Here is a 65,279-nt window from a genome sequence, read left to right on the forward strand (position 1 = left end):
TAGGAGAAACATGCCCATATCATGATGCTTGCACCACCATGCTTCACTGTCTTCACTGTGAACTGTGGCTTGAATTCAGAGTTTGGGGGTCGTCTCACAAACTGTCTGCGGCCCTTGGACCCAAAAAGAACAATTTTACTCTCATCAGTCCACAGAATATTCCTCCATTTCTCTTTAGGCCAGTTGATGTGTTCTTTGGCAAATTGTAACCTCTTCTGCACATGTCTTTTATTTAACAGAGGGACTTTGCGGGGGATTTTTGCAAATAAATTAGCTTCACACAGGTGTCTTCTAACTGTTACGACACTTACAGGTAACTCCTGGAGCTGATCAATGGGTGAGCCTTTGCCATTCTGGTTATTCTTCTATCCATTTTGATGGTTGTTTTCCATTTTCTTCCACGCGTCTCTGTTTTTTTTTTGTCCATTTTAAAGCATTGGAGATCATTGTAGATGAACAACCTATAATTTTTTGCACCTGCGTATACGTTTTCCCCTCTTCAATAAACTTTTTAATCAAACTACGCTGTTCTTCTGAACAATGTTTTGAACGTCCCATTTTCCTCAGACTTCAAAGAGAAAAGCATGTTCAACAGGTGCTGGCTTCATCCTTAAATAGGGGACACCTGATTCACACCTGTTTGTTCCACAAAATTGACGAACTCACTGACTGAATGCCACACTACTATTATTGTGAACACCCTCTTTTCTACTTTTTTTTACTAGTAGCCCAATTTCATAGCCTTAAGAGTGTGCATATCATAAATGCTTGGTCTTGTTGGATTTGTGAGAATCTACTGAATCTACTGGTACCTTGTTTCCCATGTAACAATAGGAAATATACTCAAAACTTGGATTAATCTTTTTAGTCACATAGCACTACTATTATTCTGAACACTATATACGAGGTCTATTAGAAAAGTATCCGACCTTGTTATTTTTTTCAAAAAACATATGGATTTGAATCACGTGTGATTACATCAGACATGCTTGAACCCTCGTGGGCATGCGAGAGTTTTTTCACGCCTGTCGGTTACGTCATTCGCCTGTGGGCAGTCTTTGAGTGAGGAGTCGCCCACCCTCTCGTCGATTTTTTCATTGTTTAGGAATGGCTCAGAGACTGCTGCTTTGTTTGATCAAAATTTTTTCAAAACTGTAAGGCACAACTGAGTGGACACCATTCGATAAATTCAGCTGGTTTTCGGTAAAAAATTTTAACGGCTGATGAGAGATTTTGGTCTGGTAGTGTCACCGTAAGGACGGCCCACGGCGCGACGGCGATCTGCGCTTCGAGGCGGCAGCGTCTTGCCGTTTCAAGTTGAAAACTTCCACATTTCAGGCTCTGTTGACCCAGTAAGTCGTCAGAGAACAGAGAACTTTCAGAAGAAGTCGGCATGAGGAGTTTATTCGGACATTCCATTGTTAACGGACATTTTGTAATGAAAGAACATGCGGGCAGAGTCGCATGTCGGGCCGGACCCGACCGCGGGTGGTCGCGACAGGAAAAACACCTCCGTTGGAAACCTTAACGGGCAAGTTGGAACATGCCCAAGCTGTTAAACAATTTCTCAGTTACTCACTTGTTGAAAGCCATCAAAAGCCGCCTGAATTTTACAAATGGTTTTCAACACGGAGGTGTTTTTCCTGTCGCGGCGCACACAGATTTGCCGAGTCGTCACGGAAATGACTCGGGGAATTTGCGCGCACGTCTTTCATTAAAAAATGTCCTTAAACAGTGGAATGTCCGCATAAAGTCCTCATGCCGGCCTCTTCTGAATCTTCTCTGTTCTCTCACGATGTCCTGGGTGAATTAAGCCTTAAATTAGGATGTTTTCAGCTCGAAACAGGCCGACGACGGCGCCTGGAAGCGCTGCAGGATGTCCCGCTCCGTGGGAAGTCCTTACACCGACAGAAACACCCCATAATCTCTCATCAGCCGTTAAACTTTTCACCGAAAACCAGCTTAATTTCTCAAATAGTGTCCACTCGGATATTCCTCACAGGTCCAGAAAAAATTTTGATAAAGCAGCGTGCGCCGCCTCGAGCAGTGTGTGAAACAAAGGAATTCAGCCAAGAGGGCGGGACCACATCTCACTCAAGGCCTGCCCACAGGGAAATGACGTCACCGACACGCGTGAAAAAACTCACGCATGCGCACGAGGGTTCAAGCATGATTGGCGTAATCGCATGTCATTCAAATCCATATAGTTAAAAAAAATAATAAAACAGTCGGTTTATTATCTAAGAGACCTCGTATATATATATATATATATATATATATATATATATATATATATATATATATATATATATATATATGTGTGTGTGTGTGTGTGTGTGTGTGTGTGTGTGTGAATAGCCTTCAAAGAAGACCCAGGGGGGCCTACTAGCAACTTCTGGTCGACTTTGGGAGGCAGTTAAGATTCCTGGACATCACTGCAGCAACAACACTAGGGCCAGACATGGTCTTGATGTCCGGGATAAGTAAGCAGGTGGAGCTGTTGGAGCTAACTGTCCCCTGTCACCCTGAGCAGATGGAGGAAGCGCAGGAACGGAAGAAGGTCAAGTATGATGTCCTGATTGCTGAATGTCGAAGGAATGGGTGGAAAGCCTGCTGCGAGCCCATCAAAGTGGGTTGCAGGGGCTTTGCAGGCCAATCTTTACATCGGGTCCTGGGACTCCCAGGGATCTGCAGGGGATTGCACAGAGGGAGAGCCATAAAAAGCATCATGGAAGCTGCTGAAAAGGCTTCACGTTGGCTCTGGTTGAAGAGGGAGGGTGAGTGGCATATTCACCTGCATTTGAGTATGTTTACCTGGGCACAAGTTGGGGTCTGATCACCCCTGGCAGGGTCACCCGAGCGAAGGTGTCTGATGTAAGACCTGAAACCTCCTATGACCCTGGGTACATCACTGAAGGTGTGTTGTAGAACATATACAGTGGGGAAAATAAGTATTTGACCCCCTGTCAGTTTTGCAGGTTTTCCCACCTACAAAGAATGGAAAGGTCTGTAATTTTTAATCGTAGGTACACTTCAACTGTGAGAGACAGAATCTAAAAAATATCCAGAAGATCACACTGTATGATTTTTAAATAATTAATTTGCATTTTATTGCATAAAATAAGTATTTGGCCCCCTAGAAAAACAGAGCTTAACAATTGGTACAGAAACATTTGTCTGCCATTACAGAGGTCAGACGTTTCCTGTAGTTCTTGACCAAGTTTTCACACACTGCAACAGGGATTTTGGTCCACTCCTCCATACACATCTTCTCCAAATCTTTCAGGTTTGGAGTTTCAGCTCCCTCCAAAGATTTTCTATTGAGTTCAGGTCTGGAGACTGGCCAGGCCACTCCAGGACCTTGAAATGCTTCTTACGGAGCCCCTCCTTAGTTGCCCTGGCTGTATGTTTGGGGTCATTGTCATGCTGGAAGACCCAGCCACAACCATCTTCAGTGCTCTTACTGAGGGAAGGAGGTTGTTTGACAAAATCTCGCAATACATGACTCCATCCATCCTTCCTTCAATACGATGCAGTCGTCCTGTCCCCTTTGCAGAAGAGCACCCCCAGAGTATGATGTTTCCACCCCCATGCTTCACGGTTGGGACTGTTTTCTTGGGGTTGTTCTTATCCTTTAAACATGGTAAGTGGAGTTGATTCCAAAAAGCTCTATTCTGGTCTCATCTGACCACATGACCTTCTCCCATGCCTCCTCTGGATCATCCAGATGGTCACTGGTGAACTTCAAACGGGCCTGGACATGTGCTGGCTTGAGCAGGGGGACCTTGCTGCCCTGCAGGATTTTAAACCATGACAGCATCATGTGTTGCTAATGTAATCTTTGTGACTGTGGTCCCTCAGAATCATCCTTACCCTACAAAGTGAGATCTTGCATGGAATCCCAGACCGAGGGAGATTGACAGTCATCTTGTGTTTCTTCCACTTTCTAATACATAATCAGAACAGTTGGTGTCTTCTACCAAGCTGCTTGCCTGTTGTCCTATAGTCCATCCCACCCTTGTGCAGGTCTACAGTTTTGTCCCTGGTGTCCTTAGACAGCTCTTTGGTTGTGGCTATGGTGGACAGGTTGGAGTGTGATTGATTGAGTGTTGAACAGGTGTCTTTTATACAGGTAACAAGTTCAAGCAGGTGCAATTAATACAGGAAAAGAGTGCAGAATAAGAGTGCTTCTTAAAGAAAAATTAACAGGTCTGTGTGAGCCAGAATTCTTGCTGGTTGGTAGGGGATCAAATACTTATTTTATGCAATAAAATGCAAATTAATCATTTAAAAATCATACAATGTGATTTTCTCTCTTTTTTTTTTAAGATTCTGTCTCTCACAGTTGAAGTGTACCTATGATAAAAATTACAGACCTCTCCATTCTTTGTAGGTGGGAAAACATGCAAAACTGACAGGGGGTCAAATACTTATTTACCCACTGTGTGTATGTATCAAATCAAATCAATTTTATTTATATAGCGCCAAATCACAACAAACAGTTGCCCCAAGGCGCTTTATATTGTAAGGCAAAAGCCATACAATAATTACAGAAAAACCCCAACGGTCAAAACGACCCCCTGTGAGCAAGCACTTGGCGACAGTGGGAAGGAAAAACTCCCTTTTCAAAGGAAGAAACCTCCAGCAGAACCAGGCTCAGGGAGGAGCAGTCTTCTGCTGGGACTGGCTGGGGCTGAGGGGAGAGAATCAGGAAAAAGACATCCTGTGGAAAAGAGCAGAGATCAATCACTAATTATTAAATGTAGAGTGGTGCATACAGAGCAAAAAGAGAAAGAAACACTCAGTGCATCATGGGAAACCCCCCAGCAGTCTAAGTCTATAGCAGCATAACTAAGGGATGGTTCAGGGTCACCTGATCCAGCCCTAACTATAAGCTTTAGCAAAATGGAAAGTTTTAAGCCTAATCTTAAAAGTAGAGAGGGTGTCTGTCTCCCTGATCCGAATTGGGAGCTGAAAGCTGAAGGCTCTGCCTCCCATTCTACTCTTACAAATCCATTTCTCACAGTATTACTAGAGGTCAGGGTAATGCCATCCAGAGTAAGGATCTGGGTAGACACCATGTTTCTAAGATTTGTGGGGCCAAGTACAATAACTTCAGTTTTATCTGAATTTAAAAGCAGGAAATTAGAGGTCATCCATGTCTTTATGTCTGTAAGAGATTCCTGCAGTTTAACTAATTGGTGTGTCCCCTCTGGCTTCATGGATAGATAAAGCTGGGTATCATCTGCGTAACAATGAAAATTTAAGCAATGCTTTCTAATAATACTGCCTAAGGGAAGCATGTATAAAGTGAATAAAATTGGTCCTAGCACAGAACCTTGTGGAACTCCATAATTAACCTTAGTCTGTGAAGAAGACTCCCCATTTACATGAACAAATTGTAATCTATTAGACAAATATGATTCAAACCACCGCAGCGCAGTGCCTTTAATACCTATGGCATGCTCTAATCTCTGTAATAAAATGTTATGGTCAACAATATCAAAAGCAGCACTGAGGTCTAACAGGACAAGCACAGAGATGAGTCCACTGTCTGAGGCCATAAGAAGATCATTTGTAACCTTCACTAATGCTGTTTCTGTACTATGATGAATTCTGAAACCTGACTGAAACTCTTCAAATAGACCATTCCTCTGCAGATGATCAGTTAGCTGTTTTACAACTACCCTTTCAAGAATTTTTGAGAGAAAAGGAAGGTTGGAGATTGGCCTATAATTAGCTAAGATAGCTGGGTCAAGTGATGGCTTTTTAAGTAATGGTTTAGTTACTGCCATCTTAAAAGCCTGTGGTACATAGCCAACTAATAAAGATAGATTGATCATATTTAAGATCGAAGCATTAATTAACAGTAGGGCTTCCTTGAGCAGCCTGGTAGGAATGGGGTCTAATAGACATGTTGATGGTTTGGAGGAAGTGACTAATGAAAGTAACTCAGACAGAACAATCGGAGAGAAAGAGTGTAACCAAATACCAGCATTACTGAAAGCAGCCGAACATAAAGATATGTCTTTGGGATGGTTATGAATAATTTTTTCTCTAATAGTTAAAATTTTATTTGCAAAGAAAGTCACGAAGCCATTACTACTTAAAGGAATACTCGGCTCAATAGAGCTCTGACTCTTTGTCAGCCTGGCTACAGGGCTGAAAAGAAACCTGGGGTTGTTCTTATTTTCTTCATTTAGCGATGGGTAGTAAGATGTCCTAGCTTTACAGAGGGCTTTTTTTTATAGAGCAACAGACTCTTCTTCCAGGCTAAGTGAAGATCTTCTAAATTAGTGAGATGCCATTTCCTCTCCAACTTACGGGTTATCTGCTTTAAGCTGCGAGTTTGTGAGTTACACCACGGAGTCAGGCACTTCTGATTTAAGGCTCTCTTTTTCAGAGGAGCTACAGCATCCAAAGTTGTGCTCAATGAGGATGTAAAACTATTGACAAGATAATCTATCTCACTCACAGAGTTTAGGTAGTTACTCTGCACTGTGTTGGTATATGGCATTGGAGAACATAACAAAGAAGGAATCATATCCTTAAACCTAGTTACAGCGCTTTCTGAAAGACTTCTACTGTAATGAAACTTATTCCCCACTGCTGGGTAGTCCATTAAAGTAAATGTAAATGTTATTAAGAAATGATCAGACAGAAGGGGGTTTTCAGGGAATACTGTTAAGTCTTCAATTTCCATACCATAAGTCAGAACAAGATCTAAAGTATGGTTAAAGTGGTGGGTGGACTCATTTACATTTTGAGCGAAGCCAATTGAGTCTAATAATAGATTAAATGCAGTGTTGAGGCTGTCATTCTCAGCATCTATGTGGATGTTAAAATCGCCCACTATAATTATCTTATCTGAGCTAAGCACTAAGTCAGACAAAAGGTCTGAAAATTCACAGAGAAACTCACAGTAACAACCAGGTGGACGATAGATAACAAATAAAACTGGTTTTTGGGACTTCCAGTTTGGATGGACAAGTCTAAGAGTCAAGCTTTCACATGAATTAAAGCTTTGTCTGGGTTTTTGATTAATTAATAAGCTGGAGTGGAAGATTGCTGCTAATCCTCCCCCTCGGCCCGTGCGACGAGCATTCTGACAGTTAGTGTGACTCGGGGGTGTTGACTCATTTAAACTAATATATTCATCCTGCTGTAACCAGGTTTCTGTAAGGCAGAATAAATCAATATGTTGATCAATTATTATATCATTTACTAACAGGGACTTAGAAGAGAGAGATCTAATGTTTAATAAACCACATTTAACTGTTTTAGTCTGTGGTGCAGTTGAAGGTGCTATATTATTTTTTCTTTTTGAATTTTTATGCTTAAATAGATTTTTACTGGTTGTTGGTGGTCTGGGAGCAGGCACCGTCTCTACTGGGATGGGGTATTGGGGGGATGACAGGGGGAGAGAAGCTGCAGAGAGGTGTGTAAGACTACAACTCTGCTTCCTGGTCCCAACCCTGGATAGTCATGGTTTGGAGGGTTTAATAAAATTGGCCAGATTTCTAGAAATCAATCAATCAATCAACTTTTTTCTTATATAGCGCCAAATCACAACAAACAGTTGCCCCAATGAGAGCTGCTCCATCCAAAGTGGGATGGATGCTGTCTCTCCTAACAAGACCAGGTTTTCCCTAGAAGCTTTGCCAATTATCTATGAAGCCCACCTCATTTTTTGGACACCACTCAGACAGCCAGCAATTCAAGGAGAACATGCGGCTAAACATCACTCCCGGTCTGATTGGGGAGGGGCCCAGAAAAAACTACAGAGTCCGACATTGTTTTTGCAAAGTTACACACCGATTCAGTGTTAATTTTAGTGACCTCTGATTGGCGTAACCGGGTGTCATTACTGCCGACATGAATTACAATCTTACCAAATTTACGCTTAGCCTTTAGCCAGCAGTTTCAAATTTCCTTCAATGTCGCCTGCTCTGGCCCCCGGAAGACAACTGACTATGGTTGCTGGTGTCACTAACTTCACATTTCTCAAAACAGTTGCCAATAACCAGAGTTTGTTCCTCGGTGGGTGTGTCGCGGAGTGGGGAAAAACGGTTCGAGATGCGAACGGCTTGGTGGTGTACACGAGGCTTCTGTTTAGAACTACGCTTCTTCCTCACAGTCACCCAGCCGGCCTGCTTTCCTGGCTGCTCGGGATCTGCTGGTATATATATGTACTCTGTGTACCTTGGGTACACAAAGTAGTCCTGCGTCCTGAGAACACAGAGTATGGGCCATTACATAGGGTGTAATTAGGTCCGCTCGGTAGGGTAGGAGATGCTACTCTGTCATTTCATAAGTTACTAACAAAATGTGAAAATCAGACCTGAGAGAGACAGGAGTTGTGACCAAGTGGGGTTAGTGCACTTGGTTTCGGTGTGGAAGGTTCCCGGTTCAAATCTCACTCTTGCCACATGTGGATGTGCACATGATGTAATGAAGAGGTTACTCAGGCTAAACTTTAGTCTAACTTCTGAGTAGTCACTTCTTTAGGCACTGAAGAACTTTACACCTTGAACATTTTTCTAGATAATTCTGACATTAAATGTACTGTCAATGACTGACCAGCAGGTGGAGCTCTTTGCCAACAATAACATTTCCTCTTTTGTCTGTCTGGTCAATACAAACTCTTCCTTTCCTTGTTTGACATAATCATGATCAGCATAATGTGTTGAAGAAGTCAGACGTTGGTACTTGGTGAGTATTCTGTTTATTCTGTAAAGATTCCGAAGTGTAGAAAGAATGATACAACAGTGCTTGATCAGATATTTCATAAAAGTTTTTTTTAAAGTGATCATAACACCGTACGTCCAGATTTTTTTTTTTTTTAATCTCAAACCAAAATAAATTTGTAACAATCGACACAAGTGCATACACTGCTGGTAGGAGCTTGAGCTCCAGTTTGACTTTGGATGGTTTAGCACCGTTCTCATAGCAGTTCCACAAAGATGCAGCTTTGTTTTCAGAGCAGCTTCGCATAGATGCAGCTTCATTGTTGGAGCGGCCTTGTAAAGACAGAGCATCGTCGTCGGAGCAGCTCTGGAAAGACGCAGCATCGTCGTCGGAGCGGCTCCGGAAAGACGCAATGTCGTCGTCAGAAAGAGACAGCTTTGTTCTAGCAGCAGCTCCGGGAAGATGCAGCTTCATAGGATTCATGTAGTGACTCATAAACACAAGGATATTCAGAGGAGAGCACAGGTCTCCTCATTTGGCTCTCTAGCTAGCACAATATCTCACTCTGTCAGTGTCTAGGGATCAAATTGATAATTTTGCTTGAAAACGGTAACAATATTTGATACAACTACAGCTTAAACATTTCCAAGTGTACAGAAAGTAACACAAGATTTATTTTTTTCCCCACAGTTATGGACCAACACTGATGCACTTTAATTTTTTTGTTTGTTTTTTTAAGGACAGCACAGTAGCTGGAAAGCGAGGTGATGGACAGCTATAAACACATGGACAGAGCTGAGTAAGGCAACGTTAGCGTGACAAGCCTGTCTTTGTTTGCAGCAGTGCATTGATCTGGACAGCGCTGTCAATAACTGTACGGCAGTGTGGCTTTAGCATCGCTGTCTGCATTAGTGCATTGTGTGTGTGTGTGTGTATAGTCTCTGTGTGTAGCTGAACTGCAAAGTGATCACCAACATTTACACAGATCCAAAGAAAAACATGTCTGATTGCATCTGGACTTACAGTGACTATAGAAGAGTAAATAGATTTAGAAAAAAAAAAACAGAAAAAGTTGAATTCAAGGCAGTGCTGAAGTACTGGTTGCTTAAAAAAAGTAAAAAAAAAAATTCACAAAGCCAAGAATAACATTTCCATGACACCTCTTTTGTTTGTCTCGTCAGTACAAACCCTCCTTGATAGTGCAGTTTCAATCATATATATAGATATTTCTCCCTCTGTCTCAAAACAGTATCTCTCACCCCGTCTCGTCTTTGCTCATTCAAGTCAGTTTTCCAGTCAGTGTGCGTCTTCTTTCTTTTCTTTGATCCCTCGTACTGACCTCATTGTGCACCCTCCCCACACAACCACAAAGAAGCATGAAAGGCTGAAACATCACAGGAATCAAAGGTGAGAAGTTCTTTCTTTTGACGATGGCAGGAAGTGATGGCAGATGGGGGCGGGGGGGGGGGGGGGGTATTCACAGTTACAGTCAGAGTCCAACAGTCCAGCTACAATCACATCTGCTGTCATCATGAACACTCGTCAGACCGTAGCCACGAAGAAAGTCGGCCTCAAAAACGCCACCACCCTCCAGGTTGTCGTCACACCTCCAGCAGCTCCATCCTCCGGCGGTCCCTGGCACCAAACACACGAGCAAAGACGTCACTACTGTTGTCACAGGTGACACATACTCAGGTCCATGAGTAATTAGCAACCCAGTCTCATGGCATTTCGTGGCAGCATTACGAAACGTACATTAATCTATGGGTTTGTGACGGGGCATGAAAATGGGGCGCTTTCGTTACAGGGGGCAGGAATTCATTTGGTGGGGGGGTACGAAATGTGGGGTGACCGGGGAGGTCTGGGGGGGTTAGGGTTAGGGGAGGGTAGACGCATGCTATGGTTAAAGTTAGGAGAAGGGGGAGGATTATATTGTAAATAGCAAAATAAAAAACGGTGTCCCAAAAATGGGGCGCTTTTCATGACGGGGGCACGGAAAAAAAAACACGAGACTGGGCTGGTAATTACACACTAACAATGTCTGCCTCTAAACCACCACAGTGGAGTTGAAATGAAACAATCAAGGTGGGCCTGTAGTGGAGACAATCGACCTGTTTCCACTGCAGGAGTGCCACTTTTGCACGTGTCTTCACCACAGGGACCATATTTGAAAAGTGATTTTCGGTACATTTCTTAGGGAGAGGCAAGTCCCTGCTGTGGGATATATACTCTTGAGCAGTTCTGATATGCTGTGGGCGGGAGTCAATGCTAAGTGGTCAAACTCATTCACAGATGACGAAAAACCAAGCAGCACTATTTGTGAATGTCAAAGTATAGGTGCCCTGACAGTTGCATGACTTTGATCCGCGCACTTGCACGCTCTCTGTCATGTAGGAGAGTAAACTCTTCACAAACCATTGTAAAATGTGTGCGGCTTCGTGCATGTGCACAAAGAAAATTTTTAAATGTTCAAAATCTCTGTCATGCATTATGTGAACATTGTGCAAACAATTAAAAACACCGCGAGTGCGAGTGATTGCGTCAGCGCACCGCATCAAAACGCAGCTCGTGATCGATTATAATGAGATGTTTATTCAATCATAAGCATACTTTAACAGGTACTCATAAGAAAGAATGAACATGCAACTGTTTTACCAAGCTGTTACAATATAAACATTACAAATAATTACCTTTTAGACTGTTCCAAATGTTTTTCCACCTCATGAAGCACACAAGAGAGAGAGAGAGAGAGAGAGAGAGAGAGAGAGAGAGAGAAGCTGCTGCTGAAATGGTCCTTTGTGATTCTGGAAGCAATTAGAGGTGTTTTCAACAGCCAAAAACTGAGCGAAAATGATTAACCCACTACGAAATAATTATTCTATATACGCAATGTCCAGCGGCACAAAGTGCAGCATCCAGCTGGGAACACAGAGGGTGGCATCGTCATGACGAAGTGCGTAAGAGTGTGGAGCCAAAATATGTGCAAATGTCAAGGCATCTTAAGAAGCAAGCAGAATTGAGAGAAAAGACAACACATCATGAAACAGGGACAATAAAAGCAAAAAGTGTAACAACAAATGAATGGGTCCAGCTCCCCCAAAACCCCCCACCCCTACCCATGGGACCCCTTAATAAGGGGGGCATAAAAATGGATGGATGGATAGCATGCTAACATTGAATGCTAATGATAGCTAGCATGTAAACATTTCTATATGTTGCATTGAACATTAAGGTTCGAGTTTTGTTGCTAGCTTTCACTAGCATTATATGCCTGCTGTCACTGCCAGCCCGGCGGTTCTTCACTGCGTTGGAGACACAGATGACTGAGACGGCCAATAAAGGGGCCACTCCTGTAAACGCAGTGAGACCTGGGCTATAGATCAAGTTCCTGCTATAGATCCAGATCCTACAAGCCCAACTCCAGAGCTTAGCAGCGAAGGCCCTTGACCCAAACACAGAGGAGAAGAGGAAAGGAGCCCCAACAGTAACTTCCGCCCAGTCCAGAGTCTGCCTCTCCAGGATAGGACTCATCGCACATTAGATGAGCCACAGAAGAAGGTTTTACCGTCATTGAAAGGATGAGCTGTCACAACAAAAATATCACATTAACCATCGAATGATTACTGCCATTTTTATACACACTGCCTCCATTTTCAGAGGCCATGTCATTTGAACATTTCAAAACCACTGAATACGTCTTGGATTTCATTTAAATCAATCATTAAGAAATACAAAGAGGATGGTACCGTGTGGTGAATCTGTCTGGAGTAGGCAGTCCTTAAAGATTGAGTGACTATGCAATAAGGAAAGCAGTGAGGGGAGTGATAGTTATACAGCTTCATGGTGCAATGGAAGAGAGATGGATTTTCTTTCAAAGAAACCGGAACATTTACGCTACCATTTGCCAGATTCAAATGGGAGTCTCAATTTCTTTTCATGTGTGGAAATTCTTCATTCAGAGTTGTCTTGGTGGCTTCCCTCACTTGTCTATTAATGCACACTTATTCAGCTTTTGAGAACCGCTTACTCCAAACAGATTTATCATACAGTACCACACTATTTGTATTCCTTCTTTATTGATGTAAATGAAGTCCAAGACATACTCACTGACTTGAAAATGTTTATGCATTCATCCCCTGACTTGTGTAAAGAAAACTGGCTGTAAAAGTGATTAATTTAAATTACAATTGTGCTTATATTTTCTTTGTCCAATTACATACAGGCTCTGAAATCAGGGGGATTATATACATAAATGTAATTCCTATGTGGTTAATGTCATATTTATGTTAAACCCCTTGAATTAATGTTGAAAATCTACACTTCAAGCCCATATTGATCAATTAATTTCAACTCCATTGTGGCAAAATTACAAAAACTGTCACTGTCCAATTATGGATTTACTGTCCTTTTTTGCAGGAAGCAGTCTAAAAAGATGCCTGGTGCTGTAAACTTGCCTCCTGGCAATCCATCTCACCAAAGACAATTGTCATGATTTATTCACATATATTAGCAAGTACTCTCAATCTATAATTCAGCGGTACAGACTCCTACTTACCTAAAAATAGCTTCTAAAACACAGACCGTTGATTGCCTGTATGAGCTGCTCAGGAGTATCTGCACACCTTTCCACCTCCCTTCATTTTTTTCTTTTTTTAACCACACATCATGCATCAGCTACTACAAGTACACTGTCTCCCTATCATCATTCTACTTGGCTGACACAGTTTTTGTTAACTTGATTGATAAATGACACCATGCTAACTATCCTGAGTTCACATCAAAATCTTTCCTCACACTTAAAGTTGAACATTATGTACCTGGCCTGACCAGTGTCTGTCTGTTGCTTAATGAGTGACTGACTGGCCATGGGCTGCTGGTGTTGCTCTGCTCTCTCTGACCAGGGATCCTGCAGGACTGCTGGCTGAGTTGATGCTTCAGCTCCCTCTTGGTTGACGGCGTCCTCTGCCCCCATCGGACCCTGCAGCAGTGAGTATGAATCCTGCCATACCACCTGCTGCGTGGAGTTCAGTCCTGCTTCTCCTTCAAGGTGCTTGCTAATGTCTTGCTCAGTGATTTTCTTTTTGGCCACCGTAGGCTCTTTTAGGGACTCGGCTCCAGCGTCTCCATTGCCCCTTGCTTCCTCAGAATCTGCAGGCAGTCGCTGATAGGTGTCCAACCACTTCAGCTGTCCATTCTTATGGCTGTAACGACTGTCACTGAACCAGCGTACCACGTCTGACTTGGGAAGGCCTGTCTGGACACTTAACTCCTCATACTGCTGACTGCTGGGCCAGCGGGTACTAGAAAAAACCTGCCGGAGAATATGTAGTTGCTGGGGGGTCTTGCTGCCCCATGTGGGTAAGAAAGATGATTGAGAAGTGGACACTTCTGTTATGTCTGATTTGAGTTCCTGTGGTACAACCTCAGATTTAGATTCCGATTCATTCACATTCACCCTCTTCAAGTAGATTTTGATGGGATCAACTTTCAGTTCCGGGCCATTTCGATCCTCCGCAAAGGAGTGGTCCTCCTTTATGAGTTCCTGTAAGATTGACATGTCTTTTACTGGAAGGTCCTTGTTGCTTTTATCCTCCTCTAAAGTGGATGAGCTGTGGCGGCTTTTAGTAATGACAGTTGTGCTGGTGCTTTCCGTAGGGGATTTGCTGGCATGGTTCAAGTTAGAGATGCTGTCATTACAGGTAGTACTGGGGTAGTCACTGTTAATACTGCTGTTGTTGTTGGTCTTGTGAGTACAGCTGTTGCGATCGTCATCGTTCTTTGTGGCATGGGACTCCTCTTGAGGACCGATAATGCCATTGTCACAGGAGACGTTAGAATTGCTGGTGCTATCGATCATTGCTTTGCTGTTGATACTGTTTGAACCTTCCAATCCAATAGGTAGCGTGTTGCTTTTGACATTTGGTTTGTCGTTGTTGTCAGCAACACAGTGCACGTTGTTATTGCTAATGTTGGTGGAGTAAGTGGCAATGCTATTGGCACTGTTGGTTGGGCTTTTCCAGGTGACAGTATCACCACCATTAGTACAAGTGGAATAGCTGCTGCTGCTGCTACTACTGCAGCTACTGCTGCTACTACTGCTTTGACTGCTGCTGGTGCTACTGGCACAGCCGCTGCTCCCAGCTATGTCCAGGCTGAGACCATTGGTCTTGTCTGGCTCCACAGTGTGTTGAGTATTCTTGGTCAGACCTTGTGTCGTTTGGACTATGGCTGGAAACTTTGCTGGGACAATTGGAGTAGAATAGGAAACCCTTGTCACGTGGGGATTAGTTCCAGCAGGTTTGCTTTTCAAATTGCTGAAGGGAACTTTGGCCATCTGGTAGTTTGGTCCCTTTGAGCCTGGATGGGCAGTGTGGTGGGTGACAATATGATTGCCATGTTGTGAAGCAGCGTGTAGCTTCTGAGGTGCTCCACCTTGGAACACGGTATTGAACATCTTCCTCCTGGCTTCTTCTATCTCTTCAGGGGACCAGCTTATGCCCTGCTTGAGCCTTTGGGCAGTAAACCACAGTTTAATTTGTTCCTCTGGGAACTCTGAGACCACTGTAAGATAGCAGAGTTCAGCTTTGGTCGGGTAGGGAAACTTGCCAAATGATGTCTTGAGAAAGCTGCTGGTGTCCATGGCGGCATCGTATGTGGGGATGCTGCTAAGAGGGATCATCACTTTTGGAAGGTCTTTATTGGAATCAGAGGAAGAGGGAGAGTAAAGCGAGGGAGTATGCTGGTGAAACACTTGATTGGACACTGTCGTTGTAATCACATGATTGACAGAGGTCCTTGGCATAGCTGGGGCGCCAGAAACACTGACACTCCCGTTTTGGAGTTCAGGCACATTTGACAGCATGCTGGGGTCTACATCCTTTCCAGTGTCTATCTTCCTTACCTCCACAGTGTGAGAAACCACAAACTTTTTGTGTTCCCCCTTAGCTTTCATCATCTTTGCAATTGGTGTTTTGGTGAGAGAGATCGCCGATTCTCTGTAGTCTTCTCCATTGTTCGTGAAAAGACTTTGCTCCACAGTTGTCACTCCATCCCGCTTGTTGACAGTTAGGGAGGCAGTGACCAAGCCCTCCACTATCCTAGGGTGGACATTAGCGTTATGCAAAGCCAGACCTTCAAAGCGAACTACTGACACCCCACAGTTCAGGCAGTAGAAGGTGGGCTGCGCCCTGAAATCTAAATGGCAGTTGTGCATGTGATCCAAAAAGTAGTTCAGGTCTCTGGACTCAAAATGGCAAGTTGGACAGCTATAGGTCCCTCCTTTCTGTATCTCATTACCACCATCTGTTTTGGAGGAGCTGTGGGAGAAATGGGCAGACTCTTCTCCTGAAATGCTGAGTATACTGTCTTCTGGGATTGTTGGTAGGAGTTCTGGAAGGGAGCCCAGTATGATTTCCTCACGTGCATGCTTGGATTTGGATGGTATCATGCAGGGTACAGTAGATTTCCTCTTGCTGGCCATTGTGCAGGCTTGTGTGAATGAGAGTGTGAATGGCTGTTTGGTATGATAAGAACAGAGGGCAGGTGGATAGTGGAGAGGGTTGAATGAAGTTTAGTGTCATGGACAAGCCTCTATGACATCACAGTGTTGCTTCATGCCTTCTGTGTCCTCAGGACGTTTGACCCATGGATGCGTTTAACAGCTCCCAAGGAACCTTTGAGGAAGACATCACAAAAAAACAGTAGTGAAACTAATGCAGACTGTTGTTAATCTGTAATTACATATATGTAGCGAGGAATTGATCTTATTCAGGATTGCAATCAGATGTAAATATGTGTGTGTATATGTTTACACAGTAAAACTTGCATATAATGGATTCAAATGGACCAGCGAATTTTGACCATTATAATTTAAATATGTAATCTCGGTGGGCCAAGCACTTTGAATAGAAGGCAAAGTATGTAAAAAAAAGAAAAAAAAAGAAGAGCAATCAGAGATTTATGACGTCTGCCAATCCAGATCTGGATCACCTCCAAAATTCAGTACAGTCTTCCTTGCCCACGGATTCTCACATTTGGTGAGAATCCGTGAAGTAGTTTTATTAGTTTTGACATAATCCTTCAAAGCGTATATAAAGTGAAATCTTGATCCAGAATCTGGATTTGGATCTGGATCACCTCCAAAATTGAAAGGAGTCTTCCATGCCCTAATACTATGTATCTGTGGTGAAAATTTGGTGAGAATCTGTTAAGTAGTTTTGGCGTAATCCTTCAAAGCCTATATAAAGTGAAACTTGATCCAGAATCCAGACCCATATCCAGGTCACCTCTAAAATGTAATGGAGTCTTCCATGGCCCAATATGTATCTGTGTTGAAAATTTTGTCAAAAATCTGTGCAGTAGTTTTGACGTAATCCTGCTAACAGACAAACAGCCAGCCAAATAAATAAACGTCGATGATTTTAGATGGACGTAATAATAATGTCTTGGATTTACAGACGCCTTATTATTGCTACGATACCCAAAGCTCTTGCAAGTTGTATTATTATTTATTCACTCAATCACACATTGGTGGTGGTAAGCTACTAGTGTAGCCACAGCTGCCCTGGGTCAAACTGACAGAACCATGGCTGCCATTCGTCGCCTACAGCCCCTCCGACCACCACTTCATTCATACATATTCATAAATAAACATGTTTTTGAGTCACCACTACTGACTCAAATGGATTCATCTCCCACAGACCACCAACAGACGTCCACTGCCGGTGCCCTCAGTAGATACAGTGTAACGTCATCCTCCAGACTGTACAGTTGAAACACTCAAGCATGAGTAAGAATATCTGGACAGACACCGTCTTGCCTTTAGTTAAGATTACCATACGAAGAGTCCAGTGTTTTGTGATGGTGTATGTGTCAGCTAGTGTACCAGCAGGTCGAGTGCACCGCTAGCAGTGGCTGTTAGCTGCTGTGGACTTGACTGTGTTTGTTGTTTCTGAGCATTTTTGTTTTTACAAATACCTGAGATATTATAGCTTACTGCAATGTTAATTGTACTCACAGACCATCTAAGAAGTGTGTGCTTCAGTATTACTTTTGAGTGACATTATAATATTATTTAATTTGTACGTCAGCACTGTTAGCACTAGGTATTGGAGAGCTCAGTGAGGTTATCTTGACTTTCACTCCACAGTTACTGAGGCAATATTTTGGTCATAGTTTTTGATACCAGAAAGCCACCCATTCTGAAAACCAGCGCCAAGTCCAAGCAATATGTGTTAAACATCCAAAACAAGAATAGCCTGTTAGCTTTAGTTTATTTGGGAAGTATGAGAATGGAGGTGTGGTCATGCTTTCTTCGTCATGTTCATCTTCCCTTTACCCATTTATGGACTGGCCGGCATAGTTAAGCACTGCCAAGATGATGACATTTGAGTTTCAAAGCAGCTCTTCAGAAAATCTATGGGTGATATCATGGAGGGTTTGTCCAATATATACTCAACAAAAATATAAACGCAACACTTTTGGTTTTGCTCCCATTTTGTATGAGATGAATTCAAAGATCTAAAACTTCTTCCACAAACACAATATCACCATTTCCCTCAAATATTGTTCACAAACCAGTCGAAATCTGTGATAGTGAGCACTTCTCCTTTGCTGAGATAATCCATCCCACCTCACAGGTGTGCCATATAAAGATGCTGATTAGACACCATGATTAGTGCACAGGTGTGCCTTAGATTGCCCACAATAAAAGGCCACTCTGAAAGGTGCAGTTTTGTTTTATTGGGGGGGGGATACCAGTCAGTATCTGATGTGACCACCATTTGCCTCATGCAGTGCAACACATCTCCTTCGCATCATCTGTGAAGAGAACACCTCTCCAATGTGCCAAACACCAGCAAATGTGAGCATTTGCCCACTCAAGTCGGTTACGACGACGAACTGGAATCAGGTCGAGACCCCGATGAGAACAACGAGCATGCAGATGAGCTTCCCTGAGACGGTTTCTGACAGTTTGTGCAGAAATTCTTTGGTTATGCAAACCGATTGTTTCAGCAGCTGTCCGAGTGGCTGGTCTCAGACGATCTTGGAGGTGAACATGCTGGATGTGGAGGTCCTGGGCTGGTGTGGTTACACGTGGTCTGCGGTTGTGAGGCTGGTTGGATGTACTGCCAAATTCTCTGAAACGACTTTGGAGACGGCTTATGGTAGAGACATGAACATTCAATACACGAGCAACAGCTCTGGTTGACATTCCTGCTGTCAGCATGCCAACTGCACGCTCCCTCAAATCTTGCGACATCTGTGGCATTGTGCTGTGTGATAAAACTGCACCTTTCAGAGTGGCCTTTTATTGTGGGCAGTCTAAGGCACACCTGTGCACTAATCATGGTGTCTAATCAGCATCTTGGTATGGCACACCTGTGAGGTGGGATGGATTATCTCAGCAAAGGAGAAGTGCTCACTATCACAGATTTAGACTGGTTTGTGAACAATATTTGAGGGAAATGGTGATATTGTGTATGTGGAAAAAGTTTTAGATCTTTGAGTTCATCTCATACAAAATGGGAGCAAAACCAAAAGTGTTGCATTTATATTTTTGTTGAGTATATATATTAAGTATGCAGTGGTGGGCACAGTTCCGCTAATCTGCTAACCGCTAATTAGCGAAGCCAATGTTTTTGTTAGCGGATTAGCTTTTCAGCTAACTTTGAAAACCATTAGTAGATCAATGGACAATTTTCAAGTTGCACTGCCATCTTGAAACCAAGACTTCCAGTTAGTGAGCCTCTCGCTCGCGTGTTTGGAGTCATTAGAAACACCAGCTCACCTGTCAGATTTCCAGGTAGTGAAATGGCCACTGGAGGTGAATTCCACGCTGTATCAGTAAGTAATTTTGTTGTCATTGTTGTTGTTAAGCCACAAGGAATAACAAGGAGTGCTGCAGTGGTGTGAATATCGATGTAAAGCCCTGGTCACATGACACTAATGATGGACACTGAAGCCAAAACCAAACAAGAAATCTGGATTTACGTTGACTTTCAGTGACATTATTCAACTGTCGTCCAGCTTTGCACACAGCCTCTCCAGGCAGAGACAGCATGCGAACGATTGTTTTGTTTTGGTGTCCTTCATTAGTGCTGTGTGACCGGGGCTTCGTTGCTAGGAAAATTCAACGACCAAAACACCAACATTTTGAGCACAATGAACATGTTTTCACTATTATTTGATTTCTTTGTGCAACTGACATCGTTATCCGGTTGTTAAGCGCTGACATAACGCATCACGTGTTAAATCTGTTTCCGAGTCCAAAGACCTCCAAGTTTACAATTAAAGTTACGTCTGTTTGATCCTTTTAAGGATTTACAGTTTAAGTTTAGTTTGTAATTACATTGTGCGCAAACCTCCGTCCCTCCCTTCTCCGCCTCCACCTCCGTTAACCGCATTCGTCTGGTTCTATGGTCAGAACACTTAATAAAACTTTTTTTCTTTTACTTTACATATTTTATTATGCACAGGTAAAATATACATGTCTGTTTGTTAATAAAAAATTATTTATTACAATAAACAGGACATTAAAGTGCAAACTTCACTTTCTCCCCGAACGACATGAACAGGAAGTGATCGCAGCTCACAGAAATTCCCATTGAAAATAATGGAGAAACAACCTGAGCGTCTGACATTTTTACATAAAACAAACGCAGTAACAACGTCTAAAAACCCAGTTAATATATCCAGGAGAGTTTTAGGCACAATATACAAAGAGTTTTATGTTGCAATGTTAATGCTGTTGTCCGTGTGCAAAGGTGTAAGTGCAGCCTGATCAGATCGTCTCAGTGCAGTTCTCAATGTTAATGACAGTGCGCCTTTTTTGTTTGGAGCCGGACGTTGAAAATCACATGATGCGTCACGTCACACTTAACAACCAGATTCAAGCATTCAAAAGGTGATTCCTACCTCCACACAACTCCAACCACACACGAGAAAGTTTCTTGACAGTTCTTGCTGAACAAAACCGTGTCTCCCTAACCGGACAGAGTTGTGACGTCTGTCTAGCGGTAGCTTGAAAATCATCCATTAGCTTCCACTAAATTTAGTTCCGCTAACTTTCAGTCTGCAAACATTTTTTTAATTTTTTTGCTGGTAAAGTGAGTAAATTTAAGTCAAAAACTTTGGAAACCCTAAAATCATACATCCTGTTTATGAACGCAAAGAGCTAGCTAACACTTCCAGTTCACGGTCAAAGCACACACGCACTGGTAAGAGAAGACACTGCTGTTGTTGCAACATAGAGCTGAAAGAAGTTACACTGTGGACAAAAACGGCATGTAAGCAGCTCAAAAGTTAATATCTTTATTTATTTTTCATGCATTTCTTCAGTGTTTCTGAATGCAATATGGGTGAGCCATAGCTTCATTAACGGTTTATAAATATATAATATTGTTACAGGCCTGTCACCTTAAGAGGTTAGCCTTGTGGATAATGTATGCACAAAGCCCGCTCTGCATTATGGGAAATGACGTGTTCTTAAACACCTCCTCTGTTATGTAGTGTGTGTTAAGGCGGGCTTACACTGTGCGAGTTTTGGCCCTTTTTCAGCCGATTTTTCACTCGTGCGAGAATTGTTTGGATCGCGCCAAGTTTCAGCTACATGGAGTAACGAGCTGCGTTTAACATCTCACGACCACCTCCTGATCAGGAATCGTATGGTCGGATGAAAATCAAACCTGTTTGATATTTTGGTCGGCCGTCGTGGCTCGTGAGGGTTCCGCTACAAGCATCTACGCGCTGATTACCTCGCGCACTGTCCATGAGCAAACACCAGAGAGAAAGCAAACAGTTCTCTCATGTAAAGTTATGGGTTTTTTTGTGTTCCCTCGCAATAACCTAATATCATTTTAAAGTTCATGCCAATCAGCGCGCACAGTGAGTGGAATCAGGCAGTGGGAGACTGAACGTATATGCGCGCGTGCGCGCACACACAGCAGACAACAACAGGATTTACGACAGATGAGGGAGTTGCTGCAACTTGCACAGCTGTATGACTCCGTATGAAATATAGTTTATTTATACAACAGTGTAAGTAGCAACACCTGTTATGTTTTTCTTTTTTTACCGTCCTCTCATGGATCATGTTGCTGTCTGCTGTGTGTGCGCGCGTGCGCATATACGTTCAGTCTCCCCACACCTGATTTCACTCACTGTGCGCACTGATAGGCATGAAAAAAAAAATTTTTTAAAGAAAAAAAAAAAAAAGCTTCCGACGTGTGGTTTTTGAATGTACAATGTGAGCAGTCAGATCGCATCAGAGCATCGGGCTGTACAGTGTGAGAACATAAATCGTGCGCTCTGAACGTTTAAACCCTGCGGTTTTGTCGCAGTTTGAGCTGGAGCCAAGTACAACTTTTGAAAATATCGTACAGTGTATCCCCAGCCTTAGTGTCCTTAGAGTGGTGTCAACTCAGAACATGGCACCATTTTGGTTCCAAGTGCGCTGAACTACTCAATGAACCTTAAGCTATCAAATGTACATACATTTACAATTTATGATGATTTATTTAATGACGTGCGTGACAGTTTAAAGTTCTCCGTCTCTGGATTATGCTTTATTCTGGATTAATTTGACCCTCAACAAGCTTTTCTTTCTACAATCATCACCTCCAAATAAAAGGTCAGCGGTACATTTTCCTCTTTTATGGACTTCTGACTGCTGTAAAGTTGTGGACTTTTATGATCCATTTGTAATCAGCATGCGCACTGCAAAAACTATTATAATATGATGGCAGAGAACGACTGAAAGCAGAAAAGTGTCATCACTTTGCTGCTTTCACTGCGCAGCCTGCAGCCTGCTGCAGTTGGACATGCACGTAAGGCTGCGGCTCCCGTGTGAAAAAAATAAACGGTTGGACTTTTAATCACCAAAATGACACCGGTCCCACATGCAAGGGGTTTTATGGAAATATGTTGCGATCGGACGAGACATTTTATCAGATGTGAGCGAAAATCCATTATACAAAATCCATTATATAACACGTTTATTACATGGAAAACAATACAAATACGGATTCTGGATTAAGTTTCACTTTATATAGACTTTGAAGGATTGCATCAAAACTACTTCATGGATTCTCACCAAATTTTCATCACAGATATATATTAGGCCATGAAAGACTCCATTAAATTTTGGAGGTGATCCGGATCCAAATCCGGATTCTGGATCAAGATTTCATTTTATATACGCTTTGAAGGATTACATCAAAACTACTTCACAGATTCTCACCAAATTTGTACCACAGATAGATTTTAGGGCATGGAAGACTCCACTGAATTTTGGCGGTGATCTGGATCCAGATTCTGGATAAAAATTCACTTTATATTGGCTTTGAAAGATTGCGTCAAAATTACTTCACGGATTTTGACAAAATTTTCCACACCGATAGATATTAGTGCGTGGAAGATTCCACTTAATTTTGGAGGTGATCTGGATCCAGATCCAGATTCTGGATCAAGATTCACTTTATACAGGCTTTGAAGGATTACGTCAAAACCGCTTCAAGGATTCTCACCAAATTTGCACCACAGATAGATATTAGGGCATGGAAGGAAGACTCCATTAAATTTTGGAGGTGACCTGAGTCCGGATTGGCGGACATCAGAAAACTGTGATTGCTCTTATTTTTTATTATTACGAATGGGAGCAGTGCAAGTGTTTTTAGTGTCTGCGTTTTGGAGTACACGTCCAGTCGGCAGTGGCCAGTTTTAAGTGTCTATCCGAATCAAGAGTTACAGCTATCTGCCGGCGTGAAGCTTTGGAATGTTTGTGTTGCTGACTTTGAGAAGTCCAAGTACGAAGCTGCAACGTGCATGTCAGTCGGTTGGCACCCCACACATCAGAGTTACCGGACCGATGAAGCCAGTTACCAGCTACGTCGAGCCATGGCTGGGTAAGAGATATAACTGTGACTTCTAATACTGAGATTTACTGCTTTTGATAAAGATGATGACAGTGTATGGGGTTTTATTTTTTGTGCATTCGTTTTGTGTTTGTGATCCTGCCCAGCAGCCTTTGTGATGCTTAAACTCGAAAGTGGCTTATCAGTAGCTGACAAGTGTTAATCTGATGTGGTCGTGACCGAGTCAATAGTAAAAGTTAGCAGTTAGGTTTACTTCCTCTAAATTTTTTAGCGGTTTAGCGTTATAAAAGTTAACTTTTTAGTTAGTGGTTTAATTGAAGCTAACTTTTTGGTTTGCTGTTCCCACCACTGCATGCATGGTATCACTCAGTCATTCACTTTGGTTCCATTTCTGCTCTTTTTACATATTTCTGCCAATAACTGTCAACTTTATGAGTTGACAGAAATACACCCAGATGTTTGACAAATCCATAACTGCTACTTTTATGTGATTTCTGCCACAATTGTTCAGTCAAGTATAGAAGTAATAATATTAGGGCCCCTTCACACATAGCACCACGAATAAGTAGGAATCAGGGCACATCACGGCAAACCAGCCCGAATGAGCGAACCATGAAAACATCGAGCCGAAGTTGGGAGGGACACACGGTTGGGCAGGCGTGAACGATCCGACTGCGATGGTTTCGTGCCCGAGCATGGACAAAACCATTGCGAACACAGTGCGAGCAGCTGGAGCGTGTGGAACCACATCGCGCAGCTGCTGTGGGGAAAAAAAATACATGCCACCTGCGGGATTCGAACCTGCAATTCATAAAAGCTCTGATTAACAGGCAGAAACTTTACCACTGTGCTACCATCGCTGTCCTATAAAAGGTGCGTAAAATGCCTGAAATCAACAAGGAGATAAACGTATTTTTTAAAAAAGAGAAATCAGACCATGTAGATGAAGTCTTTAATTACAGCAAAAAAAACACTGTAATTGCCCCTGTGGTGGAGGAAAAAAACAGGTTGAATGTGTTGCACCACATCGTGCCTCTGCTGTGGAGAAAAAAAATAAAACAACACACCATGAACAAACACCGCATTTTATTGAATCCCTCTTATCGAGCGGACAATACAAGTACGAACCGTCTGTTCCTCTGAAGATGACCCATGGTCACAGAGATACAGTCATGACATGACATGAATGAAGCAGTGTGCTCTTATCAATTTTCAATTTATTTCATTTATATAGCACCAAATCACAACAAAGTTGCCTCAAGGCGTTTCACACAAGTAAGTTCTAACCTTACCAACCCCCAGAGCAAGCACACAGGCGACAGTAATAAGGAAAAACTCCCTCTGATGATTTGAAGAAGAAACCTCAAGCAGACCAGACTCAAAGGGGTGACCCTCTGCTTGGGCCATGCTACCGACACAATTTACAAAACAATTCACAAAACAAATATACAGGAAATGTTGCCGGTGCACAGGACAGGGGGGTTACAGAAACAGACACCACACCCATCTCTGGATGGAGCTGCACCTCAAACAGAGAGAAAAAAAAACAGAATCAGCCATCAGAAAGACAACAAATACAGTATAATCTGTTTGCATTAAGGAACAAGAAAAACAGAAGAAATACTTATGTCCACATCTGCTGGCCCGACACGCGTGTCAGGTGGACGGCACACCACAGGACAGACACCACGTCATGTGGAACTGAGCTCACATGGGTGACGTGGCATTCAGATCGCCCGCTGCATATTATCGCCTGACGGTCCGTTTCACCTGGGACAGCCTGTCAATGTGCGTGTCATGCGCTTGCTCGCTGCAGCCCATCACAACAGTGATATATGTTTTTATGTATATCCACATGAGGACAGCAAGCAGAGACAGCTGCGTCACAGTGGACAGTTGTAAGGTCATGTCCATCAAAACACGGTACATGTTCCCCAGCTGGGATGTCCAGAATCAGAGATCTCAACAGCTGCTGCTGTCCTCGGCCACACCACCTGTCCGTCCAGTGCACACACCAATTTGTCACTGTTTCTGTGTTATGTGATCTCTTTTTTTTTGTTAATTGTTATGTAATTGTGTATGGAGGTAATGCAGTATCAATTAATATACCTGTCCTGGCTGTGGTCTCTGTGTTTTTAATGTGACACCTCGTGTGCACTGAGTCATTATTTGTAGCTGTCAGTGAGTCTCTGGTCAACAGGTGGGAGGGAGCTCGCTGTGCTGTATGCGCTCTGACGTGGCTGGCCGCTCCATCTGTACATCCATATCAGCAATTCATGCAAGCTGCAAGTTTCACATGCAAGTTGCAAGTTTCACAAGTGATCGTCTGCTCACTGTTTTCATGCTGACAGCGCGAATGGCCCCACATTTCCTAAGTGTCAAGCGAGTGGTGTTGGCTGTTCGTGTGTGTCACCTGGAATTTGGCCGACACCTGCCGAGAGAGGGATCGAATGAGCTCTCACAGGACACACTGTCTTTCAGCTGCTGGTGTGCGCAAATAGTTGTAGCAACAGGAGTACGAGGCATTGGAGGCAACTCTGATTTTTCACGAACGGCATGCAGTTCCTCCTTCATGCGCTAGTCGGCTTTAATCGTGTTATGTGTGAAGGGCCCCTTAGAAAAATGTTCAATAATTTTTGTAATATTTCTGCCTCCAGAGCCTTGTAACCCTCCAAACAACAAGCAGAAGATGGATGGATAAATGTTGGTGATCACTGGCGTTAAGGTAAATGTGATGTTCTGCGTTTAAATCACATCTGGGACCATTGTTGCAACATGCCACCTGCCCCCAACAACAACATCTGAGGGAACAGTTTTTGTTAGTAATTAATTGTTGTCCACAAATGACTACAGGGATTTGTACTAATTGAACAGGATTGTCTAAGCTCGCCAACAGATGCAGAGTCTGCAGTAAATAGTAAAAGGCAAAAATATGCTTTCGCATGTGTGTTCACTGACATCCATCTGCAACAACTAGCATCTATTTCTCAAAACTATGAATATTAAGTATACTGGATTACAGGTTTCAAAGGAAAAGTTCACATTTTAAATAACCTTAGTCATATTACAACACTGTTAGCAATCAAGCTGCTGAGTCGCTCCTCACCTTTGACAACTGTGCTGTATTATTAAAAAGAAAGAAAAAAAAAATCCCCTTTTTGTAAAAGTCTCAACAGGAAATAACTTTGGTACCAATGGGTAGTGGAGTGCTGAGAGAACTCAAAACACATTTTTATGAAAGTAAAAATTGAATACTGTAGTTATTCACATGTTGTTGCAATTTAGAATTAAAATGCTGGTGATGATTTAAGCAGCCTTGGCCTTAGTGGCCACCAGACCTCAGATTTGGAAATAAAATAAATTGACAATCTCATTTCTAGCTCCATGTAACTTCAAAACCACAAATATGTTCATAGAGAGACAGAGAGAGAATGAAGAGGTGTCTGCTGCCGCTACATCAGAGGTCCCCAACGCTGTTTTTGGATAGCATATTTTCCATGTCTGCCTGTTCTCCTCTCACCGTGAAGATCACTGGGCTTCATTCATACAAATTCCTTTATGCAGGCTTGTGTGAACTTGTGACTGCATTATTTGATTTTTAGATAGAACATAATTACTGGGAAACAATCAGAAAGTGTACTTCATTAGTTTAAAACATTCCTGTGTGGAAAAGTTCTGTCACTGTCACCACACCTGCTTCCAATCCACCATCAAGCCAGCATCCACTAATCATCCAGCACATGGCAGGCATCTTAAATAAGTTAAACAAGGTTGATTTTTGGATTGATCTGGTGCACGAAAGTTCACCGGATTTAAATGGTTATTAATGAATCTTGAAATAATGCAATTGTAAATCAAGATCCATGCACAACATCAATGGATCAGCAGGAAACAAACTGACACATATATATGTTGATATATTATGTATGTATATATGTATGTGTGTGTGTGTGTGTGTGTGTGTATCAACCCGGTCTCACGACAGTTCGTGGTGGCATTATGAAATGTACATTAATCTATGCGTTCCTGATGGGGGCACAAAAACGGGCGCTTTTGTGACAGGGCCGATTTATTTTTGTGATGGGGCACAAAATGTGGGATGACAGGGGGGTATGGTTAGGTTTAGGGGAGGATCACACTTGCGCTATAGTTATGGTTAGAGTTAGGAGAAGTTGGAGGATTATTAATAGCAAAATGAAAAAACCATATCACCAAAATGGGGCACTTTTCGTAACGGGGGCATGAAAAAACCTGTGAGACTGGGTTGGTATAGATAGATGTACGCACTTAGTAGCTGGTCACTTTTCTGTTGATGTTGTTGTATTACATACTAATGATTACAAAGCATGTTGCTCGCATTATTTTGTTGCTAATTTGATTGCACAGTGGATCTGTGTAACTCCAAGGACAGCTGCCCTGTCTTATTCATTCGTGCCTGCTGTAATTTTTCATAAAAAGGATTTCTCCCTATAAATGAAATAACTATCAAAGATGAGGTGATCACTCATAGGGTGGTGTTGTGTCGCAGACCGAACGGTCCCCCCCCTAAAAACTGGCCTGCCCTGCCTTCACTGCGCATGCGTCATGTGGGACCGCAGCAACTTATCTGAGACAGAGTCTCTACACCCAAAGTTATCAAAGGGAATAATGTGATTATTAACCATCAGATGACAAAGTAAAACCTCTTAAATCATTCCAAAGTCAGTTTTAAGCAGATAATCGGTGAGTCGCTACTGATGCTATGAAATGATGGAGGCGCAGTGAATGCATGTCTTGGCACTCTGAACGCTTCCTCCGTCTTTTATGATGAAATAATGCTGAATTTATGTGGAAATGATTGTTGTACAAAAGCTTCAGATATCTGTCGCTGAGATAGATAATGACTGGAGTGCAGTTTGAAGCAGAAAGGAGGCGATAATCGGTGAAGCACAGCTGACGCACAGAAATGACGCATGCGCAGTGAAGGCAGGGCGGACTGTTGGGTCCGTGACACCGGACTGCTTTCAATACAACTAGGCTGGAAAAACCCCAAAACAAAACAGCAAACTTCCATCCACCCATTGTCTATACCCACTTACTCCAAGGGTCATGGTGGGTGGAGGAGCTGGAGCCAATCTCAGGAGTCATGGAGCGTGAGGCGGGGTGCACCCTGGACAGGATGCAGTCTATCACAGAGCAACAGTGAACTTGTTTTAAATCTCAAAAGTCTTGATTAGACATGGTATTTTTATTACTTTTGGTTTCAAATTGTAAAAACAAAGGTTCAGTGAATGTTGATAGAGAGAGCTTTGATGGGAGTTTTCCATCTGACATTACACGCTTCCTTCTCTGCGTAACGTCAGGAGGGATCATCTGGTGTGTGCGTGTGACGGCGGCGCACTTACAACAGTACAGTTGTTGTCTTGAAGCATTTTCATAAGATCTGAGAATGTAACCGCAAACACATCTGAAGCTGTTTACAAGCTGGCAGCACAAGCTGTCTCATCCTACATTTTCTCAACAAGCGCAGCATTGCACGCATGCATACAAACACAATATGCAGCTGACTGCATGCACAAATCCATTAGCAAACCACATGCTCAGAGTTTCCATTCCCGTAATACTCCAGCTATAAAGACGGATATGGATAACCTGCTGCATTCTTTCTTCGGCATATCACAGCCTGAAAGAATGTGGCTCCGCCCCCGCACAAACGTCTCACAGACTTGGTAGGATTTTGATACGTGAGTACTCCATCTGGTCAAGTTCCTTACAAACACAGTGTGTAAAGAAAAGACAACATGTGCAGCAAAACATCAGAGTGGGGCTGGAAGCGCAGCGCCGCTCTCCTCTGCTGACCTCTGTGTGACCCTGCGAGACACGCACAGCCCCCGTACCTGCCACGAGCGATGATGTGCGACTCACTGCTGAAAACCGTCCTCACTCTGTCATCTGTCCAGCATCACTTTACTTTCTCCAACTGCACAAATCCACCATCACACCACCTGAATCCAGCACGTGGAGCAAACACCAATTCCAACCTCCGCCCCCCAAACAGCACTTTTAAGACATTCTGTGTAGCCGTGTAAGTTTGTCATGGCCAGATGGACGGCAGATAAAAGATGAACGTGTTCCAAAATTAAAACCCTCAAATGACTCCCTGAAAGTACACCGTGACATCTTCCTCCTAACTACCGCTTTTTCATCTTTACTGATGGCTGCTTTGCAACAGCAAAAAAAAAAAAAACGTGAAACAAAACAAACAACTAAAAACTAGGTCACCAGCATCTTATGCAGTAATCCTGGTTCACTGCATCCAGACGCGGGCATGTGCTGTATGTTTTGCCACCAGAGAGGTCATGATATCCTCTGACGGCACATTCGATTAACCCCTGGTGAGGAGGACACGGCGCTCACAGAGTTTGCTCTGCAGAACTATACACGTTTACAAGTCAGCTCTCATGCAGAAGAAGAATGAGCCATGCATGCCAAAAACATCTGTCTGTGAAATGGTTCAACCCTACGGAACCTGAGCTGAAGCGATTCATTTTCATTTTACGCTGCAGGATGTTTCACAAACTGAAAATAAAGGCTGGAGAATTCGGTCATGGCTCGAAGTTGGTATTGTGACCGACGGCAGCCCCCAAAGGGGACAACGCTCTGTTGCGAGACAGACGCTGGCCTAGAAAAAGTGCTCCCCCCACCCCAGAACCACTCCACATTCTACATGACAAAAACCAAGACGAGTCAAAAGTTGAGAAAGGTTATGTAAAGAATCAGGTCATCTATCCAAAGAGTGGCTTGTTTTATGTGGCGAGAGAGCGATCAGACACAATGGCTTCCCAGACGGGGAGCTGCTGAATGGTTCTGTGTCAAAAGGAAGGCCTCGTGTTTCAGCGGCGAGGCAGACAGCGCTCCAACGATCCCTGTCCCCGGTGTGTCGTATGTCGCCTCGCTGGCACTGGCTTGGTGGCACAGAAATGGGGGCGGTGGAGGTTGAGGAAACACTTTTCCTCACAGCAGGCCAGGGTGAAGTCGTATCTGAAGGAAGGGAAAGCGGCATTCCTCGTGAACACCCACGCTCAACAGACGCGCAGGAACCCCGGGCACATTCGATCCATTCAGCTTCTCAAAAACAGGCGTTTCAAAAATGAATGGGATTAAGCTCGGTTTAAATTCTGATGGGGTTTATGGGTTCCGCCTGATTTAAGAGGTGCTTTATGATTTACAGGAGGCCTCCCTCGCATGCCTGCTCTGTCCCGCCATTTCCATAACAACGCTGTATTTACATCTCATTAACATTTAATCATGTTCTATACTTTTCAAACCAGACGGCTGAGTACGGCTCCTGTTTCAACACACCGGTTGAAAGAAGCGACGCCTCATCACCTCATAAACTGCTGCAGTAATTACAATATTACAACAGGGGGGAAAAAAAAAAAACAACCAATCTCCTTAGCGCTGCTAGCAGCGGAAGGAAGGTAGGCGAAGCTGCAAAGTGGTTGCTAGACATTAAAATTTAATTCAAAGCAGCCCACTGATTCAGACACTCCCAGATTGCTGGGCCACCTACAGTTGATATTAACAAACACAGACTGGCGTTCCGCTGTGCTGCTTGTCATATGAATGGGAACGCGAAGACTGGCGGAGGAAGAAGGACAAAGGATGACAAAACTCCGTCATTTGGGAGTGAAGTGAGAGGATGAGTGATGATGATGACAGGCGCTTCTCTTTCAGTATTCCTCCCCGTTGACACCGCGTACGCACATGCACTCCCCTCCTCACCTCTGCAACATTTAGCACCTGCACCGCTCTGAAATCTTTCTCTTTGAACTGGGGAAAAAAAAAACACAAAACACAACTGGCAAGAAGTCTCTTGATGCGGCAGGCACAGAAGAGCTAAAAAAAGACGCATAAATTCTCCTGCTCGTGACAAGGTTTGTTTTCAGCGTTAATTTGCCTTGACAGAGATCTGCGGCTGTCTTTAAAGGTCTTCTTTAAAAATCAACTGAAAATGACCCGGTGTTGTTGAGGCGTGCAAGGGGTGAACCCCCTGATGGATACAACTGAATGATTTAAAAGAAAAAAGTGTTGAGTGGGAATGCTTTCTGCCAAATGCCCATTAAACAGATTAATGTCATGTGAGTGGATCAGCTGGACACCCAAATATAAGCCGGAGACAGAGCAATTACTGTCCCACACAGAGACGAGACTGAGAACAATGGAGCCTCATTTATAAGAGAAACGTGATCCAGTGCCGAGAGCTGCCTGAATGTCCAACCTGAATTGTTCCGTTTCCTGAGTGTCTCCAATGTCCATCGCAGTACCAGGTTATGTTAATCTTGGATGGGTGTTTTTTGGACAGAAAAGAGGGACAGATGAGTGGAATGATCCAGTGTTACGTGTAGTGGAAGACAACAGCGTGTCCTTGGGGTGATCAGCGCAGTGTAAACACAGCGCACAGGTCCACAGTGTCTTCACCGCACATCCAACTCTCTGCTCTGCGTGCACACAGTTTGTCTCCACCACCTTTTTGTTGTTGTTTTCTGTGTGCGTGTTAGCGGCTGAATGTCTGAGACGCAGGTGTTGTCAAGCTTCTTGTCCTCCTCCTTTCTCCTCCTCATTCACCCCCTCGCCTCCATGAGTGCAGCCTCGTCCGCTGGGAGACCGGGCGGTGGTGCCACTCATGTGTTAACATCACCATGGCAACCCCTCTCCTCCCCTTGCCCGCCACACCACACACGGCGGAGTCACTCGCCCACACCCACCAACCTCAAGCCCGACATATGCAGCCGATGCTTTGGCGTGCATCCGGCGCAGGACGAGATTGATCCACATTCTGAAAAATAAATGGGTTTGTGGGTCAGTCTCTGTCAGATCACTCCAGTCAGGTCCAGAAGAATTATTCTTTTTTTTTTCCTCTTTCTTTCTTATTAAGGTGGTGGCAACACCAAAAAATCTTGCCCTTGAGCTTGATTTAAAAAAAAGGAAGGAGTACTGCAGCTGCTGCGCCGAGCGCCTCCTGAGCATCTCTGCTGCGTGGTTCTGTTTGGTGCTGCACACTTTTTGTTTTGTTCTGTGCAGTTCTGTTTTGTGCTGCGCATTTTTGTGCCGTTCTGTTTTGTGCGTCAAGGTTGTTTTGTTCTGTACCATGCAGTTCTCCTTTGCGCCGCACACTTCTGTTCTGTGCACTGCACTTGTGTTCTGCGATGCCTGCTTCTGCTCTGTCTCACGCGGTTCTGCTCTGTAATGCACAATTGTATTTTGTGCCACACCATTATGTTTTGTGCAGCACGGTCCTGTTTTGTGCAGCACGGTCCTGTTTTGTGCAGCACGGTCCTGTTTTGTGCAGCCACGCTATTCTGTTTCGTGTTGCCTGCTTCTGCTTTGCGCCTGCGTGGTTTTGCTCTGTCTCATGCGGTTCTGCTCTGTAACGCACAGTTGTATTTTGTGCCACACCATTCTGTTTTGTGCAGCGTGGTCCTGTTTTGTGCAGCCACGCTATTCTGTTTCGTGTTGCCTGCTTCTGCTTTGCGCCTGCGTGGTTCTGCTCTGTCTCTTGCGGTTCTGCTCCGTAACGCACAGTTGTATTTTGTGCCATGCCATTCTGTTTTCTGCAGCGCTGTCCTGATTTGTGCAGCCACGCTATTCTGTTTCATGTTGCCTGCTTCTGCTTTGCGCCTGCATGGTTCTGCTCTGTCTCATGCGGTTCTGCTCTGTAACGCACAGTTGTATTTTGTGCCACGCCATTCTGTTTTGTGCAGCGTGGTCCTGTTTTGTGCAGCCACGCTATTCTGTTTCATGTTGCCTGGTTCTGTTCTTTGCCATACATTTTTGTTTCGTGCCGCGCGGTTCTGTTTTGTGCCACGATCTCGTCATGGTCTCCAAACACTCACTCTGTGGCCCAGATGAATGACAGACGAGCAAACCGTAGTGAGCAGAGAGAGAACAAAAATCTGAGTCATGCATCCTTTTAGGCCACTTTTTTTTTTAATGAATAACTTCTTCAGTTCTGTATCCAAGACTACAGGCATTCATTTGGCAACTTAAGAACAAAATGAAGAAAGATGGCGGCACAACGCACATTGTACTGTCCATTCTAAAATGGCTGACATCACAGCTCGCTTTAACAGCCAAATTCTAGCAAATGCCAGCTCCTGCTGATCAAACCTTTCTTGCACGGGACAGACAAAGTGTTCGGGGGCTTTCCTTACTGGCCTCAAGGTTTTTTATCCCCCCTGTGTGAGTGCACAGGCGTTTCTTTTGGTTGGAACTATGCAAACATGCTGTTGTAGTCAGGCTTTTCAGCAGTCTGGGCTTTCGATACGCCATTGGTCGTGTGACAAAAGCACGACCAGAAAGGATGAAAGGATGAAATAAATGTGAAGCCCTGTAAAAAGGCCATCCTCTGTGAAAGGAAGAAAAAAATGTAACTTAGTATTTTGCAAAGGCTGCGAGGTGTGCAGCCATCGAGAACGCTCGCTCGTTTAAAAACAGACGAAAAATAGATCTAGTTGGCATTAGACGATTTTCTTCTCTGAACTCGGAGAATATTACACAGTCGCTGTCAGCTAAACTGCAAATCACGACCATATGACCTTCATCTGTATTCTGGGGCAGAACGGAGCTGTAGAAGGCGCACAGAACTACATTATCCGCCCTCTGAAATCAAAATCCACTAAGTACAGCACACCAGGTCCACACAGCATCGCACCAGCAAGCAAGCGAGCGGCTGCTCTGTGAAGGGGAGTGGGCACCGTCAGCCCGCTGCATTGTGTCTGTGTACACAAACAGTCGGCCGAGGCTATAATGCAAACTGCGAGCTGTGCCTAATTGCAGGGAGTGAAGGATGAAAGGCAATATGCCTGGCCTCATTAGAGCGGTTCCGAGAAGGGAGATGGAAGAGCGTTCCCAGGATCCACAAAGGGAATTGACATTCCCCTGGTGTAAGCATCCTGCTGGACTAAAACCCTCCACACACATACACACACAAGTGACCGGGCAGAGTGGCACAGCCAGAGCTCATCTACCTTTGTTCAGCTGGTCATCACGCACACCTCAGAGAGGTCAGCTGGAGGCCAAACACGGCCACGCCACACGCACGCAACCTGAGGGACAGCACACATTTTGAACACACAAGTCGAAGGCACCCTGTTGATTCTAGCCCAGAAAATACTGCTTTCTTCCACCCGTTAGGCCACATCACAATTAACAACACATTTGACACATTTTTTGCACAAAGACAACAAGCAGATAAAGAATAATCAATATGGACTCTTTCTGTATCAGATTCACAACCTGATTTTTCAGCACGCTGCAGGACGGCGAGCCTAAAGGTCGAGTGTGGTCACATGATCACCCCGTACAGCAAATAACCGCATATCTTGCCAGAAACATTTCATCATATTTAGAGAGCACTTCTTATGTGTGATTGAATAAAATTTGTGCCACTGGTGTAAATACTTCACTCAGGGGTGTGACCCTTCCAGCCCAGAGAGCATCTCAGCAACACCACCATCATTTATCATGAAGTCAGACCTGCAAATACCTGCCTGCATTTTTGCCCATTCAAAAGTGCAAAACAAGAAGCTAAAATCAGGCTTAAAATAAAACAAAAAGTCTTTTGCATTTTCAAAGCAGCAAATTGTGCGGCGGGTGAACATAATGAAGTAACGAATCGTCAGGATCAAACTGCCAGCAACTGACACCTAAATGTGTGACTGAAGACTGAGGGAAAAGTGACAATTATCAGTTTACACTGATTTGACTGTTCAAGCAAGTATCTTTACAAAACCTTGTCAGAGCACTTCTAGCTGAGGGGTTAAGGTCTGTACCACACACTGCACAATGCGCACGCCTCTCCCCATATTTCCCTCTTTTCTGTCACTTGCTCTTTAATAAAGGCTGAAAAATTGCCCTCTCTTTGTATATGTTTTCATTAATGGCATATGGTGCATTTCATATATATATATATATATATATATATATATATATATATATATATATATATATATATATATATATATATATATATATATATATACATATACATATATATATATATACATATACATATATATACATATATATATATATATATATATATATATATATATATATATACATATACATATATATACATATATATATATATACATACACACACACACACACACACACACAAACCCCCTAAAATCCCCCTCGTGTCTGTGGCGTGGTGTGGACACTGATCCCACACATGAGGCGGCATTAGTCAGCAGAGGGGAGACTCCCCTCAGGCGCAGGGAGACACACACGCCATCCACAGTCCACGCACAAAACACGAGCGTCTGCCTCGTACTTGCTCGGAGGAAAGAGGCACCTCCGACTTTTACTGGATATGTTGCCCTGTTGGTGTGTGTGTGCGCGCGCGCGCGCATCCGCGAGCAGGGCAGCAGCACATGTTTGGTAGGAGGAAATGAAAGAAAAGCAGCGCCTTGCACGGACACACGGGCCTACCTCAGCTGGAACGCGTCGGGCTGCGATCGATAGGCGCAAAATTGGCACTTTTGCGCGCAGTTTGAGTGTCGACGTGTGCGCGGGAGTCTTTTTTCTTTTAATCACGACCACGCCGTGTTCACGAGTGCCTTCACGAGTGAAAGCGCGCAGTCTGTCCGCGTTTTGTGCAATAGCAATCATAATAATAATAAAAACAGGCGCATACACCACATGGTATAGCGAGAAGGAGCGCGGATCGGCACTGGAAGTGCCACAAAGTGACGCGTTAACCCGCTTCTGTCCGTCCACGGAGCCTGCGGGGGCCACGCACGGCTCCCAGCCGACGTGTCAAAGCCGATCGGGCACTCTATATAACCTTATAAATATTCCTACAATAAAAAAATAAAAAAAATCCTCCACCCCTCCTCCACCTACTGTCGCCATTTTATACATTGGCGACTGGATATAAACTGCCGTGACTACAGCGACGGATGAAAATTCAATATTCAAGAGCGAGGCGCAATTTCGGTAAACAACTTTGGAGCTCGCGCCTCGCCGACAACCTCAGCTATTCGCCTTCTGGAAGAGTAGATGTGTCCTTACCTCGGCAGCCGACGAGGGGAAAATGGAATCCGACATTAATATATAAATGAATAATATCGGATTAGCTCCGATCGGTGCGCTTTGAGGAGCGGAGGAGGCGAGGAGGGGGTGGCAGCTCTCCTCAAGTGAACCCCGTGAACTGGCGTGAACCCGTCAGTGACCGCAACAAGGTACGTTACGTTACCTTTCCAGCCGCCATCTGCGCACACTGTATGGAGAGAGAGACGACTCGATCCGGTCGGCGGCGCTGGACGAGGCAGCTCCAAAAAATAAATAAATAAAATAAAATAAATAAATATATATAAATATATATAGCGAGTGTATTTCCTATGAACACGTGATGCAGAGCGTCATCCAAAATCCAAAAGCCCTTTCATCTAAAATTTTGGAGATGGGCGGGGATGAGATGGTGGAAATGTGTGTGCGCGCATGGAAGGGGAGGAGGTACGTATACTGAGCCCGGTGCACATTTGGGTATGTCGTTATAGGGGTGCGCACACGCATTAGGTTATACATAGCTGCAATGGCGCCGCCAAGCAGCAGCGCTACACAAACGTGCGGTTTTACTTCACTCTGCCGTTTCACACAACAGGTCCTCTGAATTAGGTCACAGGGGCTTTTTTTTCCTCCCCCTGTAGGTTTGGGCACGGGGAAATTCCTGCTGGGCTCCTATGAATATTAATCGTTGTGGGAATTATTTACAGCACGGACATATTGCTGCCTTAAAATAGACTTTTACGCACACGCGTAATGGTGACCGTGGGGCGCGCACACAGACACTGTAAATGTGGTTGCTCCTGTCTCATCTTAAGTTGGGCACAAGACATTTATTTCCTTCTAGATTCAAATTAGGAAGCTGTTAAAAAAAAAAAAAAAAAATCAAGGCTGTGACACTGGTGACCTTGACGGCCTTTTGTGTGTAAAGACGCACTGGGAAAAGCGCAGAAAATGACAAATTTACATTTTTATGAAGCATGAAAACACGGAAGCCATACTAACATGAACTCAGATATTTATCTGACAATGACTACAGAAATGATCATTATAAATGCATGTTTGTTTTTTCTTTTTAGGAGGATTTTTTTATTTATTTATTTTTTGCCACGTGTAAATATGAACAAAATGCGTATCCATTCATGGTGTGCAACATGAATATTAACACACTCAAGATCTCCTGCTGCATGAGGGCACGTGCCTCTAGTAGGAAACACGACATTCCTCCTCTTGCAGTTTATCCTCATCGAATTCAGAGCCTGCCTGCAGTAACTACGGCAGTGAAACACAAAGATTATCTATCAGAAAGATGAATCACCCAAAAACACACACACAAATGCACCTCCTTTGCTCTTTCACAAAAGAGTACAGTATTGCAATGTGCACCTAAAAAAAGTTGGGGTTTTTTTTGCTCAAAATGACAACAAAATTATGTTTTTCAGCATATAATACATACAGTGCAATAAGATTGGCATTCTGATGGTCAGGTGGACATGAGTACATCAATCAGGGCTCTGTGGAAATATCACAGGGTATTAAAAAGTTGATTGACTACATAAATATATGACAGGTATAATCTCTATAAATAAGATGGCATCCTGCCTGGGTGTACCCCACCTCATGCCCTACAACTGTGGATGGATAATCTCAATAAGCATATGTAGGATTTAAACTTTAACCTCATACTGCACTTCAAATGCATTTGTGAAGTGGGCGGGGGATTATTCATTATGGGTGACTGGAATCTGTGGACATATCATATGGGTTATCATATCATTCTTTGCTTAAAACACATCTATGAAAATAATCTATACCCATACATGTAACAAAAACACTTAAACATTACTTCATTGGATAATCACATCTGTTGACACATGTGAGTTTCAGTTGCTGTGGACTGGCTGAAACAAACTCTGGATCTAAGGAAGCCACTCTAATGAGTGTTGGTATTGAAGATTTCAAATAAGTGTGGGATGGAGTCACGGTTGTCTCATGGAGTCTACACTGGAACCTTTGAACATGGGAACTGTTATTGCTGGGTGATCTGGCAATTTGGGGAGAGGCTGGAGGTCTACCTGGGTTGGGGTGAGCAAGTTGGTGTGGGAAGTCTTTTGTCTCAGTGAGTGATCTGGCATCAATACAGTCACTGACTTATTAATGCAGGACTCTGATCTACACCTGTTTGTTGTCTTTTCAGCTGTCTTCTCATTGTCTATAGTGTATACGGTGCATCCGGAAAGTATTCACAGCAGTGCACTTTTTCCACATTTTGTTATGTTACAACCTTATTTCAAAATAGATTAAATTAATTTTTTTCCTCAAAGTTCTACACACGATATCCCATAATGACAATGTGAAAAAGTTTTTTTCTTTTTGAGATTTTTTGCAAATTTATTACAAATAAAAACTAAGAAATCACGTGTACATAAGTATTCACAATTGAGCTCTGGTGCATCCTGTTTCCACTGATCATCCTTGAGATGTTTCTACAGCTTAATTGGAGACCATGTGGGGTAAATTCAGTTGATTGGACATGATTTAGAAAGACACCCACCTGTCTACATATAAGGTCCCACAGTCAAGAGTGCATGTCAGAGCACCAACCAAGCAAGGAATTAATTGTCCGTAGACTTCCGAGACAGGATTGTCTTGAGGCAAAAAAAAAAAAAAAAAAAAAAAAAAAAAAACTGGGAAAGGATACAGAAATATTTCTGCCGCTTTGAAAGTCCCAGTGAGCACAGTACCATCATCCATAAATGGAAGACATTCAGATGCACCAGGACTCTTTCTATAGCTGGCTGCCTGTTTAAACTGAGCAATTGGGGGAAATGGTAAATGGACTGCATTTATATAGCGCTTTTCTTTCTGCATCATACACTCAAAGGGCTTTACAATTATGCCTCACATTCACCCCGATGTCAGGGTGCTGCCATACAAGGCGCTCACTACACACCGGGAGGATTAAAGGCCTTGCCCAAGGGCCCTTAGTGATTTTCCAGTCAGGCGGGGATTTGAACCCATGATCTTCAGGACTCAAGCCCAACACCTAAACCCAGGGGTGGCCAAGTTCGGTCCTCGAGAGCCACCTTCCTGACACTCTTAGTTGTCTCCCTGCTCCAACACACCTGAATCCAATGAAAGACTCGTTAGCAGACTTTTAATGAGCCTTTCATTGGATTCAGGTGTGTTGGAGCAGGGAGACAACTAAGAGTGTCAGGAAGGTGGCTCTCGAGGACCGAACTTGGCCACCCCTGCCTTAACCACTAGACCATCACCTTAGTCAGGGAGGTAACCTTCCAGAAAGATAACCATCTCTGCAGCAAACTGCCAATCAGGTCTGTATGGTAGAGTGGCCAGATGGAAGCCACTCCTTAATAAAAGGCACATAGCAGCCCTCCTGGAGTTTGCCAAAAGGCACCTGAAGGACTCTCAGACCATGAGAAACAAAGTTCTCTGGTCTGATGAGATAAAGATTGAACTCTTTGGCGTCAGTGCCAGTCTTCATGTTTGGAGGAAACCAGGCACCATCCCTACAGTGAAGCATGATGGTGGCAGCATCGTGCTGTGGGGATGTTTTTCAGTGGCAGGAACTGAGAGACTAGTCAGGATTCAGGGGAAGATGAATACAGCAATGTTCAGAGACATCCTGGATGAAAACCTGCTCCAGAGCACTCTTGACCTCAGACTGGGGCGACAGTTCATCTTTCAGCAGGAAAATGACCCTCAGCACACAGCCAAGGTATCAAAGGAGTGGCTTCAGGACAACTCTGTGAATGTCCTTGAGTGGCCCATCCAGAGCCCAGACCTGAATCTGCTTGAAGATCTCTGGAGAGATCTGAAAATGGCTGTGCACTGACGCTCCCCAACCAACCTGATGGAACTTGGGTGGTGCTGCAAAACTGCCTAAACATAGGTGCACCAAGCTTGCAGCATCATATTCAAGAAGACTTGAGGCTGTAACTGAAGCCAGAGGACACACACCAATTAGCTAAACTGCAGGATTGTCTTACAGACATAAAGACATGGATGACCTCTAATTTCCTGCTTTTAAACTCAGATAAAACTGAAGTTATTGTACTTGGCCCCACAAATCTTAGAAACATGGTGTCTAACCAGATCCTTACTCTGGATGGCATTACCCTGACCTCTAGTAATACTGTGAGAAATCTTGGAGTAATTTTTGATCAGGATATGTCATTCAAAGCGCATATTAAACAAATATGTAGGACTGCTTTTTTGCATTTACGCAATATCTCTAAAATCAGAAAGGTCTTGTCTCAGAGTGATGCTGAAAAACTAATTCATGCATTTATTTCCTCTAGGCTGGACTATTGTAATTCATTATTATCAGGTTGTCCTAAAAGTTCCCTAAAAAGCCTTCAGTTAATTCAAAATGCTGCAGCTAGAGTACTGACGGGGACTAGCAGGAGAGAGCATATCTCACCCATATTGGCCTCTCTTCATTGGCTTCCTGTTAGTTCTAGAATAGAATTTAAAATTCTTCTTCTTACTTATAAGGTTTTGAATAATCAGGTCCCATCTTATCTTAGGGACCTCGTAGTACCATATCACCCCATTAGAGCGCTTCGCTCTCAGACTGCAGGCTTACTTGTAGTTCCTAGGGTTTGTAAGAGTAGAATGGGAGGCAGAGCCTTCAGCTTTCAGGCTCCTCTCCTGTGGAACCAGCTCCCAATTCAGATCAGGGAGACAGACACCCTCTCTACTTTTAAGATTAGGCTTAAAACTTTCCTTTTTGCTAAAGCTTATAGATAGGGCTGGATCAGGTGACCCTGAACCATCCCTTAGTTATGCTGCTATAGACGTAGACTGCTGGGGGGTTCCCATGATGCACTGTTTCTTTCTCTTTTTGCTCTGTATGCACCACTCTGCATTTAATCATTAGTGATCGATCTCTGCTCCCCTCCACAGCATGTCTTTTTCCCGGTTTTCTCCCTCAGCCCCAACCAGTCCCAGCAGAAGACTGCCCCTCCCTGAGCCTGGTTCTGCTGGAGGTTTCTTCCTGTTAAAAGGGAGTTTTTCCTTCCCACTGTAGCCAAGTGCTTGCTCACAGGGGGTCGTTTTGACCGTTGGGGTTTTACATAATTGTTGTATGGCCTTGCCTTACAATATAAAGCGCCTTGGGGCAACTGTTTGTTGTGATTTGGCGCTATATAAAAAAAAAATTGATTGATTGATTGATATTTTGGAATAAGGCTGTAACATAACTACAACCCCAATTCCAATGAAGTTGGGATATTAGATAAACACTCTGTTGAAAAATACAATTAACATCACAATAAAATAACATTAAGACACACACAGTGGCCATAAAACAGCCCTCTCACTACTATGGTTTGAATACCTGGAGAAACAGATGGGTTTTAAGTTTGCTCTTAAAAACATCAACAGAGTCCAGTGAATGAAGAGACAAAGGGAGATCATTTCAGAGCCTCGGTGCAGCGGCCTGGAAGGAGTGATGTGATCTCCTCGGGTCTTAAAGTAGGTACAAGGGACCATCAGAAGGTTCTGAACCACTGACCTCAGGCTCCAAAAGGGAGTGTAGGGACATAACGTAGGAGGGAGCCTGGCCATGCAAAGCTCTAAAAGTCAACACCAGGATTTTAAAATGGAAACGAAACGACACTGGGAGCAAATGAAGAGACTTTAAAATAGGAGAAATGTGAGTCCTTCTGTTTGAGCGAGACAGCAGCCTTGCTGCAGAATTTTGGACCTGCTGCAGATGGGACAGCTCCTTTTTGTTTAGACAGGAAAACAAACTGTTGCATTAGTCCAAACGAGAAGATACAAAAGCATGAATATTCAACTCAAGATTATTTTTTGAAACAACTGATCTGAGTTTGGAAAGCTTCCTCAACTGGTAGAAACAGTTTTTGGTTAGCTGCTTGGAATGATGCTCAAATGACGTTTCTTTATCGAACACCTAGATTTCTCAGGCTAGATTTTGCAGATGAGCTCAAAAGACCTAAATACTGTTTAATACCCGGAATGACATCATCGGGGACAACCACCAGCACCTCGGTTTTATCCAAATTTAACTGCAGGGAATTTGCGCCGAGCCATTGTTTTATTTTCTCAAGGCATTTCAGAATGTTCAGTTCAAACTGTAAATAAAAAGAGAATACAATGAATTGCAAATCCTCTTCAACCTATATTCAGTTGAGTACACCACAAAGACAAGATATTTAATGTTCAAACTGATAAACTTTATTGTTTTTGTGCAAATATTTGCTCATTTTGAAATGGATGCCTGCAACACGTTTCAAAAAAGCTGGGACAGTGGTATGTTTACCAGTGTGTTACATCACCTTTCCTTCTAACAACACTCAATAAGCATTTGGGAACTGAGGACACTAATTGTTGAAGCTTTGCAGGTGGAATTCTTTCCCATTCATCCTTGATGTACGACTTCAGTTGTTCAACAGTCCGGGGTCTCTGTTGTTGTATTTTGCGCTTCATAATGTGCCACACATTGGCCGACAGGTCTGGACTGTAGGCAGGCCAGTGTAGTAGCCGCACTCTTTTACTATGAAGCCACGCTGTTGTAACACATGCAGAATGTGGCTTGGCATTGTCTTGCTGAAATAAGTAGGGACGTCCCTGAAAAAGACATTGCTTGGATGGCAGCGTGTGTTGCTCCAAAACCTGGATGTACCTTTCAGCATTGATGGTGCCATCACAGATGTGTAAGTTGCCCATGCCACGGGCACTAACACACCCCCATACCATCACAGATGCTGGCTTTTGAACTTTGCGCTGGCAACAATCTGGATGGTCTTTTTCCTCTTTTGTCTGGAGGACACGACATCCATGATTTCCAAAAACAATTTGAAATGTGGACTCATCAGACCGCAGCACACTTTTCCACTTCGCGTCTGTCCATTTCAAATGAGCTTGGGCCCAGAGAAGGTGGCGGCGTTTCTGGATGTTGTTGATGTATGGCTTTTGCTTTGCATGGTAGAGTTTTAACTTGCACTAGATGAAGCAACGAACTCTGTTAACTGACAATGGCTTTCTGAAGTGTTCCTGAGCCCACACGGTAAGATCCTTTACACAATGTTGTCGGTTTTTAATGCAGTGCCACCTGAGGGATCGAAGGTTACGGGCATTCATTGTTGGTTTTTGGCCTTGCTTATGTGTAGAAAGTTCTCCAGATTCTCTGATTCTTCTGATTATATTATGGACTGTAGATGATGGAATCCCCTAATTCCTTGCAATTGAACATTGAGAAACATTGTTCTTAACCTGTTGGACTATTTTTTCACGCAGTTGTTCACAAAGTGGTGATGCTCTCTCCATCTTTGCTTGTGAATGGCTGAGCTTTTTGGGGATGCTCCTTTTATACCCAATCATGACACTCACCTGTTTCCAATTAACCTGTACACCTGCGGAATGTTCCAAACAGGTGTTCTTTGAGCATTCATCAACTTTCCCAGTCTTTTGTCACCCATATCCCAGCTTTTTGAAATGTGTTGCAGGCATCCATTTCAAAATGAGCAAATATTTGCACAGAAACAAAAAAGTCTATCAGTTTGAACATTAAATATCTTGTCTTTGTGGTGTATTCATTTGAATATAGGTTGAAGAGGATTTGCAAATCATTGTATTCTGTTTTAATTTACATTTCACACAACGTCCCAACTTCATTGGAATTGGGGTTATAAATGTGGAAAAAGTGAAGCGCTGTGAATACTTTCCGGATTGTCTTGTGTGTGTGTGTGTGTGTGTGTGTGTGTGTGTATACACTAAAGAACAAACATACTCAGCAGGCCAGTTACATGCTCCCTCAAAACCTGTGACATCTGTGGCATTGTGCTGTGTGATAAAACTGAACATTTTAGAGTTGCCTTTTACGTTGGCCAGCCTAAGGCACACCGGTGAAATAATCATGCTGTCTAATCAGCATCTATATACCACACCTGTGCTTTCCTCACTCTTCTACTTCTTGCACAGTCACTTAGTTTTTGAGAACTGTCTACTCCATGCAGATTTACCATAGAGTGTCATATTGTTTGTATTTCTTTGTAATTGATGTAAATAAAGTCCAAAACATATTCAGTGGCAGCTTTACCATCAGAGAGCCTCGTCCACAACACCACAAAAGACTCCAAGCTGTCGTTGATGTTAAAGGGGGCAATACACAATATTAAGAACAGGGGTATGTAAACTTTTGATAAGGTTCATTTGGGTAGTTCTCTTGTCATTTTGATTTAAAAAGAGGAAACACAGTTGTTTGACAATAAATGGCTTCACCCAACCACTAACCATGAGTGAAAAAAATTTTTTGTGTTGTCATTCATATTCTCTTAAAAATGGCCAAAAAAGCAAAAATTCTGCCAGGGTATGTAAACTTTTGAGCAAAACTGAATGTACAGTGAGGAAAATTAGTATTTGAACACCCTGCAGTTTTTCAAGTTCTCCCAGTTAGAAATCATGGAGGGGTCTGAAATTTTCATATTGGGTGCATGTCCACTGTGAGAGACATAATCTAAAAAACAAAAAAAATCCGGAATTCACAATGTATGATTTTTTAAATAATTTATTTGTATGTTATTGCTGCAAATAAGTATTTGAACACCTGTGAAAATCAATGTTAATATTTGGTACAGTAGCCTTTGTTTGCAATTACAGAGGTCAAACGTTTCCTGTAGTTTTTCACCAGGTTTTCACACACTGCAGCAGGGATTTTGGTCCACTCCTTCATACAGATCTTCTCTAGATCTTTCAGATTTGGAGTTTCAGCTCCCTCCAAAGATTTTCTATTGAGTTCACATCTGGAGACTGGCCAGGCCACTCCAGGACCTTGAAATGCTTCTTACGGAGCCCCTCCTTAGTTGTCCTGGCTGTGTGTTTGGGGTCATTGTCATGCTGGAAGACCCAATCATGACCCATCTTCAATGCTCTTACTGAGGGAAGGAGGTTGTTTGCCAAAATCTAGCAGTACATGACCCCATCCATCCTCCCTTCAATACGGTGCAGTCGTCCTGTCCCCTTTGCAGAAGAGCACACCCAGAGTATGATGTTTCCACCCCCATGCTTCACGGTTGGGATGGTTTTCTTGGGGTTGTTCTCATCCTCTAAACATGGTAAGTGGAGTTGATTCCAAAAAGCTCTATTTTGGTCTCATCTGAACACATGACCTTCTCCCATGCCTCCTCTGGATCATCCAGATGGTTACTGGTGAACTTTAAACGGGCCTGGACATGTGCTGGCTTGAGCAGGCTGCCCTGCAGGATTTTAAACCATGACAGCATCATGTGTTACTAATGTAATCTTTGTCACTGTGGTCCCAGCTCTCTTCAGGTCATTGACCAGGTCCTCCTGTGTAGTTCTGAGCTTTCTCAGAATCATCCTTACCCTACAAAGTGAGATCTTGCATGGAATCCCAGGCCGAGGGAGATCAACAGTCATCTTGTTTCTTCCACCTTCTAATAAATAATCAGAACAGTTGTTGTCTTCTACCAAGCTGCTTGCCTGTTGTACTGTAGTCCACCCCAGCCTTGTGCAGGTCTACAGTTTTGTCCCTGGTGTCCTTAGACAGCTCTTTGGTCTTGGCTATGGTGGACAGGTTGGAGTGTGATTGATTGAGTGTGTGAACAGGTGCCTTTTATACAGGTAACAAGTTCAAACAGGTGCAATTAATACAGGTAAAGAGTGCAAAATAAGAGGGCTTCTTAAAGATAAATTAATAGGTCTATTTGAGCCAGAATTCTTGCTGGTTGGTAGGTGTTCAAATACTTATTTGCAGCAGTAACATACAAATAAATTATTTAAAAAAAATCATACATTGTGATTTCTGGAATTTTTTTTTAGATTATGTCTCTCACAGTGGACATGCACCCAAGATGAAAATTTCAGACCTCTCCATGATTTCTAAGTGGGAGAACTTGCAAAATCACAGGGTGTTCAAATACTTATTTTCCTCAGTGTATATATATATATATATACACACAACCCCTGGCAAAAATTATGGAATCACCGGCCTCGGAGGATGTTCATTCAGTTTTTTAATTTTGTAGGAAAAAAAGCAGATCACAGACATGACACAAAACTAAAGTCATTTCAAATGGCAACTTTCTGGCTTTAAGAAACACTATAAGAAATCAGGAAAAAAAATTGTGGCAGTCAGTAACGGTTACTTTTTTAGACCAAGCAGAGGGAAAAAAAAATATGGAATCACTCAATTCTGAGGAAAAGATTATGGAATCATAAAAAACAAAAGAATGCTCCAACACATCACTAGTATTTTGTTGCACCACCTCTGGCTTTTATAACAGCTTGCAGTCTCTGAGGCATGGACTTAATGAGTGACAAACAGTACTCTTCATCAATCTGGCTCCAACTTTCTCTGATTGCTGTTGCCAGATCAGCTTTGCAGGTTGGAGCCTTGTCATGGACCATTTTCTTCAACTTCCACCAAAGATTTTCAATTGGATTAAGATCCGGACTATTTGCAGGCCATGACATTGACCCTATGTGTCTTTTTGCAAGGAATGTTTTCACAGTTTTTGCTCTAAGGCAAGAAGCATTATCATCTTGAAAAATGATTTCATCATCCCCAAACATCCTTTCAATTGATGGGATAAGAAAAGTGTCCAAAATATCAACGTAAACTTATGCATTTATTGATGATGTAATGACAGCCATCTCCCCAGTGCCTTTACCTGACATGCAGCCCCATATCATCAATGACTGTGGAAATTTACATGTTCTCTTCAGGCAGTCATCTTTATAAATCTCATTGGAACAGCACCAAACAAAAGTTCCAGCATCATCACCTTGCCCAATGCAGATTCGAGATTCATCACTGAATATGACTTTCATCCAGTCATCCACAGTCCACGATTGCATTTCCTTAGCCCATTGTAACCTTGTTTTTTTCTGTTTAGGTGTTAATGATGGCTTTCGTTTAGCTTTTCTATATGTAAATCCCATTTCCTTTAGGCAGTTTCTTACAGTTCGGTCACAGACGTTGACTCCAGTTTCCTCGCATTCCTTCCTCATTTGTTTTGTTGCGCATTTCGATTTTTGAGACATATTGCTTTAAGTTTTCTGTCTTGATGCTTTGATGTCTTACTTGGTCTACCAGTATGTTTGCCTTTAACAACCTTCCCATGTTGTTTGTATTTGGTCCAGAGTTTAGACACAGCTGACTGTGAACAACCAACATCTTTTGCAACATTGCGTGATGATTTACCCTCTTTTAAGAGTTTGATAATCCTCTCCTTTGTTCAATTGACATCTCTCGTGTTGGAGCCACGATTCATGCCAGTCCACTTGGTGCAACAGCTCTCCAAGGTGTGATCACTCCTTTTTAGATGCAGACTAATGAGCAGATCTGATTTGATGCAGGTGTTAGTTTTGGGGATGAAAATTTACAGGGTGATTCCATAATTTATTCCTCAGAATTGAGTGAGTCCATATTTTTTTCCCTCTGCTTGGTCTAAAAAAGTAACCATTACTGACTGCCACAATTTTTTTTTCTTGATTTCTTATAGTGTTTCTTAAAGCCAGAAAGTTGCCATTTGAAATTACTAGTTTTGTGTCATGTCTGTGATCTGCTTTTTTTCTACAAAATTAAACAACTGAATGAACATTCTCCGAGGCCGGTGATTCCATAATTATTGCCAGGGGTTATATATATATATATATATATATATATATATATATATATATATATATATATACACACACACACACGAGGTCTGTCAATAAAGTAATGGCCCTTTTTATTTTTTTCAAAAACTTCATATGTTTTTACGTCAGACATGCTTGAACCCTCGTGCGCATGCGTGAGTTTTTCCACGCCTGTCGGTGACGTCAATCGCCTGTGAGCACGCCTTGGGAAGGAGTGGTCCCGCCCCCTTGTCGGATTTTCATTGTCTGGAAATGGCGGAATGAAAAGGACTTTTTTCCCCATCAGAATTTTTTCAGAAGCTGTTAGAGACTGGCACCTGGAAACCATTCGAAAAATGTATCTGGCTTTCGGTGAAAATTTTACGGGCTTCACAGAGAATAAGGTCTGTTAGTACAGCTTTAAGGACCCCTTTAAGGATGCTCGGCGAGCCGCGCTCCGAGCTGCGACAACGCGGCACAAGCCAACGGACCATTTCTAAACGGATGGCTCTGTGGATACGAGACCGTCGTGTGCTCTTTCTCTGGTTATCACAAGAGCTGGACATCAGCCATTTTCCGGCAGATTTCACTTTTAACAAGAGATTTTGTCATGGAAAGCCGCGCGGAGGCTTCGCGCGTAAAGATCGATTCGCTTTGGAAGCGAGACAAAGGAACACCTCCGTTTCGGTGTGTCAGAGGACAAGTTTGGACATGTCCAGCTCTCCACAATTTCACTGATACTTACTGGACTGGTAAGCATTGAAAGCCGAGATAGACGTGTAAATACAAAGTAATTTGGAACAAGGTGAGCAGATTTTCATCAAATTTGGTGGGAATATTCCTTAGGTGAATATCTCCTGACAATTAACTTTTGGAGCAGCTCAGTCAAAGCTAAAGGTCAAGTCTGTTGAAAACAGTCAGAAAAACATTTTCCAGCATATCTGAAACCAATAGGGTTGGTGAGACAATGCAAAGCTTATAACAATCAGAAAATCATTTGTAATCAATTGGTATGGAAGACATTCTGATGAGTTACAAGCACCTCATGAAATGATGTCATATTGGTCTGAAAACAGCATTTTCCATGATACTGCTACAATCAATAAGACTTAACAGTTGCTCAATTGTCATTAGGTGGTAATGGTGGTCTGGGAGCATGCCCCCCAGAAAATTTTGAATGTTTAGGTGCACTTTCCTGCATATCACTCACTCACTCATCTTCCACTGCTTATCCAGGATCAGGTCGGGTGGGGGTGGGGGGGTGGGGAGCAACAGCTCCAGCAGGGGGACCACAGATTTTCTTTTCGTGGGCCACATTGATCACCTCTGACTGGTGGATACCGAGGCATTCCCAGGCCAGTGTGGAGATATAATCTCTCCACCTGGGTCTTCCCCAGGGTCTCCTACCAGGTAGATGCCTGGAACACCTCCCTATGGAGGCGCCCAGGGGGCATCCTTACGAGATGCCCAAACCACCTCAGCTCCTTTCAGCGCGAAGCAGCAGCGGCTCCACTCCGAGCTCCCCACGGATGATCGAGCTTCTCACCCTAAGGGAGACACCAGCCACCTTCTTAAGGAAGCCCATTTCGGCCGCTTGTACCTGCGATCTAGTTCTTTCGGTCATGACCCAACCCTCATGACCATAGGTGAGAGTAGGAATGAAGACTGACCAGTAGATCGAGAGCTTTGCCTTTTGGCTCAACTCGCTTTTCGTCACAACAGTACGGTAGAGCGAATGCAATACCGCCCCTGCTGCACCGATTCTCCAGCGAAACCCACGCTCCATTGTCCCCTCACTTGTGAACAAGATCCCGAGGAACTTGAACTCCTTCACTTGGGGCAAGGTGGTTTCCTGCCGAGAACCCTGTCCTCAGATTTAGAGGTGCTGATCCTCATCCCAGCTACTTCACACTCGTCTGTGAACCGACACAGTGAGTGCTGGAGCTCCTTAGTGCATATTTCACTACAAAATACGACCATAGAGAAAAGACACTTTATAACTTATTTATTTTTATTAATTTTAACTTTTATTGTACAGTTTTGAATGTGTTGCTATGATGATGATATGATGACAAGTAACAGAGAACATTTGAAATATCTGTGACTAAAAATGTGAACACCCTTGCTACACTTTGCTGAATCATGGTCTGGTATTTTGTATGTAGCTGAGTCACTTGTTGCTGAATATAGGGTTCATTTGGTCCTGGATTGTTCTGGATTTGTTCTGGATCTGCTCCTATGAGGATCAGGCTCAAACATTCACTGGGTGTCTTGTCTGTGGTCTCAGTCAGTGATGTTCAGTGACTTCTCGCTCATGAGTGATTTCAATGCAAGCATTGAAATCCACTGACAGGGCTGGCTACAAAGATCCTAGTTTCAATGTCCAGAGCCACAGCATTGGACATAGTATGTTCATACCAGCAGTGTTGCTAAGGAGACTGACCATGTTCTCATAGGAAAACACCAGAGAGTTCTGCAGAACTGTATGGTCTGTAGAAGTGCCCAGTTTGTGAATTGTGACCACAAATTAGTTGTGGCTTCCATGAGGGTCCAATTGAAGTCCTGACTAAGAATAAATCTGGCCAAGCTTCAAGATCAGACTGTTTCTCAGGAATTTGCAAGCAATCTGGCTGGAGGACTTGCGTGGACATGGACACGGGCACAGCTGGTGATCCGAATGGAATGTGGAAATTCTTGACCAAACGCTGAAAATTGTTTCGGATTCCACTGGAGTCACCAGTATCAGAGATTGGTGACTCATAGGAGGTGTATCATATCTGAGGGCACTCTGAATGTCATCCAAAGGAGTCATAGTGTATAGCTTGCTGGAAATTGCAGACTGTATAGGAATATGAGAAAGTGGGCTGTGTTGGCCCTAAGAGCAAAGGAGGAGGTGTGTGTTAGTGGAACCTGTGATCAGTTGACTCACCATCGGCGGTCTAATGACCCCTCAGTCTGTTTGCAGAGGAATCAAAGCCCATGATAACTGTGGCAGCTCATCTCAGCAGAAGATACTACCCATGTACCAACCTGGGGAGGAAGAAAAGCAGCATAAACTCGCTTTTAAGTCTGATGTGTAAATTTTTGCTTTCAGTGTGGTTTGATGCACTAATACGCATTCCTGTGTGCACAAGCAGAGTAAGCACATGTTGTGAACCTGCCTATTGTATGTAAAGCAGCTGCCACAGTGTGACTAATGGAAGCAATGTATGAGCGAAGGAAATGAAATTTAGATATCTGTTTTTGTCCTGAACAAATTATTTTTTCTCAATCATTAAATGCATTCCTCATCAGCTGATGAGTAGACATCAGACATTGAGCTTTCCCAGTGGTTGCACATTTGTTTACCATCTTGTTCGTAGCTTACCAGTGGATGTCTGGTAGATAGTCAGTTTTATCCATATGTTATCTCTTTGTCTTCTATAGGGATACTTCCCGTGATGTTGTGTCTGCCAACTGTTGGATCTGAAAGCCTGCAAAGACCTTTGTTAAAGGTTAGCTTAGAGAAATACCTTGCTTTTGTGGTACTATCAGGACCACTGAGTTGCTTCCTGAATTCGAAGACGCCATACTTTCTCTCTTGCCAGTCACATAGTCATGTGAATGTGCATGCGTGTGACGTCATTGTTTGTAAACAAGAAGTGTCCCTATTTGTGTTTGGAAGTGTTGCAGGCACACATTCAGTGGTTGTCCACTCTTTTCACAGAGTTCCTTCGCTCCTCTTTCCATAACAAAAACTCCTGTAACAGTGGAATGTGCCGTTCATTTCTAAACTGGACGCTGTCTTGATCCGGTATGTCGTCTGACTAGCACAGGAATTGCGGAAGACGTGGACATCAGCACTTTTTCGGCACATTGAGACAGACGTGCGGAGGAACTCTGCGTGTCGCGGCAGAGCCGCATGGCACAAAGCACCACTGTGATGAAGCCTCACAGGACATGTTGGGGCATGTCCAGCTCATGCACAATTTCTCGGATACTCACACGACTGAAAAGCAACCAGAAGCCATCTGAGCCATCTGAAAGCCGTCCTGTGAGACCAACACGGAGGTGGTTTTGTCCCACGCCATGAGCGGCATGGTGGCGCAATCCTCCGCTTCTCTTTCCATGAAAAAAACTCCTGTAACAGTAGAATGTGCCAAAAAAGTGCTGATGTCCACGCCTTCTGCCTTTTTTGTGAAAGTTAGACGACGTCCCGGATCAACAAAGCCTTCACGTTGGAAATGATCTGGTTGTTTCAGCGGGGTTTGAGCCTGTCTATAGGCGCTCGGAGCGCGCCGCGCTCTCAGACGCTGTGGGCGGTCTTTAAACTGGCTGGAGCACTCCTTAATCTGTTTAATCCCCATAAAATCGGCGCTGAAAGCCATCTGAATTTTCCGAATGGTGCCCAGCTGGAGGTCTCTCACAGTTTCTGGAAAAATTTGATGCAGCAAAGCTCCAAATCGTTCAGACATTTATTCGCAATAAAAATCCGACGAGAGGGGTGGACCACTGCTCACACAAAGCCTGCTCACAGATGAATGATGCAACCGACAGGCGTGAAAAAACTCATGCATGCGCACGAAGGTTCAAGCTTGGCTGATGCAATCACACGTGATTCAAATCCATATGGTTTTTGCAAAAAATAAAAAGGTCCGATACTTTTTGGACAGACCTCGTATTAGGTGATTTTTGCCACCGGACAAATTGTTTAAATCTGTTATTAGTCAGTTTACATCTTAACGTGAATTCACAACATGCACCATGTGTTATGTGTCGGACGCAGCCCGGAGAACCGACCAGCGTTTGAAGGACCCAGTATAAAATAAGCAGAGCACGGTACAAAGGATAACAGAGTTTAATGAACATAACAGTGCTGTGAAAAATATAAAAGTGCGCGGTCTGGCGTGGTGGATTGCGGTGCGCTCCCAGCAGCGCTAACGGTCCGGAGCCAGAACTGGTTCGGACCCAAGGACCCCGCCGACACCCCCCAGGTGGCCGCGACAAACCGAGTCTGTGAAAGAAGGAATCATTATGTGAGTCCACACTCAACACACAGAGAGAACGCTCAAAGGTGCACAAACAGCAAACACTTCCTGGCTTAATTACTAATCAGCTTCCCACCCTGCAGGCATGGAACATCCAGTTCACAAAACTCCACTGCAGTGGAAGCTGATTTAAACGACCAACATACAGCTCAATATAATAAGGTGTGAGGGACACCACATTTACTGACTGTATAAATGTTAGTCACAAAATCTAACGTACCTCAGGAAGTGTGCTGACAAGCGTGAGACCTCACCCTCTCCTCTTTCACAGACCATGCATCAAACCTGGACGTTCTCTGCATCCACTGATGATGAGATGGCTCCCGAGATGACGATCTCACCCGTCTGGTCACAAGGTCGAGTCTCTGGCAAATACACACTGTACTCCAGTCTTAAATGCCACCATGTTCCAATCCATGTAGATGCACCACAGCTGTGAGTCCTGACGAGCCGCAGGTGATCAGCCTCAGGTGATCAGGGTGAGGTCCTGATAAACTCAGCTACACAGCCACTCAGTCCCAAATGCAAGCCACCTGGAAGGAAAAACAAAAGACAGAAACAAAAAGGCAGCCAGGCCCCCCCAGCCATACAACAGTACCCCACCCTCACGGGAAGCCTCCCGGCGACCACACAAACCTGGCCCAGGAGAAACACCCCCATCCAGGGACCATGGCTGGAAACCGTATCCGCATTCATCTTCCAACAGAATCTTCATCTAACAGAACGGTAGATGTCTTCTCCTCTGGCTGCATCTTTGCCCTTGTTTCTATCAGTCAATTAGCACAGGTGTGGCCAGGAGTTCTTGAACCTGTGCGGTCATCCATTGTCCAACCATGTTCACAGTCTGATTAGTCATAAAACAAAAAAGACTAACACAAACAACCAAAACACCCCCCCCCCTCCCCAGGGGACCGTCCCATCAAACCCCGGGAAGAGGAGAAAAGAAAAACACAACCCAAACTTAAGCTTACAAATAAAAATGCTAACACCCCCCCCCCCTCCCCAGAGGACCGTTCCATCAAACCCCGGGAAGGGGAGAAAAGAAAAACCCAAACTTAAGCTTGCAAATAAAAATGCTAACACCCCCCCCCCCCCCAACGACATGTAGGGACCAACACCCCCCAGAGGACATCCCACCAGCTCCAGGAGTAATAACCACAGCCGAGGTCCCTCTGGGATCCAACGTCACCCACGGGGACTCCCAGCGCCTCCCAGAGGACCATTCCATCAACCCCAGGAGACGCCTCCCCTCATGACCAACGGACCCAGCCCCGGCCGTCTATGGCTAGATGGACCCACAGCCCTTTCCCCCCCAGAGGACACCACAGTCAAACCCTGAGGGCGGAAACTGGGGGGAAAAACAAAAGGAGAAAAAAAAAACATACAAACAAAACAACCCCAACCCCACCCCCTTGGCGCAGTGGAAACTGGAAGCACGTCCAGTGTCACCAACCGTGACTATACCCCAGAAGCCAACCGGGAGGAGTGGAACAGCGGTTATGGCAGACGGCACAAAACGGCGCCACTCCTCCGACTTCCAAACCAGCCACCAGCTGCGGGTATATCCCACTGCCCCAAACCTCAGCCACGCCGATGGCAGACGGCTCAAAGGCGCGCTGAAGCCGGAGGTGGAACAGGGAATCAACAAACAAAAACACCCCCCCCCCCCCCCCCAGGTGCAGAGGTTACCTGGGAAACACCCAGCATAACCAAACTGCACCACTCCAGCAACGCCGACACTACGGCTCACACGGCTGGAGCCAGAGGAGAAGAGAGGGAACAAAAAGAAAATACCCCAAACTCCCCCCCTCCCCTCCCGGGTGCAGAGGTTACCTGGGAAACGCCCAGAATAACCAACCTGCACCACTCCAGCAACGCCGACTCTACGGCTCACCCGGCTGGAGTCAGAGGAGAAGAGAGGGCATAACAAAAAACAAAACAAAAAAAAAGAAAAAAACAACCCAATTACCCCCCATGACCCCCCAAGGGACCGTCCCATCAAACCCTGGGAGGTGAAACTGAAAGAAATAAAAAGAAAGACTAACAGACTAACATAAAGTTGCTTGGGTCCTTTTTTTTTTCCAGACAGAACTGCAGGGTCACGACCCCAGACACTAAATACTGTACAAATAAAAACCCCACACAAAAACCAACTCAAAAAACACCCACACAAAATGAACACACACAAAACTAATAAGTGATTTATACCGTCAAGCTCAAACAAATGGAACACACCTGTTCCAACTTAAGAGCTTGACGGTAATGTGACTCAGTCACCAAAAGAGGGAGCCAAAGTGCTAAAAATGAAAAAACCCCTTTGGTAACTGAGAAAACAAACTCATGCTGCCTTTCTGTGCGCAGCTCTCTGTAACACACAACCAAAAATGTGATTTAACTAAATAACACCGGAGCTGACACAACAGACGCAGTAGTTATCTTCATCCGGGGAAACGGGGCTACAACTGTCACACGGGAAGCACAGCGACCCGTGCCACAGAGCTCCGCCGTGCGCGTGCACCCATTACAGACACACACTTGCAGCTCCCGTTTAAACCTCTTATCCGGTCGGAGCGTGACGCGAAGCCCTCGCCAGTCACACTCCACCACGACCCTCGGATAAGGCACAAACACAAGAAACACGGCTGCATGAGCGCTCAAATCAGTATTCAGTAATGGGTTCTCCAACGCGCACCATCCGGGCGGAGAGCACCCGCAACTGATCCGGATAACTTCTGAACGTCTGCTGCCGCCTTCCCGGCGCGTTATCGTCTCTGCTACCGTTGGGTCCGTGATGTTTGGCCAGAGACTACTGTTATGTGTCGGACGCAGCCCGGAGAACCGACCAGCGTTTGAAGGACCCAGTATAAAATAAGCAGAGCACGGTACAAAGGATAACAGAGTTTAATGAACATAACAGTGCTGTGAAAAATATAAAAGTGCGCGGTCTGGCGTGGTGGATTGCGGTGCGCTCCCAGCAGCGCTAACGGTCCGGAGCCAGAACTGGTTCGGACCCAAGGACCCCGCCGACACCCCCCAGGTGGCCGCGACAAACCGAGTCTGTGAAAGAAGGAATCATTATGTGAGTCCACACTCAACACACAGAGAGAACGCTCAAAGGTGCACAAACAGCAAACACTTCCTGGCTTAATTACTAATCAGCTTCCCACCCTGCAGGCATGGAACATCCAGTTCACAAAACTCCACTGCAGTGGAAGCTGATTTAAACGACCAACATACAGCTCAATATAATAAGGTGTGAGGGACACCACATTTACTGACTGTATAAATGTTAGCCACAAAATCTAACGTACCTCAGGAAGTGTGCTGACGAGCGTGAGACCTCACCCTCTCCTCTTTCACAGACCATGCATCAAACCTGGACGTTCTCTGCATCCACTGATGATGAGATGGCTCCCGAGACGACGATCTCACCCGTCTGGTCACAAGGTCGAGTCTCTGGCAAATACACACTGTACTCCAGTCTTAAATGCCACCATGTTCCAATCCATGTAGATGCACCACAGCTGTGAGTCCTGACGAGCCGCAGGTGATCAGCCTCAGGTGATCAGGGTGAGGTCCTGATAAACTCAGCTACACAGCCACTCAGTCCCAAATGCAAGCCACCTGGAAGGAAAAACAAAAGACAGAAACAAAAAGGCAGCCAGGCCCCCCCAGCCATACAACACCATGTAAGCAGTAGAAAATGCCACACTTGACTTCAGACCAGGGCCTGTATGCTCCATGCATCTCAAAGTCCTCTCAAAGAGCTCCTAACTTAGCCTAAAATATCCTGGCATGGTCTTCCAGCCTAAGAGAGACCCAAGAGGTGTCTGAGAACAACTCTGGGCAAGGAGTTGACAGAAACTCCTATTATAGTGGGGAGGCGGGGTTGACCCCGTTGCTAGGTATGATGTGGTCCTGTAAGAGCTGTGATTGGTTGTCACAGAAAGGGAAGGGTAATTTAAAAAATAAATGCACTCTGCGCTTCTACATATGAATGAACAGTAAAATCAACTGTTCATATAGCTGCATTAAGAAATGCGTAATTATGAAGATAATTTAATGTCATGATGATGGTACTCAGCAAAATTAAATTGGCACAATCGCCGGGCCGGTTGCTAAACCTGTAAATTCTTGTGATGCAATGCATTCTGGGAGTTCTGAGTTTTGGGGTTTTAAATGTTGCTATTGTGGTTCATGTTAGTTTAAAAATGTTAGTGTTGTTCATTTATTGTGTTTTTGTAGTTCAACTGGTTTAGTGAGTTAAGTGTCACCATGTTGTCACCATAAGTGAAAAGTGTATCGTGTTTGATGCCGTCCCTGTGTTGTTTTATCTAAAAAAATAAGAGTGCCTTCTAGTGACAGAGTGCCAAAAGACAAAAGCTCTCACTTGTCTTTCATTATTTCAAGCAACACACCACAAAATGAATTGTTACACAGCTTGAAGATGTTTGAACATATCTCATTCACATGCTGATTATCTACATATTAAAAGCATGTGTTAGTTTATTAATAATGTCAGTGTAAGTACATAATATAATCGTTAATATGTTAAAAATGCATGCATGACAAGAAAGTGAAAACACTTATTTCTGTTGTCCATTTAAAATGTGTGGAAGCGTATTGCATTCACTTGATAAATTTATTTTTTGGCTTGTTTTTTGGAGTAATTATTTGTGTTTTTGTGAGTAATTTATTTTTTGTCTGTTTTTTGGAATAATTATTTATGTTTTTCTGTTTTTCAGAGTAATTTATTTTTATGGTTGGTTTTTCAGAGTAATTTTTTCCTGATTTTCTGAATTTTTTTTTTCTTCTGTTTTTTGGACCAATTTTTTTTTTTTTTTTTCCTGAGTTTCGAGAGCATTTGAAGACACATTCATTAACTGGGAGCTCAATTTGGTAACAAACATGACATTGTTCAGTTTAATCAAGTTTTACTTTGATCTGGGTTTAAGACACTATGAGATTGTCTTGTCTTTAAGTCATATAGATGGTATTATCATTAGTTAACTCTATGCAGGCACCTGATGACTTTGCAGCTGTTCAGAAGGAAAGCCCATTCAGATTTGCTAGATATAGCAGTTTTTCTTCAGGATCAGTTGGACAGATACGGTATGCTCCATGGATACAGAATCATGCATTTGAAATGCATTCAGGCTGGCTATGTGGTGACGATCAGAAGACTGCTGAAAATATTGGATCCGCAGCTGACAAAAAAAACAAAAAACAAAACAACAACAAAAAACTCTGAAAAACAGGAAAATAATTACTCAGAAAAACTGAAAAAAGTAAAACAAAACAAACAGAAAAAATAGTAAAAAAAACAAAACAAAACAAAACAAAACCTAAAAATAAATTACTCAAAAAACAAAAATAAATAAATTAGTCAGAAAACAAACCAAAAAATAACTACTCAGAAAAACAGAAATAATTATTCTGAAAAACAGACAAAAAATAAATTACTCAGAAAAAAACAAATAATTACTGTGAAAAACAAACCAAAAAATACATTTATCAAGTGAATGCAATACGCTTCCGTAAAAATCAAATGACAAAATTTAAGTAATAATAAAATAAAATATCAATAATACTGATAATATTAATAATAATAATAATAATAATAATAATAAAAATAATGATAATATTAATGTGTGAATATGATTACAAGAACTGAAACAATTTATAAATACATTAGGACAGTAAATTAACATAAAATAATTATCTTTATTTTATGTCTTTATTTTATAAATATTTTCTGTCGTAATTATTTTATGTTAATTTACTGTCCTAATGTATTGTATTACATAAATTAACAGTAAATTAACATAAAATAATTATGTTTATGTTAATTTACTGTTAATTATGTAACACAATATGTAGCTGGTATTGTGTTACTGACTCACTGTCATCCTACATATGGAAAATATCTCTGCTTCCTCTCTGTTTTTTCCACCAGCTTGTCTGCTGAAGACAGTCTTAGGCTTCTTAAAGGTCCTCCTCACTACTCTTACCGGTTTGGCACCTTAGGAGCCCTCTTAAGGTCTAATGTGCTTTGTGGACAACTTTCATCTTACCAATGAAAAATTCTAAGAAATGTCTAGGAATTCGAGAAATTTTTCTGAGAATAATGTCACTAGGAGCTATTTTTAGCCTTAGGCTGCTTCATGCATATGGGCCCAGGTTTTTAGTGGTCTATGGTGTAATCTCTGTGCCTTATAATAATAATAATCACCCCCACGGCACCTGACCACAACTCATTTTAATGCCAACATGTTGGCAGTAAACTAGCCATAACATTTACGCTCCATCGTGCACTGCATTGCACTCAGTGGACGATAAGGGTCTTTAAAGCTGTACGACTTTTCAGATTTCACAAAACTGACAAAATTTAGTTTCTGCTGAAATCCAAGCATTATAATGGTGGTTTATTTTTGAAAAATTACAAAATTACAGCTCATCTTAATGAAGAGAACATATTTACCAGGGGGAATTCCACAGCAAATATTTTCTTTTTCACGCTGTCTACAGGAGGAAGTGTGCGTGCACATGCATGGTTTTGAAATTACCGGAAGTTACCTTTGATCTTATGTGATGCACGTACATGGGGTGTGCACGCTATCATCTGTAAGGTGTCTTGTAAATCACTTCAGAGATGTTACCTGGTTACAAAAACAGCATTTTTACATTTAGAAATGTTTACTTCTCACTAACATCAACAAAATATATGAGAAACATATTAAATTTATACAGAAATAAGCTGTTTTGTTGCATTTTCTGCCATGTTGGATTATTTTATCTGAGAGAGCACCCAGTAGACATCACTGTGTGTCTCTACTCTGACTGGCTGTCACTATGTGCTTCCCAGCATCCCTTGCACAAGACAAGGGAAGGCCCCACGTCATCTGACGTCGCAATGGTCGCTATCATAGACTGTACGGGTCGCTACTGAACGTAGTTGAAGGCTGTTTGTTTGATTTTTGTCCTTTGGGGAAGTATTTCTTCATTTTTTCCAGACAACGCAAATTTTTTTATCCTATTGGCAACATCATATTATGAATCTCCTATTTAAAGAGGCAGCACGGTGGCTTTGTTGCCTCACAGGAAGAAGGTCATGGGATTGATTCCCACCTGTGGCCTCTCTCTGTGGAGTTTGCATGTTTTCCCCGTGTTTGCATTGGTTTCTTCCATTTGGGAACTTTATAATTGCCCAGGTCTCCCTTGCACAGAGATCTTGATCTTAATGGAGCTAACCTGCTTAAATAAAGGTTAAATTAATTTAAAAGGCTAATAAATAAAATTATAGCAGTGCCAAAGAAAATTCTTTTTATGACTGAAATCTTAAAAACCCAAACGCTGTATACTTTTAAAGTCAAAGGTCCTTGTTATCTAATGATGTCACATTTGAATCTTCTCTACATTGGCATTCTGTAATTCCATCTTTGTTTATTATTTAGCAGATTGTGAGTTGCTCTGATGGTGTCTCTGATGGTGGTTGGACTGCTGACTGTGTGCATAATATGTGATAAACAAGATTAAAAATCACAAGCTATGTTGTTGCTTTTTTGTTTTTGGTTTCCTGGTAGTTTCTGGTTAGATCAGTTTGTCAGTCATATGCTGTTCTACTCTGATCTGAAACGAAGGTGTGCCGTTTTCTGTAAACTTGATAGAGTCACTTTGCAACAAACAGCTAAGACCACCGCTTAGCTACTGGCTTCATGCAAAGACTGTGAGCCAACCACTCAGTTTACTTGAAAATCAGCAGATTGCTCTACACCATCAAACACGAAGAAAGTGATTTTCTCAAGCTTGTAGAGCTAATCACAGTGACAGATGATGAGAGATGAAAGGCAGATGGAGACAAAAAAAAATTACTTTCCACATGTTTATCTTCCTCCAAAGAGACAGAGAAAGCCTTTGACTGGAGAAGAAAGGATTTTTTTTTTGTTAGAAATCAACTAGAAATACAGTGTTTGTTTTTTAGTAACACAACAATCAACAAAGACATTCGGTCCTACTCTCTAAAAGTGCCTTACGACTACGGTGGTCCAAATAGTGTCTTTGTTTCAATACGAATGAAAAGTGAAATGCAGATTCTTTAATTTACACGATGCTGCCTGTTTTCAGTGTCATCAGAATGTTAGAGGTTGTTGGTTTGATTTGATGGTTTGAAGGTGGACGTGATAAAAGTGGGCATTGGGCTACAGGATTTAGGACTGTACTCAAAATTCAACCTTTTTATTTGACAAGGTGCTTCAAAATTTATAAAGTCAACTATTGAGACCAAAAACTGAGCACTGATAGAAAATGAGAGTCACAATTTTATTTTTTAAACAGACTACTAAAAAAATGTTATTAATTTGACAGAAACACGTTTGCTCAGTATTTGGCCAAGTGGTTAATGCGCTTGGTTTCAGTTCAGAAGGTTCCGGGTTCAAATCCCACCCATGCCACATTTCTCCATGTAATGTGGAGTTGCGTCAGGAAGGGCATCCGTGTAAAACCTGTGCCAATTCAACATGCAGATCCACCTTGGATTTGCTGTGGCGACCCCGAGTGCAAACAAGGGAGCAGCTGAAGGGACTTACTTACTTAGCTCTTTGCATTTGTTTGGATAATTTTCCTGAATGTACAACAAGTCAGTAAAATATTAACTCGTGACTGTACATTCCTTAGATGTGCACTAAGGGCCCTGTGTTGACGGAATGTGTAAAAATAAGTGGTGCAGAGGGTGCACAGCCATTTGGGGTGTGTCAGAGTGCACGTCACTATTCATGCAGAGGGAAATATCAACTCAAAGCCAGGTGTAGGGCATAAAGGGGCTGGATTTCATTAGGCATGAGTGTGTTGTAGTTTTACTATAATACCAACCAGTCACAGTGGCACCTGTCCTTTAAACCAGAGTGTGTTAGGTGCACATTCCTGTAGTATTCAGAAAGCAGATACAAGTGAAACAGTTTATGGAAGGTTAATCGATTAGCACCAACCAGTTAGCGCACAGTAGCCACCAAGCCTCCCCGAGGAGAAGCAATAGAGCAGCAATGTGAATTTTTTTTTTTTTTTTTTTCTATCAGTGTTTACTTTTATTTCCTTTAATTGTTGCTTTCAGTTCACTTCTGTATGCTATGGCAGATAATATCACCAACGTTGGGGACATTATGTGTGTGTGTGTGTGCATTTGTGTATTTGAATCTATAGCAAAATTGCTTCAATTTGCATTGCATGCCAAATGTGCAAATCAGTGGGATGTAGCAGCTTTGAACAAGGTTGTGTATTATATTATCATATTAATTGTCATATATGTTACCTGAATGAATAGATGTCTGTGATCATGTGTGATAGACAGAGAGAGAAAAACATAGAGGGAGTGAGGGTGAGGGAATTCTTTTTGTACAATGTATTTTTTTCTCTGCTCTTGCTGTCTCTCTCTCTCTCTCTTTCTCTTTCTCCCCCCCCACACACACACATATCATATGTGCCATCATACTAATATATCACTGCAGGCAACTGGCAAAGATATGTGTGGTACATGTGTTCGGAACCCACTTATGTACAGTAGTGTTCAGAATAATAGTAGTGTGGCATTCAGTCAGTGAGTTCGTCAATTTTGTGGAACAAACAGGTGTGAATCAGGTGTCCCCTATTTAAGGATGAAGCCAGCACCTGTTGAACATGCTTTGACGTTCAAGACATTGTTCAGAAGAACAGCGTAGTTTGATTAAAAAGTTGATTGGAGAGGGGAAAAGTTATACGCGTGTGCAAAAAACTATAGGCTGTTCATCTACGAGGTCTGTTAGAAAAGTATCGGACCTTTTTATTTTTTGCAAAAACTATATGGATTTGAATCAAGTGCGCTTGCATCAGCCAAGCTTTAACCTTTGTGCGCATGCGTGAGTTTTTTCACGCCTGTTGGTTGCGTCATTCGCCTGTGGGCAGGCTTTGAGTGAGCACTGGTCCACCCCTCTCGTCGGATTTTCATTGTCAGGAAAATGTCTGAACGGCTGGAGCAGCGCTGCATCAAATTTTTCAAGACACTGTGAGACAGCCAGGTGGAAACCATTCGGAAAATTTAGATGGCTTTCGGTGAAAATCCTATGGGCATCACATAGATTAAGGAGCATTACAACCGGATTAAAGACGGCCCACAGCGGCTGAGGGCGCGCCGCGCTTCGAGCGGCCATCGACAGGCTGAAATGACCAGATCATTTCCAAAGTGAAGGCTGTGTTGATCCGGGATGTTGTGTGACTACCAGAGAAATGGCAGAAAAGGTGCACATCAGCCATTTTTTCATCAGATTCCACTGTTACAGGAGATTCTGTAATGAAAGACGTGCAGAGGCATTCGCACGTCAGGACGAAGCCGCAATGGCGTTAGGTCTTCCACCATTCAGAAGATTCAGATGGCTTTCGGTGGCTTTTTAGTCGAGTGAGTATCCGAGAAATTGTGGAGAGCTGGGCATGTCAAACATGTCCCGTGAGACTTCCAACACGGCCTTGCTTTTGTTCTCTGCCATTGCGGCTTCGTCCCAATGCACGAATGCCTCCGCACATCTTTCATTTTCCGACAAGAGGGGTGGACCAGTGCTCACTCAAAGCCTGCCCACAGACAAATGACGCAACCGACAGGCGTGAAAAAACTCACGCATGCGCACAAAGGTTCAAGCTTGGCTGATGCAAACGCACATGATTCAAATCCATATAGTTTTTGAAAAAAATAAAAAGGTCCGATACTTTTCTAACAGACCTCGTACAATGATCTCCAATGCTTTAAAATGGACAAAAAACCAGAGACACATGGAAGAAAATGGAAAACAACCATCAAAATGGATAGAAGAATAACCAGAATGGCAAAGGCTCACCCATTGATCAGCTCCAGGATGATCAAAGACAGTCTGGAGTTACCTGTAAGTGCTGTGACAGTTAGAAGACGCCTGTGTGAAAGCTAATTTATTTGTAAGAATCCCCCGCAAAGTCCCTCTGTTAAATAAAGGACATGTGCAGAAGAGGTTACAATTTGCCAAAGAACTCATCAACTGGCCTAAAGAGAAATGGAGGAATATTTTGTGGACTAATGAGAGTAAAATTGTTCTTTTTGAGTCCAAGGGCCGCAGAAAGTTTGTGAAATGACCCCCAAACTCTGAATTCAAGCCACAGTTCACGGTGAAGACAGTGAAGCATGGTGGTGCAAGCATCATGATATGGGCATGTTTCTCCTACTATGGTGTTGGGCCTATATATTGCATACCAGGTATCATGGATCAGTTTGGATATGTCAAAATACTTGAAGAGGTCATGTTGCCTTATGCTGAAGAGGACATGCCCTTGAAATGGGTGTTTCAACAAGACAATGAACCCAAGCACACTAGTAAACGAGCAAAATCTTGGTTCCAAACCAACAAAATGAATGCCTCGCAGGCGTGAAGAAATCATGAAAAACTGTGGTTATACAATTAAATGCTAGTTTAGTGATTCACAGGATTGCTAAAAAAGCAGTTTGAACATAACAGTTTTGAGTTTGTAGCGTCAACAGCAGATGCTACTATTATTGTGAACACCCCCCTTTCTACTTTTTTTTTACTAATAGCCCAATTTCATAGCCTTAAGAGTGTGCATATCATGAATGCTTGGTCTTGTTGGATTTGTGAGAATCTACTGAATCTACTGGTACCTTGTTTCCCATGTAACAATAAGAAATATACTCAAAACCTGGATTAATCTTTTTAGTCACATAGCACTACTGTTATTCTGAACACTACTGTAAGGTGTGTCTGAGTCTTGTACTTTTTAAATGCAGTGCAAGACAGTGGTGGACTGTGGGCCAGGTTTTTGTTGGTGTAAAGCCCAAATGCTTTCTGCTAACAGATGATATCAATGCACCAGCTCTACACCCAAACACACAACATTTTTTTTTGACAAACACAGCTACATGAGTGCAGGGGATGCTGGCTCTGGGTGTAAAATTAACACCTATGACAGGTGACAACTAGCAATTCGCTTTGCACCAAAT

At 43.2% G+C, this 65,279-nt stretch overlaps 1 protein-coding gene across 1 annotated transcript; it reads right to left on the reverse strand.

Moving 5' to 3' along the window:
- Positions 1-8,706: 8,706 nt before the first annotated feature.
- si:ch211-232b12.5 (zinc fingers and homeoboxes protein 3) lies at positions 8,707-36,796 on the reverse strand. The gene is made up of 3 exons (XM_034167268.1): positions 36,621-36,796; positions 13,506-16,361; positions 8,707-10,323 (listed from the first exon to the last, which is right to left on the reverse strand). Exons 2-3 carry the CDS (start codon positions 16,166-16,168, stop codon positions 10,290-10,292), a joined length of 2,697 nt encoding a protein of 898 aa, XP_034023159.1. The 5' UTR covers positions 16,169-16,361; positions 36,621-36,796; the 3' UTR covers positions 8,707-10,289.
- Between the last annotated feature and the right edge of the window lie 28,483 nt (positions 36,797-65,279).

The sequence above is a fragment of the Thalassophryne amazonica genome, chromosome 3 (assembly GCF_902500255.1).
Source record: "Thalassophryne amazonica chromosome 3, fThaAma1.1, whole genome shotgun sequence".
In the NCBI taxonomy this organism is placed as follows: Eukaryota; Metazoa; Chordata; class Actinopteri; order Batrachoidiformes; family Batrachoididae; genus Thalassophryne; species Thalassophryne amazonica.

Coding starts and splice junctions, on each gene's coding strand:
- si:ch211-232b12.5 (XM_034167268.1), bottom strand. CDS start 16,168: ATGGCCAGCAAGAGGAAATCTACTGTACCCTGCATGATACCATCCAAA. Junction 10,324..13,505: donor ACAGACACTGGTCAGGCCAG/GTACATAATGTT, acceptor GTTTGGTGCCAG/GGACCGCCGGAGGATGGAGC.